At 41.8% G+C, this 72,089-nt stretch overlaps 1 protein-coding gene and 2 pseudogenes across 1 annotated transcript; 1 reads left to right on the forward strand and 2 right to left on the reverse strand.

The window, feature by feature from the left end:
* Window positions 1-13,248: 13,248 nt before the first annotated feature.
* On the reverse strand, window positions 13,249-31,773 carry LOC137003633 (E3 ubiquitin-protein ligase TRIM35-like). Its single transcript, XM_067363849.1, has 6 exons — window positions 31,741-31,773; window positions 30,311-30,541; window positions 18,356-18,378; window positions 18,156-18,274; window positions 16,446-16,774; window positions 13,249-13,293 (listed from the first exon to the last, which is right to left on the reverse strand). Exons 1-6 carry the CDS (start codon window positions 31,771-31,773, stop codon window positions 13,249-13,251), a joined length of 780 nt encoding a protein of 259 aa, XP_067219950.1.
* LOC137017150 (ras-related C3 botulinum toxin substrate 1 pseudogene) lies at window positions 21,131-21,709 on the forward strand (annotated as a pseudogene).
* A 29,957-nt stretch (window positions 31,774-61,730) lies between the features above and the next one.
* On the reverse strand, window positions 61,731-63,462 carry LOC137003642 (uncharacterized; annotated as a pseudogene).
* Window positions 63,463-72,089: the final 8,627 nt, after the last annotated feature.

The following is a 72,089-nucleotide window of genomic DNA, read 5'->3' on the forward strand; positions in this document are numbered from 1 at the left end:
AGTTCTTTAGTCACAGATGTTGGTCAGCAAGCAGACAAAATTATTCAGTCATTTAACATTTCAAAGATGGGCTACAACATCAGCTGCATTCCACAACTCGCAGATTACATCAGGACAAGAGTAAAAGAACATCAGGAAGGACCTGTGAATTATGAGTTTAAGAGTAAATTTGTCATGGACTTGGTTTATTCCATCTGTAAGAGAGCAAACAAGATGATCACTGACCAACACAGAATGTTCAGAGAAGCCAGTGACCCTGAAATATATGTTAAGAAGAAGAGAGAAGAGTACTATAGAGTTTTCCAGAAATACTGTCATGGAGCAACGTCCTCTGCCATTTTTGGTGAGATCATCTGTCAGAAACTGAAAGAGCCCATTGAGCAGAGTGTCTACAAGAAGACTGCTAGAGATTTGGCAGCTGAAATCAGATCAAACTGTGAATCATTAAATGGCAACAGATCAAATCTGGAGAAACACATCCTGAAGACACTGGCTGAAAAGGAGGATTTTACCAAATACATGAACTACATTAATTATGCGAGAGATTACTTCAAGAGTTTCATCAGAGATGAAGTCAGTCAGTACATCATTCATAAGTTCAGTGTCAGTGTTTTACCCAAGATGAAGGAGAACATTGAACTCCTGCAGCAGAAGATCATGAAAGCAGCACATGAATCTACTGAACATGTTCAAGTGAACAGAGGAGACATTGATTTGTGGTTGAAGAGTTTCACACAGAAGCTCTCAGATGAGCTGATCTTCTCTGAAAAAGACCTCAGTGGAGTGAAACATGATGATGTTGATGATTTCAACCTCCTAGAAGATGTGATAAGACAAGAACTTCCTGCTGTAATGTCTGACATCAGCAGTAAATTCAACAGAAAAACATTTCTAGTAAATCTAGACTATAAGTTCAGGCCACATCAGCTTCTGATCGATCACTTCTGTCAGTGCTGTTGGGTTCAGTGTCCATTCTGTAAAGCCACCTGCACCAACAACATAGAAAACCATCATGAAGATCACAGAGTTGCTTTCCACAGAGTGGATGGAATTATTGGCACATATTATGGTTTAACACAGAATCTTTGTACTGATATTTGTACAAGTTTAGTGGGAAGTGATCAGTATTTTAATACACCAGATGGCCAGTTTAAATATAAAGAATACAGCACAGCAGGAGGAGTTTATGCAGAATGGAGCATCACCCCTGACCTCTCTGAACTGCCCTACTGGAAGTGGTTTGTGTGCAGATTCCAGAAAGATCTGGAAAAATGCTACAGCAAAACATTTCAGGGGAAGGGTAAGATTCTACATAAATGGAAAAAATACACAAAACAGGATGCTATTGAAAGTTTGGATCAATGTATCTAATGGAAAAGAATAGGAAAAGGAAAGAATGAAATTTACGTCTCCTATGATCACAGTAAGAGTTTCTATTACACATGACAGATTCTGAAGTCATCAGCATCTCAGCAAATATGAGAGCTTGACAAGATTCAATTACTCATAAAATGCTACATTTAAATGTGCAGTATGCAATTTCTGAGAAGAACTGTTTATCTTTTAAATCACCAAAATAAACATGTCCCGACCCAGAGGGAGCACACCTCTATTGTGGTAGAACTCACAAACTCACAAACGCCATGCAACACAGACACTGCTCATGAGTGGACACACACTGCTGACTGAAATGTGTTTTGGTGCTTGGTCTGAACCTTTTTCAACAGCGTTTCTCAGAGATTACTTTAAACAAAATTTAATTCAAAATTGCATTGTTTTTGTGGTGGTGAATTTTACAGATATTTTTTCCTGATTTTTTTTTTTTTTTTTTTTTTTTTAGATAAAATTAGCTGTAGATATACAGATAATGAAATAACAACTTTACTATTTCATATGAATATATCAAAATTGAAGGTTAAAAAAAAACTATAAAAAATGTTTTGCCTAATGCTGTATTTGCTTATATAAATCATGAATTACAGTAAAAAAATAAAAACAAAGAAATAACACATTTTCCCTCGTCTTATTGAATCCCTGTACAAATCTTGCATGCAGGTCAAGAGATGAAAGACAAAATGTTCTGACCACTGTCTAAATGTTTACTTAGTGTATGAATGAACACTAAAGAAAACATTTCAGAATATCTAGATTCGCCCCAGTTCAGAAAGAGACTCTGCTCAAAAATCCAGCATAAATAAGCATTAATTACATGCTGGTCCAGGTTGTTTTATGCTGATTAGTGCTGGTCTCGCTGTTGGACCAACATACTCATACTGTTCTCAATCAAAACAGAGCTGGTGAAGTTAGTTCACAAGCATTGTCTTGCAGAGTTGAGTGGGAGTAGACCAGGGTCTGTATGCAAGCAGTGTTTTGGGGACAAGCATTGTTCCCTTTCAGTCGGTCATGTTCGACGTACGTCAGTAGTGACCGACGAATTGGGATATCGCTAGAGAGCCCTATCAACTTCGAGTGAACTAAAACAAGCCAATGGAATGGGCGTGCAATATTTGCATAATGCGCACCACCTCCGACAGGTGTATATAAATAGGAAGCAGATGCAATCGCACTCTGTCTTTCGCTTCGGAGCCAACAGTTGGTGTCCAGCTTCAGACTTCACAAGAGTGAAACTAAACAGCCTTGGAGATTCAGCGTCTGTTTGTGTTGGCGTTAAGGCACAACAGCGAGGTCGCGAGGTTCCCGGGGAGCCTGAGCTTAAGCTCTCAACTGCTGTTTTAACAGCAACTGAATTCCCATATAAAACGCAGTTGTCTGTTGCGATTTGGGCCGGTTCCTCCCAGTGTGTTCGGGGAGTGGTGTACCCGAACACATCGCGTCACTCCCTGTGTGCTTCAGCACGAGAGAGCTGACTCTTCCCCTTCTAAAAGAGCTTCACAGACAGACACTGCGTCTTTTTCAAGACGTCATTCTGTCTGTGCGTTTCTGGAGGCGGTCGTTTCCTATCCTCACTGACGGCCACAATCACTTTCTCTCATGTCTGCTTAGCGTGCTGAGACTGTGTTTGTGGGTGGTTCATATTCTCTTATGAGAATATGCCCACGTCGGTGCGTTGTTTGTCTCGCCTTTCTCGTAAGGGCTTGAGCGTTCAGCGCGCTGTGTGCCGTCGAGCTGCCGGCTGACAGCGTGTGTTGCATTGGCAACCCAGAACGTTGTCTGGCGCTCTAGATGCACGATCGAGACTCGAGCGCCTTTAATGAGGTGGAGTCCCCTCACTTATTCCCCAATCTAGTTTATTTTTCTGAATCAGAAAAATACTACTTTGGTTAATAAGCCTGGGTGACCAGAGGATCACAGTGGGGCAATACCCGCTGAGCCATTCTCCGTGGGCTCCCCACTCCTCTAGTGCATCGCAAACATGTTGTGACTATGTCCGTGGGTGGTTCATGTTTAGTACAACATGGCATATCTGTAGAGGCTGCGGGCTGGGCGACACCTAACACGTTCGCTAGATTCTATAGCCTACGTGTAGAGCCGGTATCTTCTTGTGTACTCGCTTCCACTAGCCGGTAGACGCGTTGAACCCGCTCTAAGTGTCGGCTTGCAATGCCATTCCCGCCCCCTGGGCCGGATACGTGCATCTATTGACTCCAGTCGTGTTCCCCGCTTGGCGAACCCTGTCGAGTTCCTCCGCCCCCCCCCCTTCGGCTCGGACATTGCGGAGTGTCTGATGCCGGACTCCCTACGGCAAGTCTGTGTCTTTCCCTTAGCAGAGCCAGCTCTGCTGTCACCTGTCAGATGAGTCTCCCCCTACCCAAGTGGAGCCATCCCAGGGACTCCATATGCGTACTGCCCCCCGGGCCAGTCCATTATGTGTATTCTCCATGTAAACTCCTCCCCCATTGGGTAGGTAGTGGCCTCCGCAGCGTCCCCTACTGGTTCGCTTCCCCAGTGTAGTCTAGTTTACTTAGCGGGTATGTCGGAACAGCAGTAGACTCTCTCGATGTAAGCTCGCCCCCTTCACCGTCCCAATTGGTGCGACGGGTGGCTAGAGCTTGCGCTGGGCACTGGAAATTTGGGATCCCAATTCGTCGGTCACTACTGACGTACGTCGAACGTGACCGACTGAAAGGGAACGTCTCGGTTACGTGTGTAACCCTCGTTCCCTGAAGGAGGGAACGGAGACGTACGTCCCGTCGCCACAGTTTCTGTACCCTCGCTGTTGTGCGGACACTAGTTGTCTCCTCAGCGAAAAACAGAGTGCGATTGCATCTGCTTCCTATTTATATACACCTGTCGGAGGCGGTGCGCATTATGCAAATATCGCACGCCAATTCCATTGGCTTGTTTTAGTTCACTCGAAGCTGATAGGGCTCTTTAGCGATATCCCAATTCGTCAGTCACTACTGACGTACGTCTCCGTTCCCTCCTTCAGGGAACGAGGGTTACATACGTAACCGAGACGTTTTTGCTTGCATATTTCTATATTTAACACACTATGTAAAGGAAAACAACATAAGATTAAAACATTTAATTTATTGTAAAATTCATAATTATCTTTATTTTTTTGCTCCCTCTTTTGAAAGTAAATGAAAATGCAAATAGTTTCAGTTATGATTACGTTATTAATCAATGTCATCCGCAGTTTTGAATAAAGTAAAAATTCTAACTGGTGAAAATTTTCAAAAAATCAAAGAGATTTGCCTCCTTTTTCAAAGGATCTGTTCACAAATCAGTTAAAATCAGAGCATCTGAGCGAAGCGGTGCGGTGTGACGCTCCGCTACGTTTTCCGCTCTATGGACGTGCGCTCCACTCAGTCGCTCAACCGCCCAAGCAAGCGCTCCGTTAATATTCCGTTCACGCTCGCCGAGTCGCCGTAAACCAATTCTCGCTCAGATCCCGCTCCGACATAAAATTGCTCTAGTAGGCCTAATTGTTTACTGTTTGTACTGAAATTCTTGGATAATTGTATAAAATTATTCATGCTGAGTTGCTGACAAATAACAATTATCATGTTTCAAAACGAAATTCTTACATTCTTCTTAATTTTATTAATTGTATTAATTAAAATGTATTAAATATATTAATCTAACCTTAGCAAACATGCCTAAAATGCAAAAACTGAAAAAGTGTATTTGATTTTCGTTAACTTTTATTTCCGTGAAAATAGGCTAGCTGCCGTTGTTGTGCAATAGAACATTCAAAAAGGGTTCATTAAAACAGACGCACACACACGAGATGAAATATGCGTAGATCTTTACAAAACACATTTTGATTATAAAGCCTGTGAGAAGCATAAACAAGATAAAATGCACTTAAAGAATGCTTAGATTATGAACTGATGTCGCTGAAAGAAACACTTTCTAGTGTCAAGTTAAAATAGACCATAACTGCGGGGAACTGTGGTCTATTAAAACGTCTCTTGATGTTTACTGGATTTTAGAATTCACTTTAAGAAACATTAGCTTGGACAAAGTGTCAGGCTTCAGGCTCATTCGGTGTGCCCGGGAAAGCAATCCAGCGGCAGAAAACACTCATTCAGCGCTGGAAGAACCACTGGGGATGCTGAAGATTTTGCGGGCATTCTGGGTTGAGCGACCGGCGCTGAGCGTATTGAGCGAGCGGAGCGGAATCTTCAGAAAGGCGCTCTGAGCTCTTAAGGAAATATTACCGCTCCGCTCCGCTCCCACTCCGCTCACATGCTCTGGTTAAAATCAATTAAAAAAAGCTTGTGTGTATACATAGCAAAACAAAAACTTTTTGAGATATGAAAACAAAGAAAAATGTCAAGTTCATTCATGAGTTTTAGACTTCAAACACCAGTCATATCAGAGGCATTACCCATTGTGCCCTCCAGTGGATGCAATGAGTTCCCATTCAAAAGAGAACAGCAGAACATCATGTGGATTTGATAGGTTTAAAGTGGGGGGAAGTAAATGATAAGCGCAGGATGAAAGCAAGAAGTATCATGTAGGAGATCACGTGACCTACTGACAGAGATCCCTTACAAAAAAGAACTGCAGTATATTGAAGTACACCTGCAGTAAAACTACAGTTGTATTGCAGCTATACTGCAATATTGCAGTTTTTTTGTGTCCAAAAAACTGCAGTTTTCTATATGTAAAAACTGCAATAATCTTTAAGGGATGGCCGCTTGAGTCTTCGTCAATTTGTAAGGGAGTCCGCTTGAGCTCCCCTACTCGGCACTGATAAATCATCTTTTTGAGTTATAGCTTTGTTATAAATCAATAATATTTGCTCCTTGGGTTCTTTTACCAGTGTGTGATGGCTAAATGACAGCTTTTACTGTCCTCTCCAGAGAAAAAAACGGCTAAATGAAGAAAATGAAGCGGCAGAAAATGAAGCGTTGCGCAGCATGGTGGCCGACAAGCTAAAACTACAGTTCCCTTTCGAAGGGAACTCCACTCTGCGTTGAACAGAACGCATTGGGGAACCGTCACGTGACCCAGGTGTCGAAAGCACTATCCAACAACTCCAATTGCTATTGATTGCATCTATAACCAACTCCGGTAGGGTTTTTAATATATGCCTTACAAACGTTCATGAAATGTGTTTATCTGTGTCCCAGGGAAAAATTTGACACTTGATTTACATATTTTTCTGGGCGTTTTCTGTCTGGAGAGGAGCACGCATACACAGTGCTTGAGGGCACTACTGTATGTTTGTCTGTTGTTTAAGCTGTTCTCGTTTGTCACTCTTCCCGAGGGAAGAGCTGTCTGCATGGTTCTGGCCCCTGTTTGTGCTGAGGCTTAACGGTGGCTACAATCATAGGGCTCGCAGATGAGCTCGTTGGGAAGTTTGAGAAAGTTTTATTCTCTCTAACTTCCCCGGGGCGGGCGAGAACGAGTGGATGACGATGACGTTCGTGTTTGACGTCATCGCGTCCGGCGGCGAGCGCTCCTCTGGCTGGTTGTATGCGAGCTGCTGTGTGTTTGGGACGCGCTTTTCGGCGGGCTGCAGCTGCCGGGAGAGCGCGTTAGGAAAGGGGCCGCGCGCGGACGGCTCGACGAGCGGTTCCTTTCTGTCTATTAATACGGCAGCTTCCATACTTTCCATTCCTTCGTTTGATCTCCGTGTTTGAGATCGGGAAGGCATCGAAAAACCCCTAGCCATTCAGTTTTGTATCTGAACCCAGACAGACGGGAGGGGGAGGAAGAGAGAGTGAGACGGGTGATCGATTGTAAACACTGTTGCGTTTGTAATCTATCCCCCAGCTATAGGGTGATTTATATCTACCCTCTCCTCTTCTTCTTCCACCTCCTGTGTGTGTATAAATATATATATGTGTGTATATATATATGTATGCTTATATACATGTTTGTATATAGATGTGTATATGTGTATATATGTATGGACATATATCATGCTCAGATGCTTCTTGGTCAGACTGATGGCTGGCCCATAGTCATTATTTCTATCAGCCCGCTGTTTCTGTTTGATAGTAAGAGGATCTTTTAGGCTTAAAAGAACCTTAGATTCCATCCTTTCATGTAAAAAAGGAGCATTAGGAGTTTTTGGTTTTTGAGCTGCAGGAGGGTCTATATTTTATTAATTTAAAATAAGACCTTATTTTCCTGTATAGGTTTCTGAGCATGTAGTCAAGAAAATTAGGGGATGGGCAGACTGAAGTTGATAGCACTTGTCACTTCAGTTAATATGTAAATGTTTAGGTCGGTCTTAATCGGCCGCCTGACATTGTTTGCTTGTGAGCTTCACTTTCTTTCTCTTATCCATGAGATTTGGAGGTGAAACCCGGGCTTCACTTGGCTTGTGGCCCTGTAAGAAGGCCCGTAGCTTAGCGGCTAGGCTAGAGCTAGGTTAGGTGTGTTATTTACATAACCTTATGTATACTATCCCTTATTAGGTTGTATAGTTCCTAGTTCTGGCCTCCTCCCGAGGGAGTTGTTAGGCCTTATGCCCATTATCCCCTATCTAAAATCTGTGCACGTTCAGGATAACACCTTTGAACAGTCAGGCCGGTGGCCGGCCCATGATGAAGCTTTTTCTGTAGGCCCGCCTTCTGGCTTGATAGTGAAAAGGTTTGTGAGGCTTTTGGAACCGGGGATATCATTCTTCTCTTTTGAAAGAACGAGGAAGGAATCTCTGGTCTTCGAGCCGCGGGAAGGTAAGACAAGGTCTGATTTAATCGCTTAAATGTTCGACCTTGTTTTTATTCCTGTGTTATTTCCTGGGTGTGTAACAGTAATAATGATAATGGGTTTTTTGGGCAAAAACTGGAGTGTTGAGACTGACTGAGCGAGCCACAGAATGGCTGCTGTTCAGTTTTCTCTCTGTATGTTTTGCCGTTCGACTATTTTTCAGTGTAGTTCGAACTGGCACTCATCACTTCAGTTTATGCGTTTGTGGTGGTCCTAACCGGCCGCCCAGCGTGATAGCTGTGGTCTTTGCTGTATTTCTTATTTGAAATTTCGAGGTAGAGATCAGGCTGATTATAGCGCCTGTTATTTTGAATAGGCCTGTATGTTTTTGGCCAGGCTAGAACTAAGTGTATGTATGGTGTATGTATAAATAATTCCCATATGTATTTTAGTTTTTGGCCTTCTCCTGAGGGAGTGGCTGAATATTTTGCCCAGATTATCCCATTGCTTATGTAGGTGCAACGATGAGTGTAACAGCTAGGTTTTTAGACTGCTTTGTTAGAGACCTGATGCTGTTTCTCAGGTGGTAGGCCCTTATCTTTGCGTAGATAAGTTTATGCTATTAAGGTTGCTAGGCCCCACTCTCTAGAACATTCATGCTGAGAGGAAAAAATATTTTCTTCCGAGCCACTTGATATTTTCAAGTTTGAGTTGACTATGCCAGCATTTTAGCTCTGTCCTCTAAGGCTTGGAACAGATTTGAGAATCTGTAGCAATGATTTTATTTTTTCTCTCTGTCAAATGGCATGTATTTCAAAGTTTCCTTTGAGTTCTAGACGTTTGCCCTACATTTGGTATGTGAGCTTGATATGCTGCCACAGGTTGGCACCCGCTTATGATAGTAGGCCTTCTTAAAAGCAGCCTCTATGTAAGTGTTTGGTGAATCCTTTCCCCAGTGTTACTGAGTGCATCACCTGTTGGATTGCATACTCAGGGTAGCTAGATCACTTTTTGAGAAAAGTTAGTATCTGTCAGCTCCCTTTCAGTTATCTGTTTATCAGCTATATTGCATATAACGGTGATTGTAGGCTAGACTGTTCAGCCTCCTTCTAGTTAGCAATAGTTTTATACTGCTGTGTAATAGATTTCAGTCTGCTCACATACTGTTTTTGGGTTTTTACACTGCTTCAGGCCCTGCAGCATGTTGTTTGAGGTAGCAGGCTCAACTAGCCTCCCTTAAGCCATGTTGGTTGTGTATGGTTCCCTTTAGTCACAAAACTTAGGGTACTTTGCATGTTTGGAAAGTGTAGCCTAGCACAGGTAGCAGTTAGCTTCCCATAGTTTATTGGGTTAGAGCTGGTTCCCTGTAGCTTGGTTCCCTGGAAATTCACGAACTGAAGCCACGTGTCATTGAATCAGCAGGCCCCTTCAGGCCTCCTTTTTAGTTTACATGTTGGCACAGATTGTGTTTTTCTGTGCGGCTCTGGATGAGATGTCAGTAGTGAAACCTTGCTGAGGCCTAAACACTGCCGCGAGCTGATGCCACGTGTCTGTTAAGGTTATAGGCCTTCCAGGCCTTCCTTAATACGTGTTGGCGTACGCTGTACTCCTCTTGCTTAAAGAGTAAAAGGTGCTTTTACTGAGTACACTGCTCGTCGGATTGTGTTGGGTGGATACTGAGGTTTGGTTTAGCCTATTGTTGCCTCTCTGAGTCGATGATTCTAGTTGAGCTAAGAGCCACCTAGAGCCTAGGTTGGATCTTTAAGCTCCTGGAAACGGCCACGAGACTTACGCCTTGTGTCCTGGAGGATGCTAAGCCTGCGGGCCGCCTTTTTTGGACATACTGGTGTTTGTTTTGGGTGTATTTCTCTCTGAGAACTAGTCATATACACTTTCGCTGGCCAGGGGCCCAGGTGGTAGATTCAACCCCCTCTTTTGCGGGTTGTTTACCTGGCTTGGGACCTAAACACTACCACGAGCTGATGCCACGTTTTTGTTGAGGTTATAGGCCTTCCAGGCCTTCCTTAATACGTGTTGGCGTACGCTGTACTCCTCTTGCTTAAAGAGTAAAAGGTGCTTTTACTGAGTACACTGCTTGTCGGATTGTGTTGGGTGGATTATTATAAGAGCACTGTGCAGCTTTCTATTGCTGCCATGGAAGTTGTCTGTCTGCCGCCGGCTTAGACAGATGTTCAGAATGGCTTTACCAGAAACAGACCTCTTTCTGAAGTTTAATTCTGTCTTTATGTATATAGAACTGTTGTCATGTTGTAGCCCCTCTCAGGCCTCCATGAGTATGTGCTCTTGGTATAGTCTACCTGTTAGGTGAGCTCTGCGCTTCCCCTTGGGGTTTGTAATAGTGCTTAGCTCCCTAAGCTGATTATGATGGTTCGGCCTTGATCAGGCCCTGTCTTAAGCGTCAGCCCCAGGCTGGTTTGTGCTCCCCTTTTCAGGGTTTTCAGCGCACAGCCCCCTCAGTGCGTTAATTAAGCACTGGGTAGATCCTAGGTTGAGCGGATTATCTCCCCTCGATATGCGGGTTCATAGCACTCAGCTGAGTTTTGCTCTCCAGGATGCCCGTCTCTACGCGTGGGTCTGAGCTGGTTTCTGCCTTTCTGCAGTCACTCTTACCTACTATCTTCCTGAAGAATGCGTTTTAGAGGCTCTGTATTCAGACAGGGTTGGCCTGAACTGAGTCTGTTCCCTGAGAAGACCAGGTCGGCCTCCCTGGTGGCAATGAGGGTGACCTTGCTCCCCTCATGAGTGACTGGCCGAGGTTCCCTTTGGTTCCTTGGCCACATTCCCTTAAAGGAACCACTTTTCTCACAAGAAAATTGGGTTCTAGACGCCTTAGCGTTTCTCTAGGCTCTATTTGTTAAAAGAGAAAGGTAGAAGCCTGTGGGAAGGTCAGCTTGGGCTGTTGGCCAAAGGGAATGCTGTCACTGACAGCCTGGTGTGACCCGAGGGGGAGTTGCTGGGCAGTTTGAGAACTGCCTTGAGGTCTTTGCCTCAGCCATATTTTTTGGCAGGCACTCCCCTCCAGCATGGCGGCGTGGGTATATCGTTCCCCAATGCGTTCTGTTCAACGCAGAGTGGAGTTCCCTTCGAAAGGGAACGTCTCAGGTTATGTATGTAACCATAGTTCCCTGAGAACAGGGAACGAGACTCTGCGTTCCTTTGCCATGCTTCAGGTTGCCTGCCTTCAGAACAGTCCCTCAAGACGATAAGATAGTGACTGTCTCTCCAGGTGCTCCCTTTATACATCCGGGTCGCGCCGTATGACGTCATAGGCTGTCGCCGGCCAATAGCAATTGGAGTTGTTGGATAGTGCTTTCGACACCTGGGTCACGTGACGGTTCCCCAATGCGTTCTGTTCAACGCAGAGTCTCGTTCCCTGTTCTCAGGGAACTATGGTTACATACGTAACCTGAGACATTTGGTATCGTTTGAGAAATCTTCAAGGAGGAATTTCAACCTGTTGCTGAAAGAATTGGTTTCTTGGAGAGAGAGATGAAGTTAATCAGTAACAACTTTGAAAACATTCAGTCAGTGGTTCGGAAAGTAAAGCAGGATTCGGCCGAAGTTAAGCTAGCTGTAAACATGCTATAAGATAAGATGGCGAGACTGGAAGATAAGAGTCGGCAATGCAACATTCGTTTCATTGGCCTTAGAGAAAAGAGCACTGACTCTGTGGGCTTCGTGCAAACACAGCTATCTAAGTGGATTCCTTCCCTTAAAAACAAATCAGTCGAGATAGAAAGGGCGCATCACATCTACACTAGTGACAGCAACAGGAAAGGTCCGCGAACACTGATCTTTAAACTACTACACTTTCAGGACAGAAACGTGATTCTCAAAGGAGCCCGAGCCGCCGGTCCAATACTTCACAAAAGCAGTTTGCTTCTTTTCTTCCCCAATTACAGCAACCAAACTGCCATGAAAAGACGTGAAATGAATCAGGCTAGGAAAAAACTCACGCAACTTGGGATCCCTTCCTTCATGAGTTACCCCACTATGATTAAGGTGACACATCGCGGATCAACCTCCCTTCTGGAAACGCCGGCCGAAGTGGAATCTTATGCTTCCCAGCACAAGGAATCCACATTACCTCTGCATGCATCGGTTGATGTACCAGCTGTAATGTTAACGGATGCCAGCCTGCAAATCAAAGCAACTGATTAAAAGACTCGTCAAACGCAGCGACTATACCGAGCATCACATCGGTGAACCGGTATGCCGAGTCAGTTCTTCCACTTGAGTGATCAACTATACTGGCCACATATACAGACAAAGTTGTTAAACATGGCTCTCAATATAGTATCTTGGAATGTCAATGGTTTAAACGGCGCTGTTAAGAGAACTAAATGGATTATTTAAGATCTAAACGTGCCTGTTGCATTAATACAGGAATCTCATTTAAAAGCCTGTGACGTATATCATTTTCAGAACATTGACATCATTGACATTTTAAAATAGCCTCATTTTCTTCATCTGTAAAGAAAAATAAGATGGTGTTGATATTGGTTGTCCGGCGCCTTCCCTTTTCCATACATAGTTCGAAGGGTGATGCGGATGGTCGTATTACCCATGTACTTGGACCAATATCAAATGCGCCTTTGTCTCAGTGTATGCTCCAACTAATATGGTAATGCATTTTACCAGCATCTCATCCATAACATACAGAGTCATAATGACTATCACCTTGTTATAGGGGGCGACTTCAATGCGGTCCATAACCCCTCACTTGATAGGTCCACAAAATCTTCATCTGACCTGGCTTCTTCAAAGTTGTTTAACGACTTCATAAATCAAGTAAAGGTATGTGATATATAGCGGTTGAGAAATTATGGTGTTAAAGATTACACATTCTTTTCAGCCCGCCACAAGAGCTATTTGCGTATTGAATATCTGCTCATATCATCTGCTTATATTCCATTTGTTGACAACGTGGATCTTCCGTGCATTATAATAAAGGCTTTATGAAACTGCACAGCTTTTCCAGATCATATAGATTTGAATGAGATATACTCCATCCAACATAGACTACGAACATATTTCCTATCATGTATGCCTATGAAAAATGATCAAGCCAATCAGAGTAGGCATGGGGCGGAGCGACACGTGCAGCCTTGTCCTGTTCTGCAGGCTGCAGCCAGGTGTACTTGCTTTAATTCACTGGCGACCAATGAAAGACAAACACTCTGCATCATCAAACTCCTGAACAAATATGAGGGCGTATATGTTAAATTTAGCAGACGAAAACAACAGACCTCCTGTAGGAGGTTGGTTGCACTGGAACTGTGTCGCGATTCTCATGAATGTGAAAGAAACCGGCCCTGCATCCCAACATGCATACCATCCATCCTAAATAGTATGTGAAATTAGAATAAATGTGTCCCAAAGCATAGTATGTTGAAAAGAGTGTGCCAAATGTAGAGGATGTTAATTGTGACAAGATGATTGACAGGTCAGTTTACGGTGACAGAATGCATGTAACTATGCAACAGAGCATCCGTTAAAGATGCAATTTTATAACTTGATTGTATGTCACAAAGCTTGAATACTCTTCTGCTACACACTAAAAAGTATGTACTTTTTCTTCACACAAAAAAAGTGCATACTTTTAGGCTGTAGTATAAGTAGGCAAATTGGGGTGCAGCATGTACTGCGCGCTTATTCAGGAAGTAAAGTAACGTCTTGGTTTCGCCCGAAAGCCCCATTCATCAGAATTATCTGATGTAACGTCGAACTCGACCGACTAAAAGGGAACCTGCACAAGAAAATCCCCCATCTTAAATTAATAGCGTTCTGTGTTCATATAGGGTCCACCAGAAGTGTGTTAAAAGTGACACTGAAGCACTGTTAGAGTTAAATATTGGATAATTATGTGGTTAACTGAGTGATGATTGTTTGGTCAGTTATTTTTGTGGCTGAACTTATTGCATATGCATTTGTAGGAGTTTCCCTTTCAGATGCAAAATTTATGGGAGGAGAGTATTTGGGCCTATAGATTCATTTTTTTGTTGTTGTTTATTTTGTCTTCAAAATTTGGACAGTCATTGACAACTATTACCAACCTTGGAGGACTGAGGATATTTTTAAATATATCTCTGATTGTGTTTGTCTGAAAGAAGATAGTCATAAGCATGGCTTGAGTATGAGTAAATCATGGAATAATTTTCATTTTTGGGTGAACTATCCCTTTAATACTCACCAAACTTTGTAATAGAATTATGTTTACATTTTTTTTTTCATTGATGGATATCTGAAAGAAAAACAGAAGTACCACCAACACTGTATAGCTAGCATACTAGCAAGCTAAAATATAATGCAATAAAATCACCAAAATTCTCAGGGACACAAGGCACCTGCACCACTTAAATGATGAATTGAATGTGAGATAATCGATTTTTAATTCAGTTTTCCAACCTGTACCTGGTCTCTAAGGCGAGAAAGATAAGAGGATGGAAGTTCATCCCACTTTTATAGTGCGGAAAGCTCCACCTCCGGATTAATGGGCATGACTTTGTTCACATAAGGTCTTGAGAGAAGGCATAACAAAGGTTTCAATTTATTTAGACCAAAGTGACAGTCAGAGTGAGATCTAATGTTACGAATGTTATTAATTTGTTTTGGTAATATCATAAAGTAAAATGTCTACTAATTCTAAGTCTCAAGACCTTCATCTGCAAATATGTTTTAATAATTCAAAAATAGCACAGAAACAAAGATCTGTGGTTTTAGAAATGTTTTATTCAGGACCAAAACTTCAGCAGTCTGTGCAACACCAGTACAGTTTCATGATTCTTGGTATTTTGGTACCATAGCAAAACCTACTGGAACTATTCAAATATTTAAAAAAAAAAAAAAAAAAAAAAAATGTTAAATAAATGAGTTAATTATTAATGATAATAATAAGTAGTACATTAAAACAGCATGTGGCCTTCAGATATAGATTGAGTAAACATTCCTTTAAAAAGGTCAAGTAAAAAAAAAACAAAAAACAGAAACATTACATAAAACAAGTGGAAAGTCTATTAATCTGTATATACACTCCAAGACTTGATGCATATATCTATTTTGGCATACAGTATCAGATTTTTATTTCCTGTTTATTGCTATGGTTATCACTATGTCAGTCATTGCAGTTTTGGATTCAATCCCACAATTAATTGTGGTTATCACAGTGCAATGTGTACTCAGCAGCATGAAAAATACAACTTTTCTTCAATTTACAAATGGGTTATACAGAAAGCAAGCAAAGAGCACTCCCATTAATCACTGAAGCTGTCAATCACTTAAGTTTCGAGTGTAAGATCAGAGTTCTACACTTATGTGAAAACTCCCGTTATGATCAATGAAGCTGCCTACACTGCACAATGAATCTTATACTTACATTGTGTTTATACTTTGTAATGAAAGGACTCATAAGTGGGTAGAACATAAACTCTGGCATTTTTAGCAGCGTTGAGCAGATTCTGACTAACTTAAACTTAAACATGTCTCATTGGCCATTGCATTTCTAAAATGCTCAACACTTCAAAAAACACATTGTAAATAGAAACACTGATTACTTTTCTTGTGCCCACACAAATACTAAATGCACAGGCACATTTAAAAACAACCGCCTATCTTGCCTATTTACTCATTGTACCAAGTTGACCCGGTACATGTTTAAAATTTCAGTACAGACTTGATACTGAAGTACCAATACTTCTGACGACACTAGTCACAACAGACGACAAGTCCTCTGTAATACTAGGAAAACAGTTGAACCGGCTCATTGGTTCTATTGAGTCAGACATGATTGAATCGCTGACTTCTGAATCTGCCTGTTGGTTTAATTCATTCATTTCGAAGCGGTTCTTTGGTTCAGTAACAGGTCTAGTGGCTCCTAGAGTTGTCTCTAATTCTACATCTTGTGTCATCAACACACAACTAAACTTTGATTCATTTTGTTTTTTTGAACCAGCTCAGCAAATTCCCAGCTGCAAATTGAAATTGCAAATTGTTCAAGAATCAGGTCTTCTCCTTGTGGGGATGATGTCAGGTCTCCCCCTGTGGAGTCTCTTTGATGTTTAAGGAATATGTCACCAAACATTTTGGCCAACATCAATAGGAGAATACAAGTTGTTAATGGTTTGTGGAAGACCAGATTTCTGTGAGCCTGCTTGGGCCTATGACCTCCAGGAGGTATGTCAGATCTCTTCTATCAGATGCAATGTAACTGGTAAAATTTTCAATTCATGACACCAGAAGAAAGGAAAGACTGTGTCAGTAAAGGTGGTTGTGAATGTGTGCAGATTTGTGTTAGTTACAGGATCAGAGAATGACACCATTCCTCTGTCATAGTCCAGGTTAACTCTCACCTTCTCAAGCTTCTGTTTAACAGGAAAACCAACCCTTTCATCTAGTCCATACTGCACCCACCAGACATCAGAATTAAAGAAAACTAGTCCCTTCCTCTGGTTTGATGCTGTAGTTACTCCAAGACTCCAGTACAAACTCTCTTTAACCTCCACATCCCAGCAGTGTGTTCCTGAGTTAAAACCCTCTGAACCCAGAACACATGAATACTCATCAAATCTCTCTGGATTATCAGGTAGCAGTTGACTGTTCAAGCTGTATCTCACACCAGTCAGATCATCAGACAGGATGAGATGTGGATTTGCAGTGTTTGGATCCAGGATCACAGGAGCTGATGAGACACAATCAACAGCTGCTTTTATTCTGATGTTCATATAATGATCAAGAGTGAACCGTACGCAAATTATGAATTATGACACTCGTCCTATTGATCAAACACATCAGACATTTTCGTCTGATCACTCTGTCAGTGTTATAGTAAATGTGCTTGAGAATTTTCACAAAGCACACAGCACACAGCAAAAACAGTGTTAATTTAACTCTCCTGGGAGTATATGTAACACCACACTCGAGAGATGTAAAGTGTTAAAATAAGAGTCTTAGGGTGCGTTCACACTTGGCATGTTTGGTTCGATTAAAACGAACCCTGGTGCGATTGCTCGGTTAGTGCGGTTCGTTTGAACATATGTGAACGCTGCCATCCGAAACCTGGTGTTCACCAAACAAGCGGACTGAGACCGCTGAAAAGATGGGTCTCGGTCCGCTTCCAAACGAACTCTGGTGCGGTTTGAATGATATATGAACGCAACATGGACCAAATACATGTAAATGAACCAAAAACAGGAAGACGAGACCCTAAAAAGGACAGAATCCTCACGCATGTCGGTTTTTCTTGTCATAGTCGCGAGTTTGCCCATCTCAGGCATCAGATGCGCGTCTCCACGCAGCAGATTGTTTGTGTGTGTAACGGATGGATTCCCGCCACTGTTTTGACTACTTTACACATTTTGTAAGCTATTCACGAGTTCCCAGCTGGCCAAAATACTATCACATGCAGGCTACGCACACACAAGCTCGTTTACCTCAGCACACAGCATTGTTTTGGATGTTCGGTAAGTTCCGTCTCAAAATAGGCAATACATCAAAAAATCTGACCAATCACATTGTGAATGTATCCCTATGCCTTAAGGTTCAGTATCTTTAGGTTCGGTGATAAAATTGCTAATCTGAACGCTAATCGGACCAGGACTAAATGGTTTTTTTTTTCTTCTTTGGTCCGGACCAAATGAACCAAACGAATGTGTAATTAGTAATTAGTAATTAAGTGAGTGATGATTGACCATTATTGAAGATACCTGATGTCAACAAGCAGAATCACCAAAGAAGAAAATCACAATTGTAAGTCACCATTATGGAGATTAGGATCTTGTCCATTGACATTTTAATATTAGAATATTTCTGGGCTGTTGTAACTGAATTGTAACAGCCAATAATCACTCAATCGCTTAGTTAATCTTAATTTAACACGTTAGCTCTTATTTTCTCACTTTGCAACTCTTGAGTGTGGTATCACATAAACTCCCAGGAGAGTTAATTTTAACACTGGAGTTTTTGCTGTGTAGTAGCTCATCTATAATGCTAAACTTTGTCAATCTTAACCCATATGTCATTTCCACTGTATCTGTAATAGCACAGATCTTCTCCAGACTCACTGTTTTGGACGACGTCCTGCATCTTCTTCCAGACTCTGAACTGCAGGTTGCCCAAGTAACGTGACACATGAATCAAAGCTCCAGAATCCATCTGTGGATCCGGCTGTGAGATCTGGACTCTGGAAGAACATTCAGGAGTCAGAACTGCAGTGGCTTTGGATCAGAATCAGAGAGACCAGAGACACCAGCAGATCACTCACCTTTCAATTGAGACTGGAAACTTCTGCAGAACAAACACACCATTTATCATCAAGAACTCAATCAATCATCAATCAATCAATGATGTGAAATCAGGCCTTCAGAAAGCAGACGTCATTGTCTTTCATCATCTCCTCCATGTCTCTGATTGTGTGTGAAAGAGCTGAGATGTGTTTGTTAATCTCCTCCAGCTTTTCCTTCATCATCTGCTTCTTCTGCTCCTCTTCCTCCCTCAGTGCAGTGATTGTAGCTTCTTCTTCATCTCTGAGAAACTGATGAAGCTTCTGAAACTGATGTTTAATCTGAAGCTCTGTGTGATCAGCTTGAGACTGAAATCAAACCACATTCACTTCAATCATCTCAAAAGACACAACTGATTCTGGAGCAGCATGAAGAGTGAGAGGGTAAATGTGGGTTAGTTAACTACAACTTTCACTTTATGAAGTACTAGTACTGTAAAAGTAGCTGTTCTGACTCTTTAGAGTACAGATACAGATAATCCCCTCAGCCTCTCCTCACAAAACTAGCGTTAAAGGTGCACTTTGTAAAATTTAGGAGGATCTATTGACAGAAATGCAATAAAATATACATTATTATGTTTTCAGTGGTATATAAAGACCTTACATAATGAATGGTTATGTTTTTATTACCTTAGAATGAGCCATTTCTATCTACAAACACCCTGACATGTTAAGTCTCCATTTTATTAATTATATAATAAGTGAACCTCAAGGAACATAAAAAAAAATCTATGTCATGACCCCTTTATATTACATTAAATATCTTGAAATAGTCAAAAATGGGTAGATGAATATTGTCAACAGCTCATGTATATTAATCACATTGTCTGCTTTTGCCTAAAATTAATTGTTGAATGTGGGGAGCGTGAAAGGTGAGTTAGCACTAGGTAATTGAGTTGCCACTTGCCTGTTAGTCCAGCCCACTGCCAAAGCACCTAGAAACTGGAGGTTTTGTTTTATGCAAACAGTTCGATTTTGTAAACTTAATACGAATTGCCCTGTTTACACCTGGTATTAAGATGCATTTTGGTTGATTGGATCACAAGTGGACAACGCTAAGTACAGGTATAAACAGTCTAAACCGTTTTGAGCTTGTCCACTTTTGACCACTTCCAGAGGAAGTTGAAAACACATTAGACCGGATTGCTAAGACCACAAAAGACTGCAAAAGCCTACTCTTTGCCTACTGACTTAATGTGTAAGCACGCTAGCCTGATGGTGTAAACCTTGTTGGAAGACTGAAGTTTGGTTTGAAGATGAAAAACGTACCAACCACAATGTTCTCTCACCATTCCTTATATCTAACATGCACTCACAGTGTTCAGTCTTGTGGCTGTCAGGGCAGAAACGAAAACTGATGCTCTCTGTATGTTTTTCCATTGTCTGCGGGAACTTTCATATGTAAATTGCACAAACTTATTTTATCCATTAGATTGAAATCTAAAAATAACCCTACATTACCCACCCATAGACCCTCCCCTTTACAAAATCAGAACAGAAGTGGTTGAAAGTGGACAAAAACACAGATTAAAAACACCAGGGGCCTGTACCATGTACAGGCTTTCCTGTAGCTCAGTGGTTAGAGCGTGGCACTAGCAATGCCGAGGTCATGGGTTCGATCCCAGGGATTGCACATACTCAAATACAAATGTATAGAATGTACATTACATAATGAAATGTAAGTCGCTTTGGATAAAAGCATCTGCCAAATGCATAAATGTAAATGTAATGATGGTAGTTGAACAAACTAAAGGATTAGTTTTGAGTTGACAAAACCAAACCAGTCCTATCTGGCTTTGTTGGTACTGTACCATGATTCAATTTACTCTAAGTTTCTGAATGATGGCTTCAAAAATGAATAAGCAAATAATCACAAAGATTTGCTGTCTGTTCAGAAACAAACTTTTAAAGCATTTATCTCCGTTCTTCTCTTCCTTTGATCTTGTCCAGAAAAAGAGAATGACAAAAAAGGTTTTGTTCAGAAATTTTGAAGTGAGTCAAACCTTTGGGTTTGTTTAAACAGGTCAGACAGGAACGTCAGGATGAAGTTAACAAAATGCATTTAAAATAAACACATGAGAGCACACATCTGTTGATTAAAAAAAGACGACTCAAGAAACTGTGTAATTTATATATTGCACTTTTTTTCTATTTTGATAGTCATAATATTAATTAGTTTTAAATAACATAAGCTTTTAAATAATGGGTTGGGTGGGGGGGTTGTTGTTAAAAAAACAATAATTCAACAGAATGTGTCAGGAACATCATACTAACCTTTAAAAAATATTCCACAAACATTAACAAAACTGGACATTTAATCTTTCCAAAATAGAATGTTTGAAAAACATTTTTAGAAAATAAATTTGTCAGCTGAGTCCTTACCCAACTGACTTCATATTTTTATAAAACTAGCATCTATAGAAACAAAAAAATAACATTTTATTTTCTAATATATGGTCACTCTCTGAGCCTTCTGACCTAATTTGAAATCTGATATTTTTAGGTGGTTACTTTTTTTATAAGCTTGCACAGCCCCAAATGCTTTGGAATGCAATCAGTCAGGCCAGTTAACTTTACACTGTTGTGTCTGTGTTAAAGTTTACACCTTCCTTTGACATTTATTGACTCTGCACCTCTTTTCTTTGTGGAACTGCTGTGTTATTAAATTGCGAGGGTGGATTATCCTGGTCTGAGCAGCTTTTATTGATTAATTCATATAAAGTTAACAGGATAATGTACTAAGTGACTGAACCACAGATGAAGACCATAAAGTGTATGGTTGTCGGGGATGGAGCTATAGGAAAATCATGCCTTCTCATCAGCTACATCACCAATGCTTTTCCAGAGGAGATTACTCCCACTGTGTATGATGATTATTCCGTTAATGTGATATTTGATGGGAATCCAGTGAACCTGAGACTGTGGGATACAGCATGGCAGGAGGAATATGACAGGATTCGAGTACTTTCCTATCCTCACACAGATGTGTTCTTGATCTGTTTCTCTGTTGTGAGCCCAGCTTCATTTGGGAAAGTCTGTGAAAGGTGGTATCCAGAGGTCAGACATCATTGCCCCAATGCTCCAATAATTTTAGTTGGGACTAAGCTTGATCTGAGAGATGACAAGGATACCACTGAAAAACTGAAAGAGAAAAAGCTAACAGCCGTCACCCACCATCAAGGCCTGGCTATGGGCAAAGCAATAGGAGCTGTAAAGTACCTGGAGTGCTCAGCCTTAAAGCAGGTTGGCATTAAGACAGTGTTCGATAAAGCCATCCATTTGGTTCTGTATCCGTCTTCAGTGAAGAAAAAAAAGAGAAAGTGTTTAATCATCTGAACTGACTGTGTTTGTTGGGGGAGAAGAAACGATGAGAGGCTGTTCAGCAAGTACAACATATGAATTGTGTAAATATGCACTGATGGATTTTACTTGAGACACTGTACATTGGTGACACCTTCAGGTCAAAATGATGTAAATGCAACAATAGCAGCTTAATGGGATAGTTCACCCAAAAATGAAAATTCTGTCATCATTTACTCACCCTCAAGTTGTTCAAAATCTGTATAATTTTCTTTGTTCTGTTGAACACAAAGGAAGATATTTTGAAGAATGTGTTAAACTGAACAGTTCTGGGGCACCATTGACTTCTACAGTATTTTTTTCCCACTATGGAAGTCAATGGTGCCCCAAAGCGGCCTGGTTACAAACTTTCTTCAAAATATCTTCCTTTGTGTTCATTTTTGGGTGAACTATCCTTTTAAACCTATGCAAATGTTCTCATGAAAGTGTAATCTATAATCTACAAATCATTAATCACAATTAACTATAATGTATATGCATAATATGTTATTAATTATAATTTTATAATACTTAACAGATTATTAGTTAATATACTCACACAGCTAGAAATATTATAATGTGCTTGTTAACTAATGAACCTATTAAACAGTTATTTAATGTAAACTGAAATACTACAAATGTCATTAAACTTTCAATTAATATGATCATGTACCTTTTAAAAATCTTCAAATTATTTTGACATTTGGTTTACACTGATTAAAAGCTTCATTAATAACATTAATAACAATCCAGCTTTCCTAAACACACCTGCCTGAAAGTTTCTAGTTTCCCTAGTAAGACCTTGATTAGCTGGTTTATGTCCTAAGCCTTCCCTATTCTACTTACGGAAAAAACAGGACTGGCGCTGCGTTTATTCCGTAAATAGAATAGGGAAGGTGTAGGACATACAGCGTAAGCTTTTTGAAGAATACAGAAGTGCGGTTTTAGTGGAAGCACGTGCAAGGCGATCATTTGTTTATATAAAGCATATACATTTACATTTACATCAAAAATGAGTGAGGTTTCTCTAGATAAGACTCTTATTCCTCGTCTGGTATCGTTTAAAGCTCTTTGAAGCTGCACTGAAACTGTAATTTTGACCTTCAACCGTTTGGGCTCCATTGAAGTCCACTATATGGAGAAAAATCCTGGAATGTTTTCATCAAAAACCTTAATTTCTTTTTGACTGAAGAAAACATCTTGGATGACATGGGGGTGAGTAAATTATCAGGAAATTTTAATTTGAAAGTGAAGTAATCCTGTAGGAGCTATTTTAATGCAGTTCATGTTTTGTCCATTGGGTGTCACTCTAATGTGGCTGTATATTTAGAGCACGGGTTAACGAGACAACAGGTGTGTTTGGTGGCTGGGAGGCAAACAGTTTTTGACCGTGCTAACCGTGCAAAGCCATACATTGTTTTACTGCACAGATGATTGCTTGCGTGTTGATATGGATTATGGATAAAGTGTTCTGTCTGCAAGGTATGAACTTTATGCTTAAGAACAGTATAAGAACGAGAGCTCACAGGAAACTGATTGGAAGCAGTGTTTATTGACTGAAACAAAATAAAGAGACAGTTTGCATTTTAACATCTACGTGTATGGATTTAATTTCTTTTAGCTGCTGTAACAACGTTTGTGTAAAAGGTGGTTAATTAAGTTTAGCAAAATGCTTGCTAAAGACAAAACATGTTTTTATAGCTTCAACATATATTACTATACTGTATGTCATTAAACAAGATATTCCTTGAATCATACATCAACAGGAGAAAACAAATCAAATAAATCATTTATCACAGGTAAACAGATTTAACCATGTTCCCTTATAGTAATTGTTACACCTGGTAGGGAGGAACAAGAAGGAGGCAGCGAGAGCAGCGTTTTCACAAACAAATTTATTTTAGTCTTTCAATCACAAAGAGTTCTGCTACGAAGCTTCTCAAGCACATGTCAGCGTCTGTTTACACCACAGTCCTGGCCAGGGATCAGCGCAAGGAGAAATCGCGCCCATGAAAGCATGCCAGGATGTTTATCTAGATAGGGCACACCTGTGCACCGGTGTACCCAATCCACCTGATTACTCCTCGTAGTACTGCATTGCACCTATAAAGGGAGCACAACACACTGCAAAAGAGAGCAAAGAACAGCGGCCATGACACCCTCCTCCTTAAGAACAGGGAACCAAATGTTTTCGTTAATGGTACACACACACACAAAAGAAATCATTACAATGGCCTCTATATTTAAAGAAAGCTTGTATGCATACAATACCTATAGAAATACAATACAAACAAACAAAAAAACTTTAACAGGATAGACTAACATGAATAGACAAAATAAGAACTACAAACCTGAGGGATCAGTCCCATACAAACCTTAACATGATATTTTCTATACCAGCACCCTAGACAATGCATCAGCCACTATGTTTTCAGAGCCCTTAAAGCCGAGTTCAGACTGCACGATTTTAGCCCCGATTTTGGCTCGCCGACAGGTTTTGAGAAATCGCCGACAAATGCCCGAAATCACAGGCAAATCGGTGCTCGTTCACGCGAGTGACAATCACAAGCATTTTGGCAGGATTCATACCAAACAAACGGTGCTTTAGCTTTAAGCAGGTCAGTTAGCGGGGCAACAACTGTGGAGAAGTTTTTGCAAAAACAGCGGTAAAACCCCACCAAACCCAGAAAAAACTGCAAACAAGTGTTAAGTTTGGCACATGATCATGAGTTAGCAGGTCATTTGGGTGTGACAAAAACATATAACTGCATTCTCAAACATTTCTTCTGGCCTGGTTTGAAGAGAGATGTATCTCAGTATTGCCGTACTTGTCATGAATGTCAGGTGATGGGTGAGCCGAATCAAAAGATTCCACCAGCTCTGTTAGTTCCGATTTCTGTCATTTGCGAACTGTTCGAACACTTAATTTTGGATTGCATTGGTCCCTTACTGAAATCAAAGGCAGGTAATCAATTTTAGTTAACAATTATGTGTTCTGCGACATGTTTTCTGGAAGCTGTTTCTATTGAGAAAAATAACCGCACCTGTTGTTATTACAGCTTTGCTAAATTTTTTCTTTCGGGTTGCCAAAAATCGTGCAGACAGATCAGGGGATGAATTTTCTTTCTAATGTTTTTAGACAAGTGTTGAAAACCTTGGGCATCACGCATCGAATCTCAAGCGCATCATCCTGAAAGTCAGGGTGCTATTGAACGTTTTCATCAGACGTTAAAGTCGATGTTGAGAAAGTATTGTCTAAACTCTTGGAAAGAATGGGACGTACCATTTGTACTGTTTGCATTTTGTGAAGCAACTCAAGAATTGTGGATTGGGATTTAGTCCTGCAGAAATGGGATTTAGTCCTGCAGACTTAGTTTCTAGTCACACAGTATGAGGTCCGCTGAAAGTAGTGAAATGTGCTGGATTATGTCAGCCGGTTCTGAGAACGACTGCATAATGCGTGTTCATTTGCATGAAAATTGTTGTCAATTGCTCAGGTAGGCATGAAGAAACAGTACAATAAGAAAGCGTGAGATTCAACCTGGTGACAAAGTTTTAGTACTGTTAATAGTACCTAGTTCAGTTTTGACCACTCGTTTTTCTGGTCCATACAAGGTATCTAAGAGATTGAGCAAGGCTGATTTTGTGATACGCATGCCTGATCTCAAACAATAGTTTTGAACATGCCATATTAACATGTTGAAATCATATTGTTCTCGAAAGGTATCTGAGAAATTTTCGGAGGGAAAATAAAAGCCTGTTGCAGTTCCTACTGAGGTTTTAGCCACTGCTGTTATTGCTGGGCGAATAATGAGGTGTTGCTACCATCTCCTGGTGAGTGTTATACTGATGATTGTGTTACACTTTGTAATGATTTGTCAATGTGTGGTAGACTTTCAAATTCTAAAGTTTTACATAACTTGCCAAAAAACGTTGATAATTTGTTTGAGTCACAGAAACAGGATATTATGAAATTAATTCAAGAATTTCCTATGTTGTTTGGTGATGTGCCGACTCAACCTCATGTTACAGCATTCTATTAAGAAACATGCTTATAGAGTGAATAATATCAAGCGTTCTGTGATGAAGACTGAGGTGGATTACTTGTTAAAAAACAACTTGGCTGAACCTAGCTATAGTCCATGGAGTTCACCTTGCCTTCTTGTTCAGAAATCCAAAAGTACATTTAGGTTTTGCACAGATTACCGAAAAGACTTTCCAGTTCCAACGACAAGACAAGAGTTACGTCGGTTTTTAGGAATGGCTGGTTACTACAGAAATTTCTGACGAAATTTCTCTACTGTAGTACATCCTTTGACCAGTTTGTTAAATTTAGTGAATGTTTACACTGTTTAATAATGGTGAACAAGAATGAACGCAGCTTCTTTAAGCTTTCGTTCCGTTATCCACTGGGCCGTGTGTAAACAGCGCTATTTGTTCTGCATTTGTTGTTACTAACCGAGAAACCAGTTTCTCAGGTCAGTTAGAGGAGCGTGCATGGTACGAACAGTGCGTATATAGCTGTACAGCTACATGCGCCACTGCGGCCACGATATCTAACCAAATTTAGCTGCCAGGAAAAGAGGAGGAGGGAGATTGAGGTGCTGCGAGCCAGATGAATATGATTGGCGGGCCAGATTTGTCAACCTAATTACTCAGGGATCAAACAACTCAGTAGCTTAAAGTATTAGACTTAACTCCTACATAAAGTGTAGGACGATATGCTGTGTGTTCTGCTTTCTCCGCTGGCTGACTGTTCAAGAAGTTTCCTAGCTCGCCACCTAGTGTCTTTTCCAACATCACCAATAAGCTTGTCATTGATTGGTTAAATCTCCTTAACAAATACACTTCTAAATGTCTGTTCAGTAGTCACCATGTAACTCACAGAAGACACTATTTTAAAACTGTGGTGCTTCTTTGAGTGATAAAAAGCAGTTGCAAATATTGTACAAAATACACATAGCCCACTCATCTTTGCATAAATAAAATGAGCAACACTTTATATTTTAAATTAAATTATATGTAATATATTATTAAATTAACTTACAGTCGTATGTTTTCCTTGACATCTCGTGATTCCAGGGCATATGAGTTCCCGAACATAATGCATGATGGGATATTCTTAACCTCGAATATCGCTCAGAAGCGATAGTGAAGTGCGGGTTTAGTGTGAATTAAGGGCACTGCACTTGGGCATTTTTAAGACATGGGACAGTCCTGCGCACTTACTTCCTGTCGTGTACATGCGCTCTCAAGTGGCCGAGACCGCAAGTGTGGGTATTTGGACAGGGCAATTGAGAAGCACCCAAGGTCTCAAGAGAAGGTAGACCAAAGGTTTCATTCCATTTAGACCAAAGTGACAGTCAGAGTGAGATCTAATATTATGAATGTTATTCATTTGTTTTAGCAACATCATAAAGTAAAATGTCTACTAATTCTAAATCTCAAGACTTTCATCTGCAAATATTTTTTAATAATTCAATAATAGCACAGAAACAAAGATCTGTGGTTTTATAAATGTTTTATTCAGTACCAAAACTTTAGTAGTCTGTGCAACACCAGTAAAATTTCATGATTCTTGGTAATTTGTTACCATAGCAAAACCTATTGGAACTATTCAAAACTATTCAAAAACTATTCAAAGTCTATTAATCTGTATACACACTCCAAGACTTGATGCATGCATCTATTTTGGCATACAGTATCAGATTTTTATTTCCTGTCTATTGCTATGGTTATCATTATGTCAGTCATTGCAGTTTCGGATTCAATCCCACAATTAAATGTGGCTATCATAGTGCAATGTGTACTCAGCAGCATGAAAAATACAACTTTTATTCAAATTACAAATGGTTATGTACAAAAAAGCAAGCAAAGAGCACTCTCATTATAATCACTGAAGCTGTCAATCACTTTCAAGTGTAAGATCAGATATACACTTAAGTGAAAACTCCCGTTATGATCAATGAAGCTGCCTACACTGCACAATGAATCTTATACTTACATTGTTTATACTTTGTAATGAAAGGATTCATGAGTGTGTAGAACATAAACTCTGGCATTTTTAGCAGCGTTGAGCAGATTCTAACTAACTTACTGTCATTGGCCATTGCATTTCTACAATGCTCAACACTTCAAAAAACACATTGTAAATTGAAACACTCAATACTTTTATTGTGCCCACACAAATACTAAATGCACAGGCACATTTAAAAACAGCCGCCTATCTTGCCTATCTACTCATTGTACCAAGTTGACCCGGTGCATGTTTAAAATTTCAGTACAGACTTGATACTGACGTACCAATACTTCTGACAACACTAGTCACAACAGACAACAAGTCCTCTGTAATACTAGGAAAACAGTTGAACCGGCTCATTGGTTCTTTTGAGTCAGACATGATTGAATCGCTGACTTCTGACTCTGCCTGTTGTTTAATTAATTCATTTCAAACCGGTTCTTTGGTTCAGTAACAGGTCTAGTGGCTCCTAGAGTTGTCTCTAATTCTGCATCTTGTGTCAAAGGATTGACCCAAAAGAATGATTTATTCAAGAATCAAACCTTCTCCTGTGTGAATGATGTCAGCTCTCCCCCTGTGGAGTCTCTTTGATGTTTAAGGAATTTGTCACCAAACATTTTGGCTAACATCAATAGGATAATACAAGTTGTTAATGGTTTGTGAAAGACCAGATTTCTGTGAGCCTACTTGGGCCTATGACCTCCAGGAGGCATGTCAGATCTCTTCTATCAGATGCAACGTAACTGGTGAAATTTTCAATTCATGACACCAGAAGAAAGGAAAGACTGTGTCAGTGAAAGTGGTTGTGAATGTGTGTAGATTTGTGTTAGTTACAGGATCAGAGAATGACACCGTTCCTCTGTCATAATCCAGGTGAACTCTCACCTTCTCAAGCTTCTGTTTAACAGGAAAGCCAACCCGTTCATCTAGTCCATACTGGACCCACCAGACATCAGAATTAAAGAAAACTAGTCCCTTCCTCTGGTTTGATGCTGTAGTTACTCCAAGACTCCAGTACAAACTCTCTTTAACCTCCACATCCCAGCAGTGTGTTCCTGAGTTAAAACCCTCTGAACCCAGAACACATGAATACTCATCAAATCTCTCTGGATTATCAGGAAGCAATTGACTGTTCAAGCTGTATCTCACACTGGTCAGATCATCAGACAGGACGAGATGTGGATTCGCAGTGTTTGGATCCAGAATCAGAGGAGCTGATGAGATAAAATTGACAGCTGCTTTTATTCTGATGTTCATATAGTGATCAAGAGTGAACCATACGCAAATTATGTATTATTACACTCTTCCTATTGATCAAACACATTAGACATTTTCCTCTGATCACTCTGTCAGTGTTGTTATAGTAAACGTGCTTGAGAAATTTCAGATTTGCATCCCATGTCAACAGAAACTGATACTGACAAAACACTTGATATCTGTAGAGATCTGCTGTATCCAATGTACATGTAAATATCATTTTCTTCTCTTGTTTATAACTCATTTTGGTGTACACAGCAAAAACTCCAGTGTTACATGAACTCTCCTGGGAGTATATGTGACTCCACACTCAAGAGTTTTAAAGTGTTAAAATAAGAATCTTAAATGAATACTGAAAATTAGATAATGTGTTAATTAGATAATTAAGTAATTAATTGAGTGATGATGGACCATTATTGAAGATACCCGATGTCAACAAGTAGAATCACCAAAGAAGAAAATCACAATTGTAGGTCACCATTATGGAGATCAGGATCTTCTCCCTTGACATTTTAATATTACATAATCATTATTTGACCTGAATCACTGAACATCCCTGAGATTCTACAGCATAAGATCCAACATTTACAATATAATCTAAAGGATTTTTTTAAAAAGTTGTTAAAAAATATTTCATTTAGACAAACAGACATCAAGAATCAGCCTGTGAAATGTAATATTAAAAAGTAAAGGTTCAAGAGCCCAACTAAAGCAAACACCAAATTTGTGATTTTTCTCTTTTGGTGATTCTGCTTGTTAACATCAGGTATCTTCAATAATGGTCAATCATCACTCAATTGCTTAATTATCTTAATTTAACACTTTCCAGTGTTCATTTAACACTCTTATTTTATCACTTTACAACTCTTGAGTGTGGTGTCACATATACTACCAGGAGAGTTAATTTTAACACTTGAGTTTTTGCTGTGTAGTAGCTCTACTTTAATGCTAAAGTTTGTTAATCTTAACCCATATGCCATTTCCACTGTTTCTGTAAGGGCACAGATCTTCTCCAGACTCACTGTTTTGGATGATGTCCTGCATCTTCTTCCAGACTCTGAACTGCAGGTTGCCCAAGTAACGTGACACATCAATTAAAGCTCCAGAAGTCATCTGTGGATCCGGCTGTGAGATCTGGACTCTGGAAGAACATTCAGGAGTCAGAACTGCAGTGGTTTTGGATCAGAAGCAGAGAGACCAGAAACACCAGCAGATCACTCACCTTTCCTTTGAGACTGGAAACTTCTGCAGAACAAACACACCATTTATCATCAAGAACTCAATCAATCATCAATCAATCAATCAATGATGTGAAATCAGACCTTCAGAAAGCGGACATCATTGTCTTTCATCATCTCCTCCATGTCTCTGATTGTGTGTGAAAGAGCTGAGATGTGTCTGTTAATCTCCTCCAGCTTTTCTTTCATCATCTGCTTCTTCTGCTCCTCTTCCTCCCTCAGTGCAGTGATTGTAGCTTCTTCTTCATCTCTAAGAAACTGATGAAGCTTCTGAAACTGATGTTTAATCTGAAGCTCTGTGAGATCAGCTTGAGACTGAAATCAAATTACATTCACTTCAATCATCCCAAAGACACAACTGATTCTGGAGCAGCATGAAGTGAGTGGGTACATTTGGGTTAGTTAACTACAGCTTTCAATTTATGAAGTACTAGTACTGTAGAAGTAGCTGTTAGCTTAGAAGTAGCTTACGTAATGAATGGTTACTCTTTTATTACCTTAGAATGAGCCATTTCTATCTACATACACCCTTGCATGTTAAGTCACCATTTTATTAATTACATAATAAGTGAACATGTCATGACCCCTTTATATTACATGAAATATCTTACAATAGTCAAAGGTGACTTCTGTATACGTCTCATCTCAGTTAGATGAATATTGTCAACAGCTCATGTATATTAAACATGTTGTCAGCTTTTGCCTAAAATTTCTTCTATTAACTTCAGATAAGACTGAAGTATTACTTATTGGGCCAAAAACCTGTACACAGAATCTCTTAGACTAATTTGGATTTAGAAGGATGTACTGTTACTCCATCCTCGACAGTTAAAGTCCTGGGTGTTTTATTAGACAGCAACTTGTCCTTTGAAAATCATATTTTATATGTTACAAAAACAGCCTTCTTCCACCTCAGAAACATTGCTAAGCTACGCAATATGTTAACTGTTTCTGATGCAGAAAAGTTAGTTCATGCATTCATGACGTCTCGACTAGATTACTGTAATGCACTAGCTGGTTGTGCTGCTTCCTCAATAAACAAGCTACAATTAGTACAAAATGCAGCTGCTAGAGTTCTTACTAGGTCAAGAAAATATGCTCATATAACACCAATTTTATCATCTCTACACTGGTTACCCATTAAGTTCCGTATCGATTATAAAGTATACTCCAATCCTTATTGGCCGGCGACAGCCTATGACGTAATATGGCACGACCCAGAAGTATAAAAGGAGCGCTTGGAGAAACAGTCAGTATCTCTTCGTCTTAAGGGACTGTTCAGCAGGTAGCCCCGAAGCATGGCAGGGCAACGCAGAGTCTCGATCCCTGTTCTCAGGGAACTATGGTTACATACATAACCTGAGACGTTCCCTTTCGAAGGGAACTTTAACTCTGCGTTCAGTCACGCATTGGGGAACGATATACCCATGCCGCCATGCTTAAGGAGAGTGCATGCCAAAGATGGCTAGACAAACATCAAGCAGTTTCGAATGAAACACCAGATAGCAACTCACCCTCGGGTCACACAAGGCTGTCAGTGACACCATTCCCTACAGCCAACAGCCCAAGCTGAGCCTCAAAAAAGCCTTCCATAGAAAGCCTACCAAGGCCGTTAAAGGCATCTGGGACCAACTTTTCCGAGGAAAAGTGGTCCCTTAAAGGGAATGTGGTCAGGGAACCGAAAGTAGCCCCAGGCAGTCACTAGAGGGGAACGAAGTCACCCCCAATGCCACCAGGGAGGCCGACCTGGTCTGATGTAGGACAATCTTGGCCAACCCTGTCTGAATACAGAATCTCCATAACGCATAAGAACGACTGCAAGAAGGACAGTAAGCAACTAAAACCCACGTGTAGAGACGAGCATCTTGGAGAGCAGAACTCAGCTGAGTGCTATGAACCCTCGTATTGAGGGGAGTATAATCCGCTCATCCTAGGATCTACTCAGCGCCTGATTGCACTGAGGAGGCTCTGCGCTAGAAACCCTGATACAGGGGAGCACAAACCAGCCTGGGGGCTGATCCTCAATGGGAGGCCTCATGGAAGCCTTCACCAATGATCAACTTAGGGAGCTGTAAAGTGCCCACATGATAATCCACCCAGACTCAAGGAGGCTGATGTAGTTAAAACCAAACCTCAGTAAGGTTTTACCCCTGAGAGGTCAGCCACTCAGAAGTGTACCCGGAAAAGCACCTTTTTACTCTTAAAAAGCGAGAGGAGTACATAACTGAACTCCAACATGCTACACGGGAAGCCCATAGGGCCTACTTTAGTAAACATGTAGCAACAGCAAGTGGCAACCATAACTATACCAACCATCAGGCCATGCATTCAAAGATTTAGTTTCTAAAATGCATATTACGCCACATGCTCCACGAGAGGCCTGCTTAAGGCCTACTCAACAGAGGTGGGGCGTGGCCGATGATGGTAATGGATTCACAAGCATCCTGCCAGCATGTCAGCTAAAAATGAGGCCTTATGGGACCTACAATCTCAGCAATAAGTGGCGTTCAGCCCATTTGTCCATATAAACACAAACTGTGCCAAAATGTAAACTAAAATGAGGCCTTATTAGGGCCTACCCTAGTAAACACATGGCATCAGCCAGTCCAAGACCATACCAACCAGCAGGCCATGCATTCAGTGGAAAAATTTTCATGCATAATACTGAGAGAACGAATGCATATTACGCCACCATACTCCACGAGAGGCCTGCTTAAGGCCTACTCAACAGAGGTGGGGCGTGGCCGATGGTGGTATGGGTTCTTGGATTCCCAAGCATCCAGCCAACAAGTCATCTAAAAAGGAAGCCTTATGGGGCCTACAATCTCAGCAACAAGTGGCATTCAGCCTGTGTGCAGAATATAACACAAACTGTGCCAACATGTGCACTAGAAAGGAGGCCTGTTTGGGCCTACCGTTCCAATGACACGTGGCTTCAGCTCGTGAAATAAAAGAAATCAAGCTACAAGGGACTAGCTCTAACCCAACAATAGCTGTGGGAAGCTAACTGCAACCTGAGCTAGGCTTCACATTCCAACAGGCAATGTACCCTAAATCATATGTGACTAAAGGGAACCAAACAATGCCAACATGGTCTAAGGGAGGCCTATATGGCCTACTACCTCAAACGGACATGTAGCAAAAAGCCTGTGGCAGTGTAAACTATGTGAGCAAAAGTCTAGAACTTAAAGCAAACATAATGCTTTTCAATTCAATTCAAGCTTTATTTCAGACTCATAAAAGGTAAATTGAACAGCAAAGGTGACAGGATCCCACCTTGTCTCACTCCATTTGACACTAAAAATGGTTTGGATGTTACAGCTCCCCATCTTACTTTCATTGTTTGCTGTGTGTACCAAAAATGTATAATTCGAATTAAATGGGGGGGGAACCCCTCTTTGTTTCAACTTCTCAAACAGTTTGCCATGATTAATATGGTCAAAGGCTTTTGAGGCATCCAAGAAGCACAGAAACATAGTGGAGTTCTGTCTTCTGTACTTACTTACTGCCTCTTTTAAAGGGGTACTTCAGGATTTAGCATTAAGCTTTGTATTAGTAGAATACCACTAGTATTTTTGAATTACCGTGCTTTCCCCCTTCATATCCCCCTGAGATGAGAGATTTATGTATTTTTTGTCTGGAAAAAATCCTCCGATGACGCAAAAATCGTCATTTTGCGTCATCGGAGGATTTTTTGGCCAGAGGCTAAAGACTACAGCCAGTAGGAGGGGCTGTCCCGCATGTTTTCAACCCGCCCATAGAGGGTGGGATCTCACTCACAGAATGTACACATAGTGTCAGCCGTCTTTCTTTGGAAGCTAAGCTAACAGGCTGTGGAGAAAGTAATGACAATGGTAGTTTTGAAGTTGAAATGGCAGAAGGGGATTTTGAAGAATCGTTACGAGAATCGGATGTTCGCAGCTATCTGTACGAGCTGCAATACAGCGACGAACAGTTGCGGATGATGGAGGAACAAGAGGCGGTTAGAGCAGCTGCTGCAGCAGAGCTTGGCGCTCGGGAGGGAGAGCCCGGGCAGACTCGAGCTGGGGCGGACTGGTGGTGTCAGTGCTCTCGCTGTGCGCCTATGGACAGTGAAAGAGAATCCTATTGCTGTCGCGAATTTCAACGATGCCATTTTCTTCTGGACGAGATCACCGAATCCGTTGATGAAACGGCACCGCTAGCATGCGTAACCGAGCACCCTAGTTGGCATGGTTTGGGCGTGGCCTCGCAAGGGCAGCAAAACAAGTGCATTCTGGGAGTTGTTGTCTTTCATCCACATTAGTCAAAAATACATTTTCTGCCTTTTCTCAGTCTAGAAAGCTCCAAATTCAAAAATAATTTCACATTTCTACTACATAAATGACTAATTTTAAATACACATTCATCTTTCCAGGGGTGAAGTACCCCTTTAAAGAGTAGATGCACATATCAGTTCCGTGTTCACTTTTAAAACCAAACTGCTCATCAGTGACACAAATATAACGCTGAAACTGCTCTAAAAGTATTAATTCCAATACCTTGGAAAGTACACTGGCTAATGCAATAGGCCTATAGTTTTCAATACAGGAGATTTTTCCTGTTTTATCCTTAATTACGGGTAGTAACAGAACAGACAGCATAGAACTGGGCAATATACCGTGCATTAATAATCCAGTAAAACATAATGAAAGCATTACCCCCAGTCTATGACTGGCAAACTTCAAATGTTCTGCTGAAATCGTCTCGGGTTATGAGTGTAACCCTTGTTCCCTGAGTAAGGGAACGAGACGCTACGTCGGATGACGTGATGGGAACCCTCTGTATTTTGTGTTCGTGAAGCACCTCTGTATCCAACCAATGAAAAGACGTGACGTCAGAGACGGGTGACGTCACGGATCAGGAAGCTATAAAGCACACCTGAACACAAAGCACGCCAGCTTCTGTAAAATGTCTGAAGCAAGCGCACCAGGTATGCAGGAGATACGGCCACGTGACGTAGCGTCTCGTTCCCTTACTCAGGGAACAAGGGTTACACTCGTAACCCGAGACGTTCCCTTTCGTGGGAACTATCGACGCTACGTCGGATGACGTGATGGGAACGCAATCCCAACTACGCCGTCTCTCTGAGTGCCTGGCTGCTATCTTGTAGCATCCTGACCCCCGGAGTGATGTTAAGGTGAAGATTGTAAAATCTGATAAAGGTGTGCTGGGATGACCATCCAGCCGCACCACAAAATGTCGTCCATAGAGACACCAGATAGGAGAGCTCTGGACGCGGCCATACCTCTCGTGGAGTGAGCCCGCACCATCAAAGGACACGGGCGCCCCACCGTCTCATACGCAAGTGAGATGGCCTCGACCACCCACTTGCTCATCCGCTGTTTAGATGCTGGGCCCCCCTTCTTAGGGGACCCATAACATACAAACAATTGTTCTGTTTTTCTCCACAGGGCAGCTCTGTGAACATACGCATCTAATGCTCTTACAGGGCAAAGCAGATTCTTCCTTTCCTGATCCAAGTTTGCGAAAGGAGGCAGGCAGAAAGCCTCAAGTACAATGGGGCCTGGGACCCTCGTCGGACCTTTGGAACATAGCCCGGCCTGCTATGCAGAAAGGCTTTCACCATACCAGGTGCAAACTCAAGACAAGATGGAGCGACTGACAGCGCTTGTAAAATCACCAATTCTCTTCAAAGAAGAGACGGCCAAGAGAAAGATAGTTTTAAGTGTCAAGAACTTGTCTGACACCTCCTCTATTGGCTCGAAGGGAGCCTCAGCCAGCCCTTGGAGCACAATAGTGAGGTCCCAGGTCGGGGTCTTTGTGCACACCACAGGTCTCAACCTGAGTGCACCACGGAGGAAGCCTACTACTAGGGGGTCTCGACCCAGCGAGGAGCCCCCTACAGGGATATAATGAGCCGAAATAGCGGCCACATACTTTCAGCATGGAAGGGGTTAAACCTTCCGAGAACTTTTCCTGAAGGAACTGAAGCACGTCAAAGACAGAAGAATGGACCGGGTCCAAATTATGCTGTTCACACCACACAGAGAACAATTTCCATTTATATAAGTACAACTTCCTCGTGGAGGGAGCTCTGGAGTGAAGGATGGTCTCCACAACCTCGGTTGAGAGACCAGTTCCTATGAGCCTTGCCCCCTCAGGGGCCAGGCCCACAGTTTCCACATTTCTGGGCGGGGATGGAGAATCATGCCGCTCGCTTGAGACAGGAGATCCTGCCTGAGAGGAAGCTCTAAGGGAGAGCCGTGAAGTAGAGACATTATGTCCGAAAACCATATTGTGGTCGGCCAGTAAGGGGCCACCAATATTAGGTCGACCTTCTCCTCGCGAACCTTCTCCAGAACTCCCGGGAGCATTGAGACTGGGGGGAACGCATACAGACGTAGCCTCAGCCACGTCTGTAGCATGGCATCCAGCCCTAGAGGTGCTGGGTTCTGAAGTGAGTACCACAGAGGGCACTGAGCTGGCTCCTCTGTGGCAAATAGATCGACTTGAGCTCGACTGAAAGTTTTCCATATCAACTCCACCACCTCGGTGTGGAGTTTCCATTCCCCCGGTCTCGCGCCCTGCCTCGACAGGGCGTCCGCTCCCACATTCAACCGCCCGGGGATGTAAGCTGCTCTCAGCGAGAGGAGCTTTCCCCGGGACCAGAGGAGGATGCGACTGGCCAGCTTGAATAACAGGCGAAACCGCAAGCCCCCCTGATGGTTGATGTATGAGACTACCGCAGTGTTGTCCGTGCGGACCAACACATGGTGATCTCTCAGGTCTGGGAGGAAGTGTTTTAATGCAAGAAACACCGCCATCATCTCCAGCCAATGTATGTGCCAGGAGCGCTGATGGTCCTCCCACAGACCCTGAGCTGAGCGGCCACTCATGACCGCTCCCCAGCCCATGAGGGAAGCATCTGTCGTAAGCATTACACGACGACCAGAAGTCCCCAGCACGGGTCCCTGGGATAGGAACCAAGGCTTCTTCCACATGACCAGAGCACGAAGGCATCAGCGCGTGACTTTGATCATGCGAAAAGGATTTCCCCTCGGGGAAAACCCCTTGGTCCTGAGCCACCACTGTAGGGGTCTCATGTGCAGAAGGCCAAAAACTAATAACGTTGGACGCAGCTGCCATCAGACCCACCAGTCTCTGAAACTGTTTTACAGTGAGTGACTGGCCTAACTTCACCCCTTTCACGGCCCCGAGAATGGAACTCACACGAGCAGGGGACAACTGCGCCTGCATCGTGGTGGAATCCCAGATTACACCTAAGTAGTTTGCAACCTGACTCGGGACCAGCACACTCTTTTTGGCGTTGAGCCTCAGCCCAAGCCTCTTCATGTGCGACAGAACAACATCTCAATGTTGAACTGCCAATTGTTCTGTTTGAGCTAATATCAACCAATCGTCAATATAGTTCAGCACGCAGATGCCCTGGAGTCTCAGCGGAGCCAGCGCTGCATCCACGCACTTCGTGAACGTGCGGGGTGAGAGGGATAGGCCGAACGGAAGAACCCTGTATTGGTAAGCTTCGCCCCCGAAAGCAAACCTGAGGAACTTCCTGTGTGAAGGATGGATGGATACATGAAAGTATGCGTCTTTCAGATCTATCGCTACAAACCAGTCCTCGGACCTGATCTGAGGGATGATCTGTCTGAGTGTAAGCATTTTGAACTTCAGCTTCTTTACGGATCGATTTAGCACACGTAAATCTATGATCGGACGCAACCCTCCATCCTTCTTCGGAACAATGAAGTAGCGGCTGTAAAAGCCCGACATTTTGCTGGGAGGGGAAACCCATTCTATAGCCCCTTTTTGCAAAAGCGTCGTTACTTCTTGCTCCGTCACCAGAGACTGCTCTAGGGTTACCACCGTAGGAAGCACCCCATTGAACTTGGGCGGTCGTGAACCGAACTGAATTCTGTAGCCCTGTTCTATCATGAGCAGCACCCACTTCGAAACATTCGGGAGATTTTTCCACTCTTCCAAATATTCTACTAAGGGAACCAGTCTCTCGAGACTGGTCTCTGGTGTTTTTTGAGCACTTGGCTCGTCTATCTGACGCGGCGCACCGGCAGACAGACGAATCACGTGCTGGCCGACCCTCCTCGGAGGATCGGTGGAAACTGCTGTGCCCTGACTCACGCTTGGTGGCAGGGTTGACAGAACGGTCCCCTGAGGGCACCGAGGAGGACCCGATATCCGAATCCCCCCGGAGGGGGCTGCCCTCGAGAGATCCTGCACTATAAATGTCAGGACCTCTTCTTTGAAGCCTTCCGAGAGATAATGACGGTCCTCAGATCCGTCCTACCTCCGGACTTTTAAATTCCTCAGAATTTAATGTATTCAATATTTCATTTAATCCTCAAATTAAATGCAGCCAGTTCTTATATAAATATATATTTTTTGAACAGACTGAATATATTTAGAATACAAAAAAGAATTATAGCTCGTAATAATTCGCAAGGTATTTTAGGGAAAGAGAGAAAGGGAACTCCCGTCTACTCAGATCCCTTAATATATACATACACACACATGCATAATTACGGACATGTGATATATGCGCAGCCTCGGCAAACGCAAGACCCGAGCCGTATTTTCATTCTTGCAGACTTAATCTACGCGCTGCCTCGGCAACGCGAGATCTGAGCCATATATTCTTTAATGAAAACTCAGTCTACGCGCTGCCTCGGCAAGCGCGAGATCTGAGCTATATACTTTAATGAAAACTCAATCCACGCGCTGCCTCGGCAAGCGCGAGATTCGAGCTTTGCAATAGACTTTTATTCCCTCGAGAATAAAGCCAACAGGAGTGGAGCTACAAAACTCCCGCTAGTGCATACTTTTCTTCGGGACATTTTTATGAATGAACACGGTCACTGTCAGTTGTGAGCTGTCGTGCGCGCTCCACTCCAAGCAAACAACACATAAATCGTGTGTATCCCAACTCGCTTTGTAGTGTAGCACGGGGGAAAATCAAACTGCTGTTCACGATTGATTTGTTATAAACGTGTGATTTTGAAACACGATATGTGTGTGTGACTGTGAGGTGGCGAACCTCAGATCGATATCACAATATCCACCTCCTCAGAGCTGGACATGTGAGTATCGGTGCCTCAACCCGGGGGAAGAAACCGCAGAGCGTGCTTCCACCTGGGAGACGGCGCTGAACCTGGCTGGTGAGGGCAGAGAAAAGGCGCGCCCGTCTCTAATCCCTCTGTCAGATCCATTTGTGAACCCCACGAACGGAGCCTCCGCCCTGCCTCAGCAGAAGCGGGACCCGATCCGCGGGGAACACTGGAGCAGTGTCCTGAGAGCGAGTTTTTACAGTGCACACAGACGCTCCCTCGAGAGCTGCCTGGGCTCACTCCCATTTCACTGCTGTTTCTCGCCATAATACGTGTCTTTTTTATATATAAATATATGGATTGGTGTGAGATACTCTTGTCCTCAGACGAAGAGATCTTGACTTGTTTATATGTAATAAGACAAACAACACCAAATAAGACACACAAGATACAGAGAGCGCTTGCTGAAGACAACAGAAGCTGGCGTGCTTTGTGTTCAGGTGTGCTTTATAGCTTCCTGATCCGTGACGTCACCCGTCTCTGACGTCACGTCTTTTCATTGGTTGGATACAGAGGTGCTTCACGAACACAAAATACAGAGGGTTCCCATCACGTCATCCGACGTAGCGTCGATAGTTCCCACGAAAGGGAACTGATCCAGGCCACTGGTTTTACCCAAAGCTAATTTCTTAATTGCAGCATTAATTTGTTTAACTGTGACTACCACATTTTCATGACAGACATCACCAATATTAAAGTACTCACTTTTAACACAATTGAATAAATCATTATAATGTTTTCTCCAGAGTTCAGCAATATTTTCAGGCCCAGTAACCCCCTCAATAGTAGAAGGTTGGGGGACTTTAGTAGCATTCATTACTTTAACTTCTTTCCAAAAATTCTGCACTTCATTTTGTAACAGTTTTTGGGCTAAAGAGTCAGCACGGAATGTTTGCTCATTATTTTTTATGGATAGAATGATATGATTGTAATAATACTGTAGATCATACTCAGTGAGTTTAGCCCACTCAACCTTCATATATTGTGCATGGTTATCCTTATCAATAAGCTCAGGCAGGCTCTCCAAATTCAACATAAAAGATACAGGTATATGGTCAGTTGTAGCCATCTCATACAAGATTTCTGTTACGTCATGTCTTTGTCTGCCCCTGTGACCTAGTTTCCCCGTTCTGTTTATTAGTTCATTTGATTCACCTGTGTCTTGTTAATTATCCTGTCACCTAGTTTAGTTCCTTTGTTAGTCCCTTGTATATATACCCTGTGTTTCTAGTCTTGTGTTGTCCGGTATTGTTTATGCTACGTGGTTGTATGTTCTGTTGGATTCCTGTTTCTCTACAAGTAAAGTCTTATATTCACTCTATCTCCTCGTCGTGTGCTTTGTATACCAGCAACCGTAACAGAATACCGGAACGAAACAGTTTTTGCTGTGATTTTCTTTTTGTTTGTTTTTCCCCTTTGTTTTTCATCATGGACCCTGATGTCGCCATTCTTCGCCTGGAGCAGAGGGACGAGCCGCACTCGTGGAGTAGGTGCTGGTGAGTAACGACTCACCTGTCACCGTCGGCCCCACGGAGGATGACTTCACCGCCAGCCCAACTCCACTGCCAGAAGCCAGTCAACCACCATCGACAAACGTCACAACGGAGATGTTTCACGAGCCCACCGCAGACCGAGGAGGCCAGCCCACCGCGATGGATGAGCCAGGACCGAGGAAAGGATCGGACCGTACCATCGCCCCGGAGCCAACCTCACAGCAAGGGTCTGACCAGGTGCGCGAGCCGGTAACATCATCTGACGTCGTGGGAGTGCTTGTGGAGCTCGGGGGCTGGGAGGAAAGCTCCACCCACAACACCACCACGGCAAAAACTATGACTGACACTGGCAAATATGCTGAGGAACTGAGAGACATTTTTTTGAGTGATCTAATAGATTTTTCCGGAGAGGTAATTTCCCATTCCCCTGACTTCCCTGTTTTTAATGAATCTCCTGAGCTCCTTGAGGACCATTCTCCCGTGTTCTCCAGTTCTCCCACGTCTCCTAAGTTCCCCGTCTGCCCACCCAGCCTCCCTCTCCCGCCGCCTCTATCACTCAGCTTCTCAGCCAGTTCCTCAGCCCCACCATCACCTCTGCCCTTCAGCTGCTCGACATCTCCCACATGCCAGGTGGGGATGTCGAGCATCTTCAGGTCCTCCACTACATCCACTCAAGAGGATCCCCTGCCTCCACTTCCAGCCTCCACGCCCCCTGCTCCACCTCGGCCCGTCGACACTTCGGCGTCACCCTGGCTCCTCCCTCCCTCGGCTCCACCGGACACCATCGGCCATACGGCTTCTCCGGGCTCCCTCGTCTTTCCGGCTCCGCCTTGGTCAGTCGTCCACCTGCCTGCACCTACGGTTCCGTCTGGCTCCTCCTTCCCTCCAGCTCCGCCTACATCCTCGGTCCCACCGGCTCAGCCTCTGCCCTCTGGATGTCCGCCTCCTCCTCGGACGCTCGTCGCCATGGCTCCTCCTCGGTCTCCAGGACCATCGGCTGTGCGTGGGCTCGTCGGCTCGTCAGTTACATCTGGGTCTCCAGCTGAATCTCCGTTGGTCGTCCCCAGGGTGTCGTCTGCCCCCAAGCCGACTCCACCATGGCTCCTCCCACCTGCGACTCTACCCTGGGGCCTCGTCCTGGCTGGCTTCTGGGGTAACATCTGGTTCCTCCTGCTCCTGGCTTCCCCCTGGCTCCTCCCACCCTCCACTCCCCCTTGGACTGTCATTATGTTCTATGGACTCTTTTCTTTTGCTGTTTTGTTTGTACTCCGCCCTCCTCCAGAACCCCCTCCCTCCCTCCTCTGTACTCTTACGGCGCGAGGACGCGCCTATCCGGGAGGGGGCGAAATGTTACGTCATGTCTCTGTCTGCCCCTGTGACCTAGTTTCCCCGTTCTGTTTATTAGTTCATTTGATTCACCTGTGTCTTGTTAATTATCCTGTCACCTAGTTTAGTTCCTTTGTTAGTCCCTTGCATATATACCCTGTGTTTCTAGTCTTGTGTTGTCCGGTATTGTTTATGCTACGTGGTTGTATGTTCTGTTGGATTCCTGTTTCTCTACAAGTAAAGTCTTATATTCACTCTATCTCCTCGTCGTGTGCTTTGTATACCAGCAACCATAACAATTTCAGCCTTCACAATACTTCCATGAGTGTCAGCAGTACATATACAGTGGTCCAGCCATGAGGTAGTGTTCCAAGCCTCACTCACATATGTGTAGCTGTCATGGGGCAAGAGGGCCTTACTTGACAAGCATAGCTTGTTACTCTGACAGAATTGGATTAAATGCTGATCAAATGAGGACTTCACATCAGATATATCTGCATTAAAATCACCCAACACATAAATACAAGTACATTCACTCTCTTCAATAAAGGAGTTAATAAAAGCCAATCTTTGAAAATACTCTACTTCATTGTCAGGACTTTCATATGGTGTATAAACATTTAAAACTATAAACACATTATTATTAATGGTAACTTTGATTCCAATACACCAATTAACATTCAATCTGATGACACTGATAACAGGATCATATTTCTTGCGCCACAATATGGCCACTCCACCAGGTATTCTGCCATGCACAATTCCCAAACTCAAATCTGTTGTGGACTCTCCTGCCCCGTGAAAGTCATTATTAACAGAATTAAGTTTGTCCAGCTCTTGTTTGGGCAAAAAGGTTTCCTGTATACACACAATGTCTGTGTTCTCAAATAAACAATCAACAACAAGACGTCACGCTTTATCCGCTGCAGTTTGTCCCAGACGCAGTCCACGAGTGTTATACGACACAATCCTCATTTTAAAAAGAAAATTATCTATTGCACATTGTCCACATTTGGCTTGCCGACTCCAGGAAGCATCCCAGCATTACTTTTACGCACTTAAAAAAGCGTCGTACAAATGCCCCTTCTGGCCACAGAACTGGATCATACATTTCTTTAACATCATCACACTCCGCAGTAACCTTAAATGAACTATATCGGTTCTGCACGGAGACTATCTTTGCACACGTAACTTTGCGACCAAGTTTTTCTTGCAAATAAAGTGACAGCATATCCGCTTCTAGGTCCGGTGTGAACTTTGTGGCAAAAACACTCACCAGTTTCGTCCTCACAGTCCGAATACCATTCCCAGAGCCGGTTCCAATGACACCACTTCTCTTATCCCGCTGGGCTTGCTTTGACATACATGCTGTTTCCAATGAGGATAAACATTTTTTCCACACAGATTCTCAAATCTGTACTAAGCCCTAGAGGACGAAGGCTAAAAGCTAGCACCGTCAACTCAAACTTGATTAAGAAAATCAAGTGGCTCAGAGGAAAAAACATTTTCCATAGCATGAAAAGTTCTAGAAAGTGTGGCCTAGCATAGTGTTGTCACGGAACCAAAATTCCTGTAGTCGGTGCCGATACGATGAAAATTTTACGGTTCTCGGTACCAATTTCGGTACCACAGCAAAATCTGCTGGAACTTTTTTACTATTTTATGTAGCCTATTTTAAAAGCATTAAATATGCTTTGAAGAATGTGTATGTTTGTGTGTGTATATATAGGCGACCTCAATTAAATACATTTTGAAATTTGCTGTTTTTTTCAACAGGGATAACAGACGTGCGTGTTTATTAGAGCTATTCTGTCTGTGAAAGAACACACTAGCCTGTAAAACTATGAAATAAATATTGGTAAATAATGGTAACCTAAATAATAAGAAAGTTAAATATTATTTAAAAAAAAATATTGTTTTTTAATTCCACACAAAGATGCGTCATATAGCCAAAGTCTCGTTATTAGTCTTTGATTTAGCCGCTCTGTGCTTGAGAGGGATGTGGGACACGAGCAGGAAAGAGATATAATAATATCTCTATAATAATATCTTCATGTTATCTCCTGATGTTACAAGCAACTGACACTTGTAGTAAAAGGTCTGAAGAGTGAGTTTAATTCTCCGAAGGGGCAAGACATTCAGGCTATGTTTGATTTTGTGCTGTCAGAGAAAACGAAAGTAAAAATTACCCGCGTGTGAAACGCGCTATACAAATAAACTTGAGGCGCCAAATAAAGTCTAATAACAAGCACAAACTGTGTTAAATAGAAATTGACGTGCAAGCAAAAAGGTCCTGATGGTGTTTCTTGTTCCTCTGATGAGTGTCTTTATCATTGACAAGATTTAAGATGCATATTATCTAATGTCATTTTAATGAAGGTGGCACTGATGCCACACTGGTTGTGGGTTTCTAAATGTTTCTTTATTTTATAGCAATTATGTTATATGGCATAGGTGAATTATTATTTAATCAGCTATATATATTAATCTTATGTTACTTTATTAGGAGATGTGCTACAATAACAAAGGAAATCAGATTCATGTTTACTCAAATCATGTAAAAACATTAAAAGAGTCATTCCTGTTCTGTGGTTCTGAAAAATGAATACGCTTGTGTGGCATGTGCAGGATGATGATAGCAGCTCTGTTTTTTTTGGGAGCTTCCTCGGTTTCTCTGACTGAAAATATAACTGTATTGGGACTTTCACTGGAAAGAGTGCTAAAGCTGCTCAGGTCATATTTCTGGTGGAAAATTTGTAGAATTGATCATTATTTCTATGTGATGTAAACATACTGTCCTGTGACAACAAATAAACAAACAGATGCAAATGAATAAGTACAAGTGTCCTCTTTCTTTTGTGAAATAATGGTAAATACCACTTTATTTCGGTGACTAGTCATGACACAAATTAATTAATTATGATCAATGTATCATTTATTATTGTAAAACTATAATAAAACATTGATGACTGGGTTTTAAATCTTTAACTAAGCAACAAAAATGCAAACAAACGGCCAATTTTATCATGTTTGTGTTTTTGTGATCTTGCTTGTTTCCAGTAATTTCTTTCTGATTAGTTTTCTGATTAAACTTCTATTTGTTGGTGAAATGATGGGTTAGAGCGGTAGAGCCCAATGGTGGAAACGCAGTGTGGTTTTGGACTCGGTACTACAAGTCTGAGGGTATTAGCCCTGCCTGGCCTGGACCGTTGAAAGCCCTGGCTTACACTGGGCCAACAGAGGAAAAGCAGATATTGATTGTTGGGGATGCAAGCTCTCTATTGGTACAGTGGAGTAACTGTTGGGGAATGGGCACTGGAGAGCATCTTAACTAAGATGTAGAATTGTCTGTCAGAGAGATAAAAAGAAAACCAAGAAAGAGCAGTACCAGAAATACCCAAATCTGAGAGATGAGAAATAAGTAATTTATGGGTGAAGGTATCGAAGGCAGAGTTGAGGTCAAATAGCAGAAGTATAGACAGAGAACCAGATTCACCAGAAAGCAAAGTAGATCATTCACTACCTTTACAAGTGCAGTTTCAGTACTATGGAGGGGCGAAAACCAGATTGAAAGGGATTGAAAAGATTATTTTCAACTAGAAAAGATTGAAGCTGGGAGGCAACAGTGCTTTCCATTAATTTAGCTATGAAGGGTAAATTTGAAATAGGACGGTAATTAGATAGAACTGACGGGTTGAGGTGGGGTTTCTTGAGAATTGGGGTAACTGCAGCAGTTTTGAGTGGAAGAGAGATAAGAGATGTATTGATGAAGTGAGAGATAGGTGCAGAGTTGCAAAGTTTCAGAAAGAAGTAGGAGCAGGGTCAAGTCGACAGGATGAAGGGTTGGATTTCAAGATTAACTTAGAGACAGATGATGGGGTAGTCAGAGAAACACAAGACAGGGACTAACCAGATAGATTTGGCAAATAACCATCATTAGAGAAGCATTGTTGGGCAGCATCTGTATTTTCAAGCAGGTAATTCAGAAAGGAACAGCAAAGCTCATTTGAAGCTAGAGCATCCTGGGGTGGAGGTTGTAAGACTTGATTTCCCTGCTAAGACAAAAGCTGAAATCAAACAGCCTGCAATAAAGCAATAAAAACTCATCTGAAGAGATCTCAACATAATGCATAAGACACCGCCTTGCCCAAACATCTCACCTCACTCATCCAACTCATGGTGGAGACATTAACAGGGTAGAGAGCTCGCAGCAGCCGGATGGCAAACTCACCGACAGCAAAGTTTAGTGACAACAGTCCAGTTCAGAGATCAGCAGTGAGAAATGGAGTAATCCAAACAGAATTCTGATAAAAATAATCCAAACAGAACTGCGAAAAACATGTAAGCAAAAACATACAAACAGTCCAGGTGCGAAGTGGCAGCACAGGGGCGTACAGTGTTCTCGACCTGGAAGCAGTGACAGAATACTGTAGTTTCCTAAATGTCAGTTACTTCATATTTCATTCCTCTGAAGACCTGACACTCCTGCTGTAGATAGTCAACCAGTTCATTTCTGTTTAAATGTTGTGGGGTTGTTCGTGCGTTATCCTGACTTGGATCTTCCGTGCATTATAATAAAGGCTTTATGAAACTGCACAGCTTTTCCAGATCATAGATTTGAATGAGATATACTCCATCCAACATAGACTACGGACATATTTCCTATCATGTATGCCTATGAAAAACAATCAAGCCAATCAGAATAGGCATGAGGCAGAGCGACATGTGCAGCCCCGTCCTGTTCTGCAGGCTACAGCCAGGTGTACTTGCTTTAATTCACCGGCGACCAATGAAAGACAAACACTCAGCATCATCAAACTCCTGAACAAACATGAGGGCGTATATGTTAAATTTAGCAGACGAAAACACTGGAACTGTGCCACGATTCTCATGAATGTGAAAGAAACTGACCCTGCGCACCAATGTGCATACCATCCATCCTAAATAGTATGTGAAATTAGAATAAATGTGTCCCAAAGCATAGTATGTTGAAAAGAGTATGCCAAATGTGGAGGATGTTAATTGTGAAAAGATGATTGACAGGTCAGTTTACAGTGACAGAATGCATGTAACTATGCCACAGAGCATCCGTTAAAGATGCAATTTTATAATGTGGTTGTATGTCACAAAGCTTGATTATTCTTCTGCTACACAATAAAAAGTATGCACTTTTTCTTCACAGAAAAAAGTGCATACTTTTAGGCTGTAGTATAAGTAGGCAAATTGGGGTGCAGCATGTACTGCGTGCTTGTTCAGGAAGTAAAGTAACGTCTTGGTTTCGCTCGAGAGCCCCATTCATCAGATTGATCTGACGTAACGTTGAAAGCGACCGACTAAAGGGGAATCTGCACAACAGAAACTCCCGATCTTAAATTAATACCATTCTGTGTTCATATGAGTGTTAAATAGATAATTATGTGGTTAACTGAGTGATGATTGTTTGGTCAGTTATTTTTGTGGCTGAACTTACTGCATATGCATTTGTAAGAGTTTCCCTTTCAGATGCAAAATTTATGGGAGGAGAGTATTTGGGCCTATAGATTCATTTTTTTGTTGTTGTTTTTTTTGTCTTCAAAATTTGGACAGTCATTGACAACTATTATAAACCTTGGAGGACATAGGATATTTTTAAATATATCTCTGATTGTGTTTGTCTGAAAGAAGATAGTCATAAACATGGCTTGAGTATGAGTAAATCATGGAATAATTTTCATTTTTGGGTGAACTATCCCTTTAATACTCACCAAACTTTGTAATAGATGTATGTTCACAATTTTTTCATTGATGGATATCTGAAAGAAAAACAGAAGTACCACCAACACTGTACAGCTAGCATACTAGCAAGCTAAAATATAATGCTATAAAATCACCAAAATTCACAGAGACACAAGGCACCTGCACCACTTAGATGATGAATTGAATAGGAGATAATCGATTTTTAATTCAGCTTTCCAACCTGTACCTGGTCTCTAAGGCGAGAAAGATAAGAGGACTATATGGAAGTTCATCCCACTTTTATAGTGCGAAAAGCTCCGCCTCCGGGTTAATGGCCATGACTTTGTTCACATAAGGTCTTGAGAGAAGGCGTAACAAAGGTTTCAATTTATTTAGACTAAAGGGACGGTCGGAGTGAGATCTAATGTTACGAATGTTATTAATTTGTTTTAGTAACATCATAAAGTAAAATGTCTACTAATTCTAAGTCTCAAGACCTTCATCTGCAAATATTTTTTAATAATTCAAAAATAGCACAGAAACAAAGATCTGTGGTTTTATAAATGTTTACTCAAATCATGTAAAAACATTAAAAGAGTCATTCCTGTTCTGTGGTTCTGAAAAATGAATACGCTTGTGTGGCATGTGCAGGATGATGATAGCAGCTCTGTTTTTTTTGGGAGCTTCCTCGGTTTCTCTGACTGAAAATATAACTGTATTGGGACTTTCACTGGAAAGAGTGCTAAAGCTGCTCAGGTCATATTTCTGGTGGAAAATTTGTAGAATTGATCATTATTTCTATGTGATGTAAACATACTGTCCTGTGACAACAAATAAACAAACAGATGCAAATGAATAAGTACAAGTGTCCTCTTTCTTTTGTGAAATAATGGTAAATACCACTTTATTTCGGTGACTAGTCATGACACAAATTAATTAATTATGATCAATGTATCATTTATTATTGTAAAACTATAATAAAACATTGATGACTGGGTTTTAAATCTTTAACTAAGCAACAAAAATGCAAACAAACGGCCAATTTTATCATGTTTGTGTTTTTGTGATCTTGCTTGTTTCCAGTAATTTCTTTCTGATTAGTTTTCTGATTAAACTTCTATTTGTTGGTGAAATGATGGGTTAGAGCGGTAGAGCCCAATGGTGGAAACGCAGTGTGGTTTTGGACTCGGTACTACAAGTCTGAGGGTATTAGCCCTGCCTGGCCTGGACCGTTGAAAGCCCTGGCTTACACTGGGCCAACAGAGGAAAAGCAGATATTGATTGTTGGGGATGCAAGCTCTCTATTGGTACAGTGGAGTAACTGTTGGGGAATGGGCACTGGAGAGCATCTTAACTAAGATGTAGAATTGTCTGTCAGAGAGATAAAAAGAAAACCAAGAAAGAGCAGTACCAGAAATACCCAAATCTGAGAGATGAGAAATAAGTAATTTATGGGTGAAGGTATCGAAGGCAGAGTTGAGGTCAAATAGCAGAAGTATAGACAGAGAACCAGATTCACCAGAAAGCAAAGTAGATCATTCACTACCTTTACAAGTGCAGTTTCAGTACTATGGAGGGGCGAAAACCAGATTGAAAGGGATTGAAAAGATTATTTTCAACTAGAAAAGATTGAAGCTGGGAGGCAACAGTGCTTTCCATTAATTTAGCTATGAAGGGTAAATTTGAAATAGGACGGTAATTAGATAGAACTGACGGGTTGAGGTGGGGTTTCTTGAGAATTGGGGTAACTGCAGCAGTTTTGAGTGGAAGAGAGATAAGAGATGTATTGATGAAGTGAGAGATAGGTGCAGAGTTGCAAAGTTTCAGAAAGAAGTAGGAGCAGGGTCAAGTCGACAGGATGAAGGGTTGGATTTCAAGATTAACTTAGAGACAGATGATGGGGTAGTCAGAGAAACACAAGACAGGGACTAACCAGATAGATTTGGCAAATAACCATCATTAGAGAAGCATTGTTGGGCAGCATCTGTATTTTCAAGCAGGTAATTCAGAAAGGAACAGCAAAGCTCATTTGAAGCTAGAGCATCCTGGGGTGGAGGTTGTAAGACTTGATTTCCCTGCTAAGACAAAAGCTGAAATCAAACAGCCTGCAATAAAGCAATAAAAACTCATCTGAAGAGATCTCAACATAATGCATAAGACACCGCCTTGCCCAAACATCTCACCTCACTCATCCAACTCATGGTGGAGACATTAACAGGGTAGAGAGCTCGCAGCAGCCGGATGGCAAACTCACCGACAGCAAAGTTTAGTGACAACAGTCCAGTTCAGAGATCAGCAGTGAGAAATGGAGTAATCCAAACAGAATTCTGATAAAAATAATCCGAACAGAACTGCGAAAAACATGTAAGCAAAAACATACAAACAGTCCAGGTGCGAAGTGGCAGCACAGGGGCGTACAGTGTTCTCGACCTGGAAGCAGTGACAGAATACTGTAGTTTCCTAAATGTCAGTTACTTCATATTTCATTCCTCTGAAGACCTGACACTCCTGCTGTAGATAGTCAACCAGTTCATTTCTGTTTAAATGTTGTGGGGTTGTTCGTGCGTTATCCTGACTTGGATCTTCCGTGCATTATAATAAAGGCTTTATGAAACTGCACAGCTTTTCCAGATCATAGATTTGAATGAGATATACTCCATCCAACATAGACTACGGACATATTTCCTATCATGTATGCCTATGAAAAACAATCAAGCCAATCAGAATAGGCATGAGGCAGAGCGACATGTGCAGCCCCGTCCTGTTCTGCAGGCTACAGCCAGGTGTACTTGCTTTAATTCACCGGCGACCAATGAAAGACAAACACTCAGCATCATCAAACTCCTGAACAAACATGAGGGCGTATATGTTAAATTTAGCAGACGAAAACACTGGAACTGTGCCACGATTCTCATGAATGTGAAAGAAACTGACCCTGCGCACCAATGTGCATACCATCCATCCTAAATAGTATGTGAAATTAGAATAAATGTGTCCCAAAGCATAGTATGTTGAAAAGAGTATGCCAAATGTGGAGGATGTTAATTGTGAAAAGATGATTGACAGGTCAGTTTACAGTGACAGAATGCATGTAACTATGCCACAGAGCATCCGTTAAAGATGCAATTTTATAATGTGGTTGTATGTCACAAAGCTTGATTATTCTTCTGCTACACAATAAAAAGTATGCACTTTTTCTTCACAGAAAAAAGTGCATACTTTTAGGCTGTAGTATAAGTAGGCAAATTGGGGTGCAGCATGTACTGCGTGCTTGTTCAGGAAGTAAAGTAACGTCTTGGTTTCGCTCGAGAGCCCCATTCATCAGATTGATCTGACGTAACGTTGAAAGCGACCGACTAAAGGGGAATCTGCACAACAGAAACTCCCGATCTTAAATTAATACCATTCTGTGTTCATATGAGTGTTAAATAGATAATTATGTGGTTAACTGAGTGATGATTGTTTGGTCAGTTATTTTTGTGGCTGAACTTACTGCATATGCATTTGTAAGAGTTTCCCTTTCAGATGCAAAATTTATGGGAGGAGAGTATTTGGGCCTATAGATTCATTTTTTTGTTGTTGTTTTTTTTGTCTTCAAAATTTGGACAGTCATTGACAACTATTATAAACCTTGGAGGACATAGGATATTTTTAAATATATCTCTGATTGTGTTTGTCTGAAAGAAGATAGTCATAAACATGGCTTGAGTATGAGTAAATCATGGAATAATTTTCATTTTTGGGTGAACTATCCCTTTAATGCTCACCAAACTTTGTAATAGAAGTATGTTCACAATTTTTTCATTGATGGATGTCTGAAAGAAAAACAGAAGTACCACCAACACTGTATAGCTTGCATACTGGCAAGCTAAAATATAATTCAATAAAACCACCACAATTCACAGAGACACAAGGCACCTGCACCACTTAGATGATGAATTGAATGGGAGATAATCGATTTTTAATTCAGCTTTCCAACCTGTACCTGGTCTCTAAGGCGAGAAAGATAAGAGGACTATATGGAAGTTCATCCCACTTTTATAGTGCGAAAAGCTCCGCCTCCGGGTTAATGGCCATGACTTTGTTCACATAAGGTCTTGAGAGAAGGCGTAACAAAGGTTTCAATTTATTTAGACTAAAGGGACGGTCGGAGTGAGATCTAATGTTACGAATGTTATTAATTTGTTTTAGTAACATCATAAAGTAAAATGTCTACTAATTCTAAGTCTCAAGACCTTCATCTGCAAATATTTTTTAATAATTCAAAAATAGCACAGAAACAAAGATCTGTGGTTTTATAAATGTTTTATTCAGTACCAAAACTTCAGCAGTCTGTGCAACACCAATACAGTTTCATGATTCTTGGTATTTTGGTACCATAGCAAAACCTATTGGAAGTATTCAAATATTTTAAAATAAAAAAATTTAAATAAATGAGTTAATTATTAATGATAATAATAAGTAGTACATTAAAACAGCATTTGGCCTTCAGATATTTTTAAATTGAGTAAACATTCCTTTAAAAAGGTCAAGTAAAAAGGTCAAGTAAAAAAAAAAAAAGAAACATTGCATAAAACAAGTGGAAAGTCTATTAATCTGTATATACACTCCAAGGCTTGATGCATATATCTATTTTGGAATACAGTATCACATTTTTTATTTCCTGTTTATTGCTATGGTTATCACTATGTCAGTCATTGCAGTTTCGGATTCAATCCCACAATTAAATGTGGTTATCATAGATGTCATGAATGTGGCTCCCACAGTTCATCCTCCGGACCACCGGAGGGAGCCATCACCTGAATATTGACTCACCACCATTCGGACTCCATTTCCCATAGGCCCTCATTCCTGGGACTGATTGTCCTTACACCTGCACTGCGTCACACACACACTATTTAAGACACACATACACTCACACCCATCGCAAAGTCTTTATTTGCTGTTGTGATCATTTCTGAGCATTATTTTGTGGACTGCTATCTCGTTATTACCTGGACTGTTTATCACTGCTGAACCTTTGCCGCCTACCTTGATTCCTGCCTGTACCCTGGTCTGTGTTTGTTTGCCGTCTGTCTCGATCCTTGCCTGTGACCCGACTCTGATTCTCTACTGCCAGCCTCGACCCTTGCCTGTCTCTGATTACGGTACTGCCTTGCCCTTGTTTGCATACTGCTGTGTTTTAATAAAGCTGCAAATGGATCCACTCTCCACTGACCCTTCATTACAGAAGACTTCGCCACACAGCGATCCAGCAGCTCTAGCACAGATCTCCACTGAATTGTCAGCTCAAGTCAGTCAACTAGCCATGGATCACCACCAACTGACTTGCTTAACTTCGTTAACTGAGGAGCTGGTAAAGACGCTTCAAGGCCTATGCCTCAATCCCGCCGAGGCCGCCACGCCGCCGCCCGCTGCACCTACCACGCCAGCATTTCCAAATCCTTCAGTCGTAAACCCCCGTCTAGCCCTTCCTGAGAAATTTGATGGCACGCCAACGAAGTGTAAGGGTTTTCTTCTTCAATGCTCCCTGTATGTGAACCAACAACCCTCTCTGTATCCCACTGACACAAGCCGAATATCATTTGTCTGCTCTCTGCTGACGGGCAAAGCACTGGACTGGGCCATTGCTGTTTGGAGGGATGACAGCTCTGTATTTCCCACGTTCGCAAAATTCCTACAACGATTCAGAGAGGTATTCGAACATCCCGCAGAGGTCCAGAGTCCGGGCGATCAGCTGCTCTCCCTTACACAAGGTAAAACCACAGCAGCTGAATACGCCTTACAATTTCACACCTTGGCGGCCCAAACTAATTGGGTGGAGGATACCTTGAAGCTACTCTTTCGGCGAGGCTTATCCATGGACTTACAAGCAGAGCTCGCCTGTCGGGATGAGGGAAGCTCACTGAACTCATTTATTGAACTGGCGATTCACATTGATAACCTCCTTCGCTCTCGTCGCCCTTCATGGTTCACCACCCCTACCAATTCTATTCCTGAACCCATGCAACTCGGTTATACTCCACTCCATCCCGAGGAGAGAGAGAAGACGACAGATGCACCTTTGCTTATACTGCGGCCAGGCTGACCATTTCAAGGTGAACTGCCCGGTCCGTCCCACTCCAACAAGCTCCAAAGCGGTGAGTCCCCTTCCTCAACATAGCTATTCATCCAACTGCCTCAAAATTCCAATCCAACTCTCTATTAATGAACAGGACATTACCACACATGCCCTTCTGGATTCTGGAGCTGCTGGGAATTTCATGTCTGACACTTTCGTTAAAGAGCACAACATCTCTCTAACCGACTGCATTCTCCGTTAACAGTGGAGGTGCTAGATGGAAAACCTATTGGAGGCAGAAGGGTGGCACACATCACTGATGAACTCAAGCTTCAAGTCGGAATCCTTCACCATGAAACCATCCGCTTCTATGTCATTCACTCACCCAACAACCTTATCATCCTTGGTTTGCCATGGCTTCGCACCCATAATCCGCATGTGTCTTGGAAGGAGGGGCAAATATTACAATGGGACAACCACTGTCAGAAACACTGTCTACAATCTGTCATTCCTTTACCACTACAAGCTGTTGAGGTCTATGAAGGTGACCTTGGAAAACACAACATTTCTGCCGAATATGCTGATCTAGCTGTGGCTTTTAGCAAGCAAAAGTCTACCGAATTACCTCCCCACAGACCCGGAGACTGCGCTATTGACCTGCTACCAGGTGCCACGCCTCCCAAAGGCAGAATCTTTCCCCTTTCGCAGCCCGAAACGGCCTCCATGAAAGCATACATCGAGGAGGAACTAGCCAAGGGGTTCATTCGACCATCCACATCACTAGCTTCAGCATGCTTTTCTTCGTCAAAAAGAAGGTCGGAGGACTGAGACCCTGCATTGACTACCGATGTTTGAATGACATTACCGTTAAGTTTCGCTACCCCCTGCCACTGGTACCCGCAGCACTCGAACAGTTACATCAGGCTGAATACTTCACTAAACTCAACCTTTGCTGTGCATACAACCTCATTCGCATATGAGAAGGAGATGAGTGGAAGACCGCTTTCTCCACAACCACCGGTCACTATGAGACCCTTGTCATGCCGTTCGGGCTCTCCAACAGTCCAGCAGTGTTCCAGTCCTACATTAACACTCTGAGGTCTAAAAACACGCAGGCGCGTTTTGCAGTTTTTTTTTCACATTGCAGCAAAACAGACTTAAAATACTCCGTCATTTTTTGTCATAGAGACATAAGTAATATATCAATTGAAACTATAGAATGTCTTCTTTTTTTTGTGTACACTCACAATCAAAATAAAACTTTGTGCTTTTTAAAAATAAATAAAATATACAGGGTGTGCTGTCCTGCCGTCTCCGTCTCTGCAAACATCATTCTAAAACGTCACTAAAAGTAACTAAAATAGATGGCTTATACATGCTACATGGACATGAGAGATATGTCTTTGGAAAGCTTTAAGTATCTACTTTTAAACAAAACAAATAAATTCTAAAACAAATATTCTCCCTTTATGTAATCAGTATAAAAGTAAAGAGAGGTACTGTTTCTCCTGTCTGACCTAATTATCTTTAATGTGTGCCCGCCCATGCGCAGAGCGCTCTATTCATAAGATAATGTGCTGAGGCGATCTATGCAAACTGTAAACGCCCCTAACAGCGTCTTAAAAAGCATCAAGTTTCATCAGATTCATTCGCTTTCCTTCGCGTTTGGAAGATGGCACACTACACAGGTGAGCAGGCTCTTCAGATGGTCCTGGACAGTGAGGAAGAGTTCACTCTTTCCTCGGAAGAAGAACACGACTCTGACGATGAACGTCTGCATTTTGAAGAGCGACTTGATCCAGCTGAAGATACAGTTTCTGAGGAGTAAGTGATTTAGTTTTACTTAAATTATTTGACGTGATTTTTTTTTCTATATAAGCGTACATATATATTTGCCTTATATTTACATCTATCTATATATCTATATATATATAACTTTATCTCATAAAAACGCTTATAAATAGAATGCTTTTCTGTTGATATAGGGCCTACTTAAATTATTTATATAAGCGTACATCTATATTTGCCTTATATTTACATCTATCTATCTATCTATATATCTATATATATATATAACTTTATCTCATAAAAATGCTTATAAATAGAATGCTTTTCTGTTGATGTACTTAAATTATTTGACGTGTTTTTTTTTTTTATATATAAGCGTACATCTATATTTGCCTTATATTTACATCTATCTATAAATATATATATAGCGTATCTAAGTAGCGTATATGATAGGCGTGAATGTGCTAAAATATGCTTGGTTGTGAAATGCGCGAACATGTTGCTATTTGCTAAATGTGCTAACTGATATAGCAGACTGTAAACGTTTACACATTTGCACACTTTGTCCAGTAATGGCCAATTGACAGACATATACAGCATGCTTGTATACCTGTTACTTTCCTGTCAGTTATGCATAGCTAATGGTATGAGAGTATTATCTTATATGCTAATAATAACAGGGTTTTTTTTTTTAGGAATGTGGATCCATCACTCTCACATTCACCTGCAATTCCCACTACGAGGGCACGCAGCAACACAGGTGGAAATGAGAAAGAGTAAGTACACTTTTACCCACTATATGGTAGGCCCACTACCGTTAGGGTAGTGTCCCTACCATACCGGTAGGGACACTACCGTTCAAAAGTTTGAAATCTGTAAGATTTTTCATGTTTTTAAAATAAGTTTCGTCTGCTCACCAAGGCTGCATTTATTCAATTAAAAATACAGTAAAAACAGTAATATTGTGAAATATTATTACAATTTAAAATAACTGTTTTCTATTTGAATATATTTCACAAAGTCATTTAGGCCCAATCCCAATTCTACCCCTTTCCCCTTCCCCTTTGTTTCGCGCGTTCACGTGAAGGGGTAGGGGTGTCCCAATTCTCATTTGGTTGGAGGGGAAGGGGTAGGGGGAAGGGCCAGGTAGCCCTTCAAACGAAGATTTTTCGGGACCACACTTCAGACGAAGGGGTATGATAAATTTCCAACATGGCCGACCGAGCGATTAGAGAGACCCATAAATGTAAGTATTTTTTTTACGGTAAACAGTATTTTAGTAATAAATAATCACTTGTTTTATGTTGCCTTTAATCTTGTGTTCATGTATACGTGTTACGTGCTGGTGTGGTAGAGATGAGTCGGTAACAGATATCCACAAAGTAGAGCGTTTATTCACAATAGTAGCGAGGATACACACATCAACACATCAAACTAACATTCAGGACAGACAAGGAGTGCAGGGGGTGAGTGCATTATAAAGGGTGTGCTAATGAGAGAGTCCAGGTGCAGGTGATCCGTGAAGATGGGGAGATGACGAGGAAGTGGGTGCAGGTGTGGAGAACAGGAGGATCTTGGGAAATGGAGTCCAGGGGAACAAGGGATCTGTAACAGTACTCCCCCCTCCCGGTAGGCGCGACCTCGCGCCGTAGATGGAGACACCGGGAGGGGGGGGCGGGCGCCCTGGAGATCTCATGCAGGTGCAGGGAGAGGAGCGGACAGGAACGGAGGTCTCCAGGGCGGATCCATGAACCATGGCAGGTCTTGAGCCGTGGACAGCCATGGTGGGTCTGGAGCCGTGGGTAGCCATGGCGGGTCTGGAGCCGTGGGCAGCCATGGCGGGTCAGGTGCAGCGGGCTGCCATGGCGGGTCAGGTGCAGCGGGTTGCCATGGAGGGTCAGGTGCAGCGGGCTGCCACGGCGGGTCAGGTGCAGCGGGCTGCCACGGCGGGTCAGGTGCAGCGGGCTGCCATGGAGGGTCAGGTGCAGCGGGCTGCCATGGAGGGTCAGGAGCCCTGGTGGGCTCTGGCGCTTCCGAACCCCCGCCCAGGAGTTCCCCACCCACAGGTACCGGAACGGGTACTAGGCCCCCCCCCAAAAAATACATGGGGAATTTAAGGCAAGTCTTTAAAAGTCTGAGGAAGGGATTGTTTCTGTGGGCAGGAGTGGGCTTTAGGGCGGTGGAGCATGGAGAACTTGGCTCGGCGGCGGAGACTGGAGAACTTGGCTCGGCGGCGGAGACTGGAGAACTTGGCTCGGCGGCGGAGACTGGAGAACTTGGCTCGGCGGCGGAGACTGGAGAACTTGGCTCGGCGGCGGAGACTGGAGAACTTGGCTCGGCGGCGGAGACTGGAGAACTTGGCTCGGCGGCGGAGACTGGAGAACTTGGCTCGGCGGCGGAGACTGGAGAACTTGGCTCGGCGGCGGAGACTGGAGAACTTGGCTCGGCGGCGGCGGCTGGAGCGGCGGGCTCGGCGGCGGCGGCTGGAGCGGCGGGCTCGTAGGCGGCGGCTGGAGCTGAGGGCTCGTAGGCGGCGGCTGGAGCTGAGGGCTCGTAGGCGGCGGCTGGAGCTGAGGGCTCGTAGGCGGCGGCTGGAGCTGAGGGCTCGTAGGCGGCGGCTGGAGCTGAGGGCTCGTAGGCGGCGGCTGGAGCTGAGGGCTCGTAGGCGGCGGCTGGAGCTGAGGGCTCGTAGGCGGCGGCTGGAGCTGAGGGCTCGTAGGCGGCGGCTGGAGCTGAGGGCTCGTAGGCGGCGGCTGGAGCTGAGGGCTCGTAGGCGGCGGCTGGAGCTGAGGGCTCGTAGGCGGCGGCTGGAGCTGAGGGCTCGTAGGCGGCGGCTGGAGCTGAGGGCTCGTTAAAAAAGTCAATAAGCCAGTCCAGATCTGGCGGCTCGCACAGGGTTGGAGCGGGCTCTGGAGATACAGGAGCGGGCTCTGGAGATACAGGAGCGGGCTCTGGAGATACAGGAGCGGGCTCTGGAGAGACTGGAGCGGGCTCTGGAGAGACTGGAGCGGGCTCTGGAGAGACTGGAGAGACTGGCTCGCAGGAGACTGGAGAGCGCTCGCCCTTCTTCCTCTTCCTCCTTTTGGATGTACCGGGCCCAGAGGAGATTTGTGGGCCCGGCAGGACACAGGGGAAACATTCCCTGGAGGGGTATGTGGAGGAAGATGGAGCTTGACAAACTGGCCTGGCCACCTCTGTTTCGGGGGGAACTGGACGAGATGGACACATATCCTGAACCTCTTGGACCAAGAAATTGGAGCAATTTAAATACAAAACTAAATTTATAGCATCAGTTAAGGAAACATAATCGACAGGTTCTTCAAAACGGATAGTGTCCTCGTCCAGTCCATCCAAAAACAGGGCGATCAACCGAGCATCCGACCAGTTTGTCAAATAAGCCAACTCAACAAACTCCTCCACATACCTCTCCAGCGAACGTCCCACCTGGAAGATGCTGATGAGCTGGTCAGCCGCTGATGTCGGCGTGAGAGGCTGTGGGGGAGCTGGAGCCACAGGAATCAGAAATAACCCCATCTGTTGGCTTGTGGATATCCAGCGGTTTGGGTCTGTCCTTCTGTTACGTGCTGGTGTGGTAGAGATGAGTCGGTAACAGATATCCACAAAGTAGAGCGTTTATTCACAATAGTAGCGAGGATACACACATCAACACATCAAACTAACATTCAGGACAGACAAGGAGTGCAGGGGGTGAGTGCATTATAAAGGGTGTGCTAATGAGAGAGTCCAGGTGCAGGTGATCCGTGAAGATGGGGAGATGACGAGGAAGTGGGTGCAGGTGTGGAGAACAGGAGGATCTTGGGAAATGGAGTCCAGGGGAACAAGGGATCTGTAACAATACGGTTATGTTCTCCGAAAAAAGGTTTGTTAAAATCGCTATGAAAAAAGTTCGCTAATGTTTTTTACTTTATGATAGTTCCACAACATATTTTTTTATATTTTATTGTAACCCGCGTTGATTTGACAACATAAATTCAAATCCGGTGGCAGCTAACTTGTCTTTTTGCCGCATGCCTGATTAATGTATTGTTTTGTTGTGGTTACGTCCATAAATACGTGTACGTTACATGATATAAACAAGTGCATTCAGTTTGCGTGATTATTCATCAGTATTGTATGTTCTGTATCAACCAGGGACTCCTGAGGAAACACGCAGGCTCATACGTTTTCGTTCAGAAAACGAGCAGCGATTTTTGAAATCCAAATACACAGCAAAACAACTTTGGGAGTGAGTCATCTGTTAAACGTTTATGTTGCTTGTGCCTGATTACTGCGAGATATGTGCACTACTGTTCATTTTGGTTAAATGTTACAGGGCACTTATAAAAGACTTGGGTTTGGAGGGAAAGGTGACTGGCCAACAGGCATCCAAGAAGTGGGAAAATTTAAAGAAGAAATACAAGGTAAGCAGTGTGGTTCTATAAAAATTGGTAACACAATAAGATTATTTAGTGAACTACATTAGTTAACTAATGTTTAATAAGTTAATAATGAACTGCACTTATACAACATTAATCTTTGTTCATTTCAACATTTACTAATACATTATTAAAATCTTGTTAACATTATGTACTGTGAACTAACATGAACAACAGTATTTTCATTAACAAAGATTAGTAAATACAGTATCGAATGTATTGCTCATGGTTAGTTAATACATTAACTAATGTTCAACTAATGAACCTTATTGTAAAGTGTTACCTAAAAATCTTAAACAATCTAGGCAGTCCATTTCAGTACGTTTTGTATTATTGTAAAATGCACACACACATAATTGAGAAGAATTTCTTCTAATTGTCTTTTTCATAGAATTACTACTGTAAAATTTAGTGAAATGTAAAATAGTAAAGACATTTTCAGTACTATATTATTATGAATATTCTGCTTGTGTCTTCCTTCAGGACCTAAAAACACCAAAAACTGGCTCAGGAACAGATGCTGGAGAGGTAACTGCTTCTACGTGGCAGTATTTTGAAGAAATGCATGAGGTGTTGGGTTCCAGGCCTTCTGTAGATCCTCCTGTGGTGGTTTCTTCATTCACTGAAGAGGAACCCATAACAATATCCATGGTAATGTTTTAAATACAATTACCTAATCTTGCTATATTTGTTGTCAGAAATTAGATCATTTTAACATTGTTGTTTTGATGATAATGTACATAATGACTTATTACGCATTTCTGTACTTGTGTATATCATCTTTTTGTCCTAGGAAAGTGTTGACTTCAGTGAAATTACTACCGTCAGCACCATAGGAACCACCATAGGGCCATTGCAAAATTCATCAGAAGAGACAGCCTCTTCTAGCACAGCATCCTCCATGGTGGTAGCAAGCCCCCCAACTCCATCACCCAAAAAGAGGAAAAGAAAAAGTAATCCAATTTTGGATTTTTTAGCTGAAGAGTCCATCAAGGAACAGAAACGCCATGAAGAGAGCGAGGCCAAAACTGAGAGGTTTTTGAATCTGTTTGAAAGAATGATCGACAAATTATAGTGATCTTTTATACGCGTTTACATTTCGCACAGTTCTTTAAAAGTTCACAGTTTAGAAATTTGCACTGTTGTTGTTTCTGTTGTTTCTAAAATTTTAATTTAGTATATTCTGTTATTATTATTTACAGATTATTTTTATTTATTAAAGTGCAATATTTTTGTTACTTATGATTGCACATTCTACCTCAATTTTTTTTTATGAGTCAATAAAAAGCTATATTGTTGTTTATCAAATGAAGGTGTTTGTGTTTCAATATCAGTAACATACCTGGAAAAAGAAAAATACCATGCAATATGTATGAAAACACTTTATTGCAAACAATACACAGATATAAAATGTCAGAATAACATCTACAATACTACAACTATTATGAAAACTGTTTTAAAATAGGCAACTTATATAATTTTATTTAAAAAAAAAACAAAAAAAAAAAAACTATGAAACAACTGTATGAAAAGTACAACTCTATTTCTGGATGTTCACGGGGCTTACACAATGCCTGAAACTAGAGCAGCCAGTCTGTCCCTTGTAGCATTTCCAGATGTTTCATTGGGTGCCAGGCATTCACGGGGAAGGTGGGAGTCAAAATTGTCCCTTGAAATGTCACCATCAGGTTCAAGCATGTCTCCATTATCCAAACATACGTTGTGCAAAAATGCACAGGACGCAATAACCTGGGGAGCAAATGTAGGTTTGACTTCCAGGGCTCTGAAAAGTGTGGACCTCCATCTTGTCTTCATCATGCCGAAAGCCCTTTCAATTATGCTGCGGGCCCTTGAGTGGTAGTAGTTGAAGCGGCCCTGAACTTGTCCATTTACTGGCTCTTTGTAGGGTGTGATCAAGCATATTGGGGTTTCTAAACAGGGATAGCCGCCATCAGCCAGAATAATGTACTCTGAAGGTGGATAACGTTGTGCCCTATAAAAAGAACTGTTTTTCAATATCCGTGTGTCGTGAACTGACCCTGGATAGCCCACAAAAATGTCCAGGAAACGTCCACTGGAGTCACACATTGCTTGCATGTTAATGGAATAAAAGCCCTTGTAGTTCAAATAGTCAATTTGGTGCCGCTTCGGGGGTTTGATCACTTATGTGGGTGCCATCTATTGCTCCAACGACGTTTTTAAAGGCATGGGTTCTTGACAGTTGGGCGAATCCTTGCCCCACTGCCTGTAGTTCCTCTGCTTGTGGGAAGGAGATGGCTTTCTTCAGGTTTACCCATATATTCTGTGCCACTGTGTGGATAACGCGGTGGACTGTAGCTTTTGGCACATTAAAAACACTGGAGACTACCCGATACGACAGTCCATGTGCAAGCCAGTAAACGTAGATAAGAGTTTCCAACTGATGACCCCAGCCATGGTCCGTTTCTCTTTGTAAGAGCCTTTGCAAAGCATTCATTGCTGTTCTGCTCAGGCGGAAATCCTGCTTCAGCTCTAACTCCTCATCAAGCCACAACTGCAAGATGGGCACGTTACGATTTACCCTGCAGTATGTTACTGGACTGCCAGCCTAGGGAAAAAAAGTTCACATCATTATTGTGAATAGTAAAAACTTTTACTACATCTAGTGACATGTCCTCTCCCTCAAAACAAAGCTCACAGCCCTTTAGAAATCTCACCACGGTTTTATTATAGCCTATTTAAAACATTTCTTTTTGTTTTACGTGTTGATTAACATTACCACACAAATACCATAGTTTAACTATAGTTTAGTAGGGAAAAAACATTTGTTTTAATGTTTAACATGGCATAACTACACTAAAATTGTTGTTTTTTTAAATTCATTTCTTTTGCATTCGTTGTAAAAGCATGGAAAATATTTGTATGAGGGAAGCTATGGTGCAAACAACAGACATCCATGTATGATCACATCACACCAAAGGGTCATTCAGTCGGATAAATTTGACACTGTAAACGCATATATGAATACAAACATAGGTCGGTAACTCCAACGGGTTCATACAACACCACAGATTACAAGACCACAAGTTTTATATATTCCAGCTTTTACCGTTACCGAGTTGTGCAGTTAGCTAACGTTGTGTTAAATAAAACAAAACGTTTGTGCAGCCATTGTACATACCATAAACTGATCCTCCAGCAAACACAGGCGTCGAAGACATCGTCGTCTCCTTTGTCTTATGCGAAGAACTGAAGACAAATGCAAAAATATAGCTGTCGCCCAAGCAACAGAGATCACTACAGCTATCGATGGCATCTTAGAAGTGTGTGATAAACATCGGCGCATCTATGACGTAGGAGCTAGCGACGACTTATGATGACGTGTGGCGGTCTAGTAGTGGTGTCCCATTTCTTAGGGGAATATTTTCAGCCCTACCCCTTGACACTCTGTTTCAAGGGGCAAGGGGAAGGGGTAGGCGTAGGGGTAAGGGGAAGGGGAAGGGGTATAAAATAGAATTGGGATTGGGCCTTATTCTTGTGATGTCCAGCATCATTACTCCAGTCTTCAGTGTCGCATGATCCTTCAGAAATCATTCTAATATGATGATTTGCAGCTCAAGAAACATTTATTGTTTACAATTGTTCAGAAATGTTTCATAAGTAGCAAATCATCATATTTGATGATAATATTTGATGATAATATTCATAAGATTCATATTTGATGATAATATATATATAATATATTTGATGATGATATATCATATATATGATAAATCATCATATATCTGTCTGTTCTACCATCCATGCTGCTTATAGTGGAGACACTGTGCAGAGGAGGGTGAAATCACAAGGTACATGGAGGACAAAGACATTTCCGTGTCCTGCACCTGTGACTGCATACAACCAACACATGGGGGGTGTCGACCTGTCTGATCAGCTGATACAATACTACACAACACAACACAAAACAATGAAGTGGTACAGAAAGATCTTTCTACACTTCCTGGACATTGCTGCCACAAACGCTTTCATTATACACAAAGACCTATACGATACCATGACCCATAAAGAGTTCATAGAACAGCTTATTGCAGAGCTCTGTGGTGTGTCGTCACAGAAAGCAGCTCCAAAACAGACCAAAAGTGACCATGTACCGGTTCCAGGAGCAGAGCTGACATCAGATGCAAGGAATAATGGCACCGCTGGTTGTCGGAACTGCATGCTTTGCAAAGTACAGCTTGGTAAAAGGCAAGACACACCTTGGAAATGCCAGGCATGTGACATTTACTTGTGTCTTCAGTTGAAAAGGAACTGTTTTCAAAAATGGCACACAGATGTGTGACTGTTCAGATTCTCTGTTCACCACCTCTCACTGACCATTGGGCTGCAAAGATTATCTATATGTGATCAAGCAGGTTATGTATAGGGTGTAAAAGTGGGCTTTTTTTTATAAACCTTACCTTTATTTGCCTGTATACACAAAATGTGCCTTTGACCCTAGTTTATATGTGGATTATATTGTTAACTTTATTTTAAATAAAAAAGAAAAAAAAAACAATGGTATGTCTTGTCTTTGCATTTTCTTAGTTGACTCAGTCACATTCCTGACTGAATGGCTCATTATGCGGCTCATTAGGGGCAGGGTCTTAATCTCCCCAGGTGTAAATCACTTCATTATTCATGAAGAGTCACACCTCTTCGCATATGGCCTACCTAAACAAAACGTGTCTTAGAAATTTAAAATCAATACAGTGTTTTATGTGTCAGAGTAGGGAGGATCATTTCCACATCATTTTGAAGCAAAAACTCTACACTAAAATATACAATTCTCAAAAGTCTTGTGAAAAAACATTTAGTATACATTTTGAGGTACTGTTTCAGTTACTTTTTTTTGTTTTGTTTTTTTCAATAACCACGCATAAACATTATTCCTTTAAAAACACAAACATGTACATACATGTTCCTCACATATTATGGTAGCCTAGTTTGTGCTGAATACAGTGTAATGACACTTTTGTCATTAATATGTTTATAACCAACTGATAAAAGCACAAATGTCAGGGCATGTCAAAACTTCTCCAGGGCCCAAAATCAGCCTCAGACTCCAGAGGGTTAATGATGTATTCAGAGACATGCTGAATCGCTGGGTCATAGTGTACATCGACGACATCCTAATTTTCTCCAATTCAATTGACAAACACATCCAGCATGTCCGAGCTGTTTTACAAAGACTCATTCAGCACCAATTATATGCAAAAGCCAAAAAGTGTGAATTCCATCGGACCTCCACTTCTTTCTTGGGGTATGTTATCAGCCGGGACGGTGTGGCTATGGATGACAGTAAAGTGAAAGCCATGCTCGAATGGCCAAAACCACGAACTTTAAAGGAACTGCAGCAATTCCTGGGCTTTGCCAACTTTTACATTTGAAACTTCAGCAGTGTAGCCACGCCCTTGACATCCATGACTAAACGCCCATCCTCCCATCTCCTCTGGTCCTCAGAAGCTGACCAAGCATTCAAGGAGCTCAAAGAGCGATTCACGACTGCACCCATTCTCCGTCACCCAAACCCGGAGGGTCCCTTCATTGTGGAGGTGGACGCGTCCAACACAGGCATCGGAGCCATTCTGTCCCAACGTCAAGGTAACCCCGAAAAGATGTACCCTTGCGCCTTCTACTCCCGAAAATTGTCAGCAGCAGAACAAAATTATGATGTGGGTGACTGTGAACTGTTAGCCATGAAAGCGGCGTTAGAGGAGTGGCGCCATTGGTTGGAGGGACCACTACTACTACCCATTCCGCAACGCCCCTGGTCACACATTGCAATCACCGACCTCCCTGCATCACAAGGCAACACTACCATCCTCACAGTTGTCGATCGCTTTTCCAAAGCATGTCGCCTCATACCACTCCCCAAACTACCCACTGCCTTTGAGACCGCTGAAGTGCTGTGTAACTTTGTGTTCAGACTTTATGGATTACCTGACGACATAGTATCAGACAGAGGACCACAGTTCACCTCCCGGGTTTGGGCCGCCTTCAAGAACCTACGTGTCAATATCAGTCTCACTTCAGGCTACCATCCAGAGTCTAACGGTCAGACGGAACGTCTAAACCAGAAACTCACACGATTCCTACACACCTATTGTCAGCACAAACAGACCAAGTGGAGCCGTTATCTGATGTGGGCTGAGTATGCACAGAATTCACTGTGTCCTGGGTTATCAACCCCCATTGTTCCCACAGTCGTGCAAACCCTCCGAATTACCTGCTGTCAACGAATGGATGCAAAGGAGTGAAGAGATGTGGGACTTGGCCCATCATCATCTACAGCGCGCAGTCAGGAGACAAGAGGTACAGGCCAACAGACATTGACGACCGCAACCCCGGTACACTGTAGGACAGTGGGTCTGGCTGTCCACCAGGGATCTCCGATTAAGACTTCCATGCAAGAAACTCAGTCCCAGTTTTGTAGGGCCTTTCCAAATCACTAAACAAATTACTCCTGTATCTTTCCGTTTAAATTTGCCTGCCAACTATCGTGTTTCTCCCACTTTTCATGTCTCGTTGCTGAAACCCTCCGGGGGTCCGGGAGGGGAACCGGAGGGAGCCGAGGGCTGTCATCCCCCACCATTACTGATCGAGGGCGAGGAGGCCTATCAAGTTCGAGAATTGCTCAATTCCAGGCGCTGGGGTCGGAAGTTACAATATCTGGTTGACTGGGAGGGGTACGGACCGGAGGAGCAATCCTGGGTCGATGCGGATGATATCCTGGACCCCACTCTCATGGATGATATCCACGGCCCCTCAACCTCGTGGTAGACCCCGGCATCTGCCTCCTCGCATCAGGAGCCGCTCGTAGGGTGGGGGCTCTGTCATGAATGTGGCTCCCACGGTTCATCCTCTGGACCACTGGAGGGAGCCATCACCTGAATATTGATTCATTCAGACTCCATTTCCCATAGGCCCTCATTCCTGGGACTGATTGCCCTTACTGCGTCACACACACACACTATTTAAGACACACATACACTCACACCCATCGTGAAGTCTTGATTTGCTGTTGTGATCATTTCTGAGTGTTATTTTGTGGACTGCTATCTCGTTATTACCTGGTCTGTTTATCACTGCTGAACCTTTGCCACCTACCTTGATTCCTGCCTGTACCCTGGTCTGTGTTAGTTTGCCGCCTGTCTCGATCCTTGCCTGTGACCCGACTCTGATTCTCTACTGCCAGCCTCGACCCTTGCCTGTCTCTGACTACGATACTGCCTTGCCCTTGTTTGCATACTGCTGTGTTTTAATAAAGCTGCAAATGGATCCACTCTCCACTGACCCTTCATTACAATAGTGCAATGTGTACTCAGCAGCATGAAAAATACAACTTTTATTCAAATTACAAATGGGTTATGTACAGAAAGCAAGCAAAGAGCACTCCCATTATAATCAATGAAGCTGCCTACACTGCACAATGAATCTTATACTTACATTGTGTTTATACTTTATAATGAAAGGATTCATGAGTGTGTAGAATATAAACTCTGGCATTTTAGCAGCATTGAGCAGATTCTGACTAACTTACTGTCATTGGCCATTGCATTTCTACAATGCTCAACACTTCAAAAAACACATTGCAAATAGAAACACTGGATACTTTTCCTGTGCCCACACAAATACTAAATGCACAGGCACATTTAAAAACAGCTGCCTATCTTGCCAATCTACTCGTTGTACCAAGTTGACCCGGTGCATGTTTAAAATTTCAGTACAGACTTGATACTGAAGTACCAATACTTCTGACGACACTAGTCACAACAGACAACAGGTCCTCTGTAATACTAGGAAACCAGTTGAACCAGGTCTAGCTAACAGGTCTAGTGGCTCCTAGAGTTGTCTCTAATTCTGCATCTTGTGTCATCAACCCACAACTAAACTTCGATTCATTTTGGTTTTGTGAACCAGCTCAGCTAATTCCTTGTTCAGAATCAGACCTTCTCTTTGTGAGGATGATGTCAGGTTTCCCCTGTGGAGTCTTTTTGATGTTTAAGGATTTAAGAAGGAAACAAAGGCTTCAGAAGGTGGCAATGCCAAAATAACAAATGTTTAGTCTAACTTGGGAGTTAAATTCTTACTAAGTCTCTCAAAGAAAAGAAAAACCAAAAACAGAAAATATACTCACTCCCTTTCTAGCCACAAACCAGGAGAAAACAGGAGATTACAAAATAAAATGGCACCCACCTCCCTACAGTTCCCAACTAATGATGAAACAAAACAGACAATCAGATGAATAACAACTTAAAAAGGTAAAACAAAGAAATAAGGTACTTCATCACGTCTTTGGACGTAACAGTTGTATTTGAGGGTAATGATAAATTACCTATATGGTCATATGGGTTGGATTGAAGACTTGTTGATCGTAATTGTGTCATAGAATTTTTTAAGGGATTTGCAAATATTGTATTGCTGGCTATGAGAATCGATTTCAGATCCTATTGTGATGAACCGTCCAATTTACAGCTGATCAGCAGCTCTAGTTCAGTTATTGTATTTGCAATGAAAATGATAGCCTACTGTGGTTTATGATTTGCATACACAAATTAGAAAGGTCTACCAGCTCAACTGCATAAAATTATAGAATGTAAAACAATGGCGTAAAGTATAATGTACAACCTTACAGCATGTAACTGGCCAGCACATGTTGTGTTTTGAATGCTGGTCTACTACAAAAGCATGTTCCATTTAAGAGTTTTTGGCAGGCCATGCTTGGACAGTGTTGAGTTTTAAGTGAATATACCCTTATATTTTCCCTTTTGGAGAAAAAAAAAAGTTTATTGCTTACTTTAGAATACTGTTCAGTCATTAATGAATAACTACACAGGAACAAATGAGTACTGCATTATTAACACTCTAGTAACTACTATTATCTAACAAGAAACTCTGATTAATGAATTAGTAAGTAATAGCTCTCAGTTGAAGGTGGTAGATCAATTTTAGCTAACCAGTAACTACTGTTTTTTCATACCTGCTATATTCAGGTTAATAATGAACATGAATGATGCATAATGTATAATTAATTCACACTAGTAATTACCCAAGAGTTACGACATCCTTCTACAGGAACTACTACTTAATCAGAGTTTTTTTGTTAGTTAATAGTAGTTCTAGTGTTCATGCATTACTCATTTGTTGTAGTTATTCATTAATGAAGGATCGGTATTCTAAAGTGTTACTGCTTACTCAGATATTCTGGTATAGCCTGCAGAGCAAACTGAAGAAAAAAGTGAATGTTTCATCAATTAAAATTCATGTTTGCACATCTATTCAGTGGGCAGTGAGTGAGGGCTGGCTTGTGACACAAAATCACTCTCCAAAACTTGATGGTGAAATAATCATCCAGACTGTGTACGACACAATTTCCACAAGTATCTGATTACATGTAATCTGGATTATGTAATCAGATTAAAAAAAATATTAAGTACTTTTAAAAGTATTAAGTAATTTTAAAATAATTATGATCAGACTACGGTTATGTTATTTCCACAGTGACAGTAAAATATTAATATTTCATAAATTATACTTCTTTGTCTTGTTTTATTTATTTATTTGTGATAGTACATAACTCACATTAACTGAGGTCATGGACAACTTCAGTCTAATTTGCTTTCTTTTTTTTAAAGTAATTTATTCCCAATTTGAATAGCCATTCTGTTTTTCATGCTACTGAAATAACCAGTTTGAAGTCTTGATTTTCTAATCCATAAAAAAGCAATAAACAAATTCATTAACGGTTCTTAGCTTGTTTTGTCTGTAGCCAGAATATGCAATGCTTTTTCCCCACCAAAAAAACTTTTCAACATTAATAATCATTACTACAATATGGAGAGCAATAATTAACCATAATGATTTTGTCATGATATTGCAGAAGCCGCACCCTCTAATGAGATCCTGTTTTATTTTATTTTTATTTTTTTTTTATTATTACACCACTACAGTGTAAAAAAAAAGGCTTTGCTAATAGATTAAAAAAAAAAATTGATTGGTATGTAACAGTATTGTGAATGATTAAAGTGACTTTAGGTATTTGAACAACACAGATACACAGATTGAGATTTAATACTAGAACTACTAGAATTCTGGTCATTCTGACCATCCACTAGACTGCACCGAATGTCTTTTTTTTTTTTTTTTTTTTTTTTTGTCATTTACAATCAAAGCTTCTATTGCAGTTTTAGAATAGGTTTGAATGTCTGTCATTACATTTTATGATGGCATCACCCTAAAAAATGGCAAAATCCTCAATATTGAACAATATGGATTAATTAGTTATAACTTATTGGAAATGTTTGGATCACACAAATTGGAAACAATCCTATGCAGCCACCAGCATCAACAAGTCTCTGAAGCAAGGCTAAAACCTCCAAGCTCTTTCAAATGCATTCAAGGAAAAAAAATATGTACATCAATAACTTAACCCTCTACAGCACAGCGTTGCCCTCAGGCAATGGAAAGTTTTCTTAAGCCCTATGTTTAGTAAATTTTTCTTTAAATGATTACAACCAATTAGAAAGGTCGAGAGTACCAAAGAACAGTCCAGTAAGGTGTTGGAGTCAATATCAAGCACCATTTAAAGGTGGGACATCATGTTCTGACACATGGTCACAGGAGCACATGGTGTGAGAAGAAGGCAATATTATTTGCTTCAGTAATCTACTTTTTGATTGCCTGGAAAATCCAGCCTCACCACTGTACCAGCGGATGAGTCTGGTTGGCCATTGAATCAATTTGATTTCTAGGGTGGAGCAAATCTGAGCAAACAGGAAGCGGAGTAAACCAATCAGAGAAGGGTGGATATGACGTTAACAAAGCGACAAGAGAGTCAACAGTGAAAAGTAAATAATTAATGTGTTTTGGGTCATTTAAAACTAAATTCACGGCTGAATAGAACGAACTCTCGGGTCTCCCGTGCGGAATCTTTGTTAATATTGAAGGGACTTTCGCCGCACTAGAGTGACGCTGTTTGCGTCACTGAAATAAATGAATCTGATTGCACGGTACAGTTTGGAGTTGACTCAAATCGCGACGGAGGGCAGACTGACCAGACTGATATATCTTGTAGAAGATATATCATTCTGGACTTGCCAGGCAAACCTTTTGAGGAGGTTTCAGACAGTACCTCTCATTGGCCACAATGTATTATAAGAAGGGAAGATGCAGGGCTCCTGGGTGTGCAGGAACACCCAAAGTGATGTGCAAAAATTGTAACATACACCACTATGTCACAGCAGAGAAGAACTGCTTTTTGAAGTTTCGTACGGAGTGAAATCTTATCACATTACATTATATGGCATAGCACACTACATGATACAGACCAATGCATGTATCAAATTCAATGTATCAATGTCTTTCAAGTGTTTTCCCCTTTTTACTTAATGATTTCTTGAATCTTTTAAAAAAAAAATGATTTTGATGATAATTTTCTCTATGACTCTGTACCATTGTGGGACAACGAAAAAATATTTTGGGGTTGGGGGAGGGTGGAGGCAAATTTTATTTTATTTTTTTCATGTGCCATCAACGTGTGCAGTAGAGGGTTAATAACAGTACCCTGCATTTATTACATTTTACTTTTTAAATTTTCCATTTTACCTTAAACTATTCCTTTACAAGATCTCATTGAAAAGTGTACACAGTTACTACAGTTTTTTTTCAACTGCGTACACACATTTTTAAAACTTTTTCTCTTTTTTTTTCAGAACTATACACACAAATCTAAGAATTGCACACACAAAATGCAAAATGCCTCACATCCCTTGCAAAATGAAGCGCTGCATTCAAAATATCACAAACATCTCAAAAGCAAACATTTGTCTTACTTTTCAAACACATTTGCCATAATATTCTGTTTTTGGATATATCATATTATACACACAGTTATTACAGTTT

Source organism: Chanodichthys erythropterus, chromosome 3, assembly GCF_024489055.1.
Source record: "Chanodichthys erythropterus isolate Z2021 chromosome 3, ASM2448905v1, whole genome shotgun sequence".
NCBI classification, from domain to species: domain Eukaryota; kingdom Metazoa; phylum Chordata; class Actinopteri; order Cypriniformes; family Xenocyprididae; genus Chanodichthys; species Chanodichthys erythropterus.

What these genes read in the sequence shown, in the direction of transcription:
- LOC137003633 (XM_067363849.1), bottom strand. Translation starts at nt 31,773, where the DNA reads ATGGTGTCACTGACAGCCTTGTGTGACCCGAGG. An exon ending in TTTCCAGTCTCAATTGAAAG is followed by an intron (nt 18,275 to 18,355) that starts GTGAGTGATCTG and finishes ATGTTCTTCCAG; the next exon opens with AGTCCAGATCTCACAGCCGG. An exon ending in TTAAACAGAAGCTTGAGAAG is followed by an intron (nt 13,294 to 16,445) that starts GTGAGAGTTAAC and finishes ATATTTGTTCAG; the next exon opens with GAGTTTGATGATGCAGAGTG.